This window comes from Spermophilus citellus, assembly GCF_964194105.1.
Source record: "Spermophilus citellus genome assembly, chromosome: 12".
Lineage (NCBI taxonomy): Eukaryota > Metazoa > Chordata > Mammalia > Rodentia > Sciuridae > Spermophilus > Spermophilus citellus.
This window is the reverse complement of record NC_138198.1, coordinates 111,047,942-111,120,030: the sequence shown is the minus strand read 5'-3', so window position 1 is coordinate 111,120,030 and position 72,089 is coordinate 111,047,942. Positions and strand designations below refer to the sequence as shown.

General features: G+C 39.2%; 1 protein-coding gene across 7 annotated transcripts; it reads left to right on the top strand.

Moving 5' to 3' along the window:
• The first annotated feature begins 25,245 nt into the window (after positions 1 to 25,245).
• Positions 25,246 to 71,709, top strand: CCDC68 (coiled-coil domain containing 68). 7 transcript variants are annotated; one of them, XM_081262945.1, is made up of 12 exons: positions 25,246 to 25,368; positions 37,027 to 37,121; positions 39,683 to 39,804; positions 40,987 to 41,073; positions 43,856 to 43,996; positions 44,870 to 44,995; positions 46,492 to 46,620; positions 51,652 to 51,734; positions 59,313 to 59,418; positions 60,821 to 60,904; positions 65,888 to 65,964; positions 68,640 to 71,708. In XM_081262945.1, the coding sequence occupies exons 3-12, from the start codon at positions 39,691 to 39,693 to the stop codon at positions 68,695 to 68,697; spliced, it is 1,005 nt and encodes a 334-aa protein (XP_081119071.1). In that variant the 5' UTR covers positions 25,246 to 25,368; positions 37,027 to 37,121; positions 39,683 to 39,690; the 3' UTR covers positions 68,698 to 71,708. The 7 variants fall into 7 exon arrangements, 6 of the variants coding, with proteins under 6 accessions (XP_081119071.1, XP_081119070.1, XP_081119074.1 ...); XM_081262944.1 differs by having other exon boundaries at positions 39,679 to 39,804; XM_081262946.1 differs by having other exon boundaries at positions 25,290 to 25,407; positions 39,679 to 39,804.
• Positions 71,710 to 72,089: the final 380 nt, after the last annotated feature.

Here is a 72,089-nt window from a genome sequence, read left to right as displayed (position 1 = left end):
ATGGAGTTATAGAATATCATGCTAAGCAAAGTAAGCCAATTCCAAGAAAACACCAAGGGTCGAATGTTCTCTCTGATAAGTAGATGCTGACTCATAATGGGGGGAGGGGGCATGGGGAGAATGGAAGAACTTTTATTGTGCAGAGGGGAGAGAGAGGAAGGGAGTGGGCATGGGGTAGGAAAGATGGTGAAAGGAGATGGACATCATTACCCTAGGTACGTGTATGACTGTGCATATGGTGTGACTCTACATTGTGTATAACCGGATAAATTAAAAGTTGTGCTACATTTGCATACAATGAATTGAAATGTATTCTGCTATCATGTATAACTAATCAGAACAAATTTTTAACTATATTTTGATATAGTAGCAACGATTGCATGAAATCTATAGGTCAAATTGAGACAGACTCACATCTTAACAGTATGAGTCTTCCCACCAATGAACACACTGTCTCTTCCATTTTTTTCATTTGCTTTGTTTGATTTAATAAAAATTAAAAATTTCTGCTTACCAGGTGTGGTGGCACATGCTTGTAATCTCAGCCACTCCAGAGGCTGAGGCAGGAAGATCCCAAGTTCAATACTGGACTTGGAAACTTACTAAAACCCTGTCTCAAAAAACAAAATTACAAAAAAAGGGCTGGGAATGTAACTAATTGGTAGAGCACCCAGTCCCCAGCACCACCCATATACACACACACAAAACACACACACACACACACACACACACACACACATACAATTGCTCTTAGAAAGACAGTGTTATGAGAATGAATATCAAGTTACAGAATGAGAAAACATTTTCACATCATATATTTGATAAAGAATTTTATCCAGAATATATAAAGAGCTTTCAAAAGTTAATTATAAGAAAACGAACAACTCAATTAACAAGTGTTCAAAGATTTGAACTGATATTTTACCAGAGAAGATATATGAATTGTATATAAGCCCATGAAAAGATGTTCGACATCACTTGTCATTAGAGAAATGCAAACTGGAGCCATAATATGACTCCATTACATACCTAATGGAGTGACTGAAGGGAAGAGCCCTCACTACACCAAATGTGGGTGAGTTTGGGGAAGGAGCTGGAGCTGATGTTGATGGTGGGATGTCAACTGGTACAGCCACATTGCAAATATAGCCTGAGGGTTTCTTTAAAATTAAACCATACACCTACATCATGAGTCAGCCATTCTGCTCCTAAGAGAAATTAAAGTAATATCCTTATACAGACTTGTACATGGAGGTACATTGCAGTTTTATTTGTCATAGGTAATTACTGGAAATGACCCCAAAGTCCATTAACAAGTGCATGTGTAAACAAACTGTGGTGTAGCTGTACAATAGAGTGCTATTCAACAACAGAAAGAATGAATGACATGATAAAAAATGAGTGGATTTTTAAATGATTATGCTAAGTAAACGAAGCTATGCAAAAAAGTCCATATTATATGACCCCATTTATATCAGATTCTAAAACATGTGGGACTATCCCAGAGGGACAGAAAGCAAACAGGGGGACCCGGGGCATAAATCATAGGAGGAGGGCTGGGATTGTGGCTCAGCAGTAGAGTGCTCTCCTAGCACGAGTGGGACCCGGGTTCAATTCTCAGCACCACATAAAAATAAAGGCATTGTGTTGTGTCCATCTACAAAAAAAGATTCTCTCTCTTTCTCTCTTTCTCTCTCTCTTAAAAAAAAAACTTTTAAAAAATAAATAAATAAGTAAATCAATCAATCAATCAATCATAGGAGGAGATTTTAAAGAGCTACACGGAAACTTTGGTGTTTCACAAGTGTACTTGCGTGTCAAAATTTATCAAGTCAAATTGTGTACATTAAATACTTTTAGATTAATGTATGTTGTTATACTCTATAAAGCCATTGATGCATTAAAAAATAAAAATACAAATAACCAGCATCACAGGCTCTTCTCCAACACTTTGGAGAGAAAGAAGTCCTTCTCAGCTCCATGTGAGAAGGACTACTAGTGTTCAAGGATGCAGACAGGAAGTGAAGGGACTTGTTTAAAATCCTGTCCAATTCAGTTAGTTTTATCAAAGGGCTTATGATCATTTTACTTGAATAAAAATATTAAAATGGGCTATTTATTGGCCATGGTGGAGAACAAGGCAAAGGTGCAACCATCTACCTGTTTTTTTGTTTTGTTTTGTTTTTGATTTTCCTATCTCCACCGTCTAAATTGATGTGCATCAAGCCCTGGGAATCTCCAGCTCAAGAATAACTGTGCCTAGAGGTGGCGCGGCCCCTGGAGCATGGAAGGTTCCCAGATGGGAGGAAGGCATCTCTCTTTCTGGGTCAGTATTTTCATCTCCAGATCGAGACTCAGCCTCTTATAAGGCTCCCATTTCTCTCTCTGGTTTATCTAACACAGGTCAGATCCCAATTGTTCCTTCTAACTCAGAGGCAGAATTGATCTCATCAACTCCCAAGAGCTCTTCGTTTTACTTACCTCATCCTGCACTGGGAAAGAGAGTTTATTCAGAGCCTGGAGTCCCATCACAGAATGATAATTGATCCACATTCTCAAAAGAAAAAAAAAATCTATACCAAAAATACCAGGTTTTCATCTTTTCAATTATTCTTTTCAAGGTGAGCAAATCCTGAACAATGTACTATGACAATGTCCCCAGGAAAAAAACTGTAACCACCAGTCAGGGGGAGATGAAAATAGTGCTTCATTTTCTTTTGTTGTTTTGTGGTGCTGGGGACCGAACCCAGAACCTGGAGCCTGCTAGGCCAGTACTATGCCACTCAGTCCCCACAAGCCGACTTCTAAGGAGTTTTCTAAACACCAAGTGGCTATATGAACTTGGACAAGTCATAATTAGTCAGTCTTCGACTTCCCTGGCTGCAGAAATGAAAAGATTAGACAGACCAATCTCGAAGGCCTCATTCGATTCTAGACGGGTCTTAGAGGATTTGCAAGCTGGTAGAAGTAGAAGACTAACCATCCTGAAAAATCAGCCAGCATTGCTAGAGAAAAAAAATACAATTAGGGGTTCAATTATGTGGTGCAGATTCCGAGTGTTTCAAGAACTGAACGCACACTAGTTTCTGAGGTTGGTGCACATGCTGAGGCTGCGTGGGAAAGGGGTTTAGCTAGGTCTTAAGCATGACTTATTAGCCCTGTGATTCCAAACTCCATTGGGGCAGTGGCTCATTTTCAGAGCAGGAACCGTGTCTTCTTAATCCTCATACTTCTCCTCCCCAGAGTTCCTTGTCTACACCATTGGATTTGGCTCCAGATCCACTCTATCTTATCCTATTTATTGTGGGCTGGTGCATGCTCCTCCAGCAACACTGGAAGTTCTTCAAGAGCCAGGCCTCTCCTTTATTTGCATCCAGACTCATCCATTCTGTGGTTCAATGCAGCAGGCATGACACAGCCCTCTCCAAACTCTCTGGAGGGAACTGAAATTGATTGACACTGTGTGATGAGAGCTGGTTTCAGAGGAAAAGAAGATAGTACAAGGAGACTGGAGAGGAGAGGGCAGTGACCGTGGTGCTGTTGTAGATAGGTACCACAAAGGTACCATAAACTGACGCATATATAGGTCATAGGCTGACTTCAAAAATGTGAGCCTCAAGGTTTTTAATATCTTGTCCAAGTAGGGTGCTCTACCACCCTCTTTGTTGTCTTTTAAATGTTTCCTCAATTGTAATTTGGATACCTCCTTCTCAGGTCCTTAGAAATTTGCAGTCTAGTGATAACTGGGTCTGCATCCCTATTCCAGCATCCAGCATGGAGCTGGGCATAAAGTGATGCTGTATAATTGAGATGTTATTAAATCTCAGCCAAAGGCTGAGATTATATTATACATAAAACCCCAAATGTGTTTATACATAAAAATGTATTATCCAAAATGTATTATACATAAAACCAGCCAATATCCGTGGAGTCCAGCCCTTGTCAACTGACTGACCCCTGCAAACTTGTGAGCCAAGAAATTGCTTCCCGGTGCACCACTAAGGTTCTGGGATGGTGTGTTACACAGCATTGTTGCGGTGGCAACTGATACAGAGGGCTTCTCTGTAACCACAGAAAATGGGACCAGCATTGAGTTTTAGTCACCTTTGACAAACCAGTGCTGAAGCAGTTTTAGACTGTATGTTCCTCAGACTTCTCAGTCTCCTCTCCCTATTATTTGGAAGCACTGCTGACCTCTTATGAACTGATAAAGTTCAAAGGCTCTCGGACAAGTGGGGATAGAAAAGTCCTCAGCTGGACATACAGCACTTCCTGCTAAAAAGGGGAAGAAGGTTCTTTTTAGCGCTTAGATAACTAGTTAGAAATAGAGACATGAGTGGAGATAAAGCCCTCTCAGACCTCAAAAGCCATTGTGAGAACTTGCCTTGTACTTAGAACGTAGGATCCTTTGGACTGTTCTGAGTGAGCATGCTGTCCTTAATCTAACCAGCTGTCACATGTGGGAGGATGGGGTACAGTGGGGATCCCCCAGGGGAATTCCTGCAGAACTCCAGGTGACAGGCAGTGGCTCAGCTGCTATGCTAGGGAAAGGGGTGGATTCTCAAGATATGTAAGGAAGAGCTAAAAGGATTTGTTGATGGGTAGGACGTGGGGCATGAGAAGATAGAAGTCAACACTGACTTCATAGCTTTGGAACTGAGAACTAGAAGAATGGATCTCCCCATTTCTGAGAGAGGAAAACTAGAAAGAGCAGAGCTTAGAGAAAACACTAGAAGTTCTATTGGAGAGAAGTTAAGATTGAGATTTCTGCTAGACATTCATCCAAGGAGAGACAGTCTATATGCAATAATAGTACTAGAATGTACATCTAGTAGTACTAGAGGCTTTCTGGATTCCATGGCAAAACTCTTCCTTTTCAAAATATACAAGCATATCCATAAATCCATGGATTTCTGGTTTTCTAGAAGAGTGATAATTATTATTGTTTATGTGGTTTCATTTATCTTTTAAATTACATCTCCATTGTATTGACCTAAACTTTGCATATACAATGTAATGCTTCCTTATTAGGATAGACTAAGTTATTTATTTCCAAAATATGCGTTTTGTTTGATAACATAAACTTATGTTAAGATCATAAAAACTCTCAAGACACCTCTCACCTCATTTAAAATGCTAGTGGAAAGGGGATTGAGATTGGCATACTGTCTGATTGCATATTAAGGATTTTGTTTTAATTTACTTTTTACACAGAATATTGGATCTTTTATTGTCATCAAGTTGGGTTTTAATTTTAGCCATAACTAATAACTATTTTTTCATTTTCTTTTTCTCTTTTTTTGGTAGTACTGGGGAAGTAACCCAGGGCCTTATGCATGCTAGGCAAGCCCTCTACTATGGAACTACATCTTCAACCCAATTTTAGAAGTATTTAAATTTATTTTAAGTCACCCAACAAACATTTATTGAACACATGCCATGAGCTTGGTATTATGCTGGTCTCAGAAAGCCTGGTAATTTTCTGCAATGCCCTTTCTATATTTTGTAGAAGCCTTTCTGGAGGTAATAGGGGTGGGATGAGTGCAAAAGGAGATAAAGAGTCTGAGTATAACCTGAAATATTCAGTACAATGTAGCAATAAATACTATAAATAAAGGTTTGAACAAGTTGCTGGGGATTCTGAAGCATGATCTATCTTTCTTTCACTCCAAGTGCAAATTCTAGATCCAGTTTTGTGGCTACTTGCTTGATTTACAGATGGAAATCAGTGAATCAGAATATCCACAGCTTCAGGGTTACCTTCCAAGATAAGTTTTGTCCTATGAACAGTGACCCCTGGAGTTTGAATTCTAGTGTTTCTGTGGGCAGGAGTGGGAGCGTTGGGCTTCTTGGAGTCCATTGCTAGGGTACCTGCCTTCATCCCAGGAGAGGGACACACTGTGAGGGTCCTCCTGCTTGCTTTCTTGGAAGCCTAAGATCACTTGCACTGTTGTAAAATTCACTAAAGAGCGTGAAATTTGTATGAAGAGCAGGTGCTGATAATAGTAATACAAGGATCCTGTGAGGTAATGAATGCAGGTAAAGCGTCTTGCCCAGTGCTTCGCACAAAGTGGTTGCTCAATCAACATTAGGCATTTTGCCTTTTGAGTTTGAGCCTTGATTTGACCATTCAAATTTCGATGAGCCTGGAGCCTAAGGTGATGGTGTGAAACATACAGGCTGTAAAGGACATTGAAGATCCCATCAGCCTTGTTTTACTTGCCAAGCACATACACTCTCAGAAAACTGGATGTCTAGACATTTTATGAAATGACCACTAGGTGGCAACATGTTGTCACATTTACTGTCCCAGGTTCTAAATTTGTTTCAGGGAACCCGAGAGACCACATTCAACTTATGTGATACCTAAGAATTTAACAAGCAAAAATAGAAGGGTTATAGTGTATGTGAGTAAAAACAACAACAAGAAAAGCACCAATTAGTGGGTTTTGTTTTTAAAATAGCACGATATCTATTCACATTCGGATATTGGCTTAAAACTAAACTATAGTTGCTGAAAATCAGGCCTTAGCAAGGACAAAGTATATTATTGTTCATTAAACAAATATTCAATGACTTCCCAAGTTCAGCCTTGGGAATTCAGTGGTGATGCAAGTAGATACAGTCTGCACTCACAATCGCTCACAGTCCAACAGGAAAACAGATAGCAAACAATTGCAGGACATGCAGGAATGATGGAGAACAGGCAAGTGGAAATTTGGAATGAAAGAAGAAAGTTCACTCAGAGTACATGCTGGAATCCAAGTTCGCTTAGAAAAACAAACAAGGAAAAAAAAAACCCAGCCCAAACAAAATCTGATATGATATTATAACTGAGCAACCATCTTTCATATGACCAGTAAACATGATACACTGACAATTTGTTGCTACCCTGATATGCTTCAAGCTAGCACAGATGCTCCAAAAGCAACAGATGTCCAGTTAAATGACTCCCTGCACATAACCTCTAGTTACCAGTGCATTGGAGACCCTGAGTGAGGAATACCCATCTAGGGCCTGGTGTCTAGCAAGTTCTCTGGAAGCCCAGGCACTTTGGCTCACACTAGAAAGCTGTACGCTTCGTAACCACTAGTTACATTTTTATTCTCAGACTTGTTGATGCCCGTTCTTCTCTACATTTTAGTTGTTTGTATAACGTACTTAAATATTATATGAACTAATGAAGAGTAATTAATTGTTTTATTTTTTATTTTTAAGTCAAATATCTTGAAAATATCCAGACTGATTTTTTAAAAAATCTCTGCTCTCATCAATACCACATGTTCTTGCTTATATGTGGAAGCTTAAAAAGTTGATCTCATGGAAGAAGGGAGTTGAATAATGGTTGGTAAGAACTAGAAAGGGTAGGGAGAAGAGAGGGTACAGGGGGTTTCAATAATAGCTACGAAAACACCATTGTCTAAAAGGAGTAAGTTCTATCTGCAGCCAGGTCCATGGCTCTAGTTGAGAACAACTTTCTATATATTTTATAAAGAATAACAAAATAAACTTGATGAGTTCTAAACACAAATGATAAATGTTTAAAGATATGGAAATGCTGATTACCCTGATTTGATCATTACACAAATAAACACGTATCAAATTATCAAACTGTACCCCCAAAATATGTATGATTTGTGTGTCGACTAAAATACATTTTAACATATTTTGCTCTTGAAATAGAAATAGATAAGGAAAGTACTGGGTTAGAAAAATCAATGAATGCCTAGAAGGGTCCTGAGCTTTGATTGCTTCATGTGTGTGCTTTAAATCTTCTTTTTAAAGAGCAGAAGTTGAACAGTGTAGACGATGCCCCTTGGCTGTGCTTATTTTGAATCAAGATGATTGAGGATGAACAGATGCATCAGGGCTCAACATTCTGGGTCCTGCCTCAAAATACTGGGTTCTGCCTCAAAATAGTGGGGGATAAATGTACACTTAGGTTTTAAGTTAAAGTAAAATGTTTAAAGGACTGATGTATCAGTTTTCATGTTTCTACCAGTTTAGCTGACTTTTGGGATCCCCTGCAATTACTTTCATCAAAACAAATTTGTAAAGAGGGGCCACACATTCCCTGTCTCCATTTTTAACCCCTCAGATCCCTGAGTGATCTGACATCCTAACCACCAGGGCCCATGTACTGTTCTCTCCATCTTCCATTCCCTGACCCACCTCTTCATTCCCAATCGTGCTCAGTTTCAGACAGAAGCCTCCCCACTAGCCCACGGCCTCTAGTCTGCCCTATGGATGGCTACCAGGTAATCTTCCTAAAATACAGCTCCTTTTAGGGTGTCCACATCTTGCTGGAAAGGTCTGTAGGGCCTGGACAAGTGGGTTGGATAACCAGGGGTGGGCAAGAGACAGGAGAAGGGGACTAGAGATTCAGAGGCCAGTCGAAGGAACCACTGTAGATTAAGTCAGTGGTGTCAAAAGGAAGATCCCAACTGTTGTCGATGGGAAGCTGAGAAAACTGTGGCATGTGCGGGTGGAAGGAAGGGATTTGAGGGGAATGGAGGGTGGAAAATGGACTTTAATGTTCAATGTGGTCCACGTAACCAGGTGGCCCTGAATAGCCAGGGGTGCTGTGGCTGGGTTTCTCTGAACTATTTCACGCGTGGTTTGGACTGAGGTCGAATTTAAGAGCTGGGATAACCTCTTATTCTTAACTTTGGTGACTCCATGGTAAAAGTTTGATCAAGATTTCTTCCTGACTTTGGCCAAATGGTGAGTAACTGATACACATAGATCCATTAGATGATTTCTCTTGGAAATTTGAATCTTGGGTAGAAAAAACAAAAGCCATTACAGTTGACTCCCTCTAAGGTCAGTGCCTTGAGAAGATGTCCACTGAGTCCAGCTCACGGAGTCCTCATCCGGGGAAGTCATCTGAGTTTCTCTTCTTCCTCAGGCCACGTTGTTTGGATTCTGTGAGCGCCTTCAAATTAATTAATTCAATCAGTTCTGCTCAGGACACTGTTTCTGTTGTGCTTCCCAAGGCACTGACTGATTCTCCAAGTTAAAGAATGATTCTGTTCTGAAAGTGCTGGACTTTCTTTCTATGGTGCCTATTCAATTGTTCCCTGTGACCTGAAAATTTAGTTTATGTTCCCAACAATGGAATAAAATGGTGATCTACTTAAATTCACTTCTGACTCTTTCCCTACTTATATCCGGCTGTCTAGTCAATAAATTACCCGACCTTACCCATCTGTGATAAATCATTAGATTAAAGGCTGACAGTGAGTCATGTCTCCTAGTATCCACACCTTTGTGGAGTCCCTCCTGCATTCTCTCTGGGCTTGGCCTCATGATTTCTTTTAGTTGATGAAACATCAGTAAACATGAGAGAAGCAGAGAATCAAAAAGCATAAAAATTTCAGTTGGATTGAAGAAATGAGTTCAAGAGATCGGTAGTACATGATGACCTTAGTTAATAAAATTGTGTTATGTTCTTGAAAATTGCTTAGATAGGAGATTCTTGGTATTTTCACCACAAAAGATGAATACATGGGCTGGGGTTGTGGCTCAGTGGTAGAGCACTTGCACCGCACATGAGGTACTGAGTTTGATCCTCAGCACCAAGTAGAATAAATAAATAAAGATATTGTGTCCATTACAACTAAAAAAAAAATTTAAAAAAAGATAAATATGTGAGGTAATGTGGACGTTAATTGGCTTAATTTAGCAATTCCACACTGTGTGAGTGCATGCAGGTGTATATGTATGCATATGTACATATATTTCAAAATATGTCATGTACAATAATATATACATTTTTCTCAGTTTTAATAAATACATAATTTTTAAGAAAAACAAAAACAGAAGAAAAAGAAATAAAAACAAAAAGAAAGAAAAGTGCTAAGCATTGGGCTTGTGCTCTTGGAACATGGCTGCCCCATACCACAAAATCTCATCCCACCATTTTGCAGGTGAGAGAAGGTCAGCTGTCTCAGTCCCCAGCAGACCCTCCATCTGAAACCTCATGAGCCAGCTGGCTAATCCCCAGTGTTAAATCATGAGGAAGGGTCAATCATCTTTATTTTAAGCTATGGAACGTTGGAGGAGTTTGTTACACAGCAATAGACAACAGAAGAAGCTTCTCCTTCTCCTTAGAGCTACACAAGTTCTTTGTGCACTTTTCGTCCTACAAGGCATCTCTCAGGTACTGTTTGGTTAGTGGGTTCACTGCCACGAAACATGGATCTGGGTGCCACATTCCCTCCCTCTGTTAGCCGGTTCCCCTCTGTTCTTCCAGTCTCCTTGCTGCTTATCTAGCCTCTGCCTACTGTCTGGTTACAAAGTTGATGCCACATGTTTTAATTTTTTGTTATGCTATCGTGCATTTCTAGGTACCAAGTTTTATCTTGGTTACAAAATATGGTAGCGGTAATTTTTTTTTAACATAACATTTTTAAAGATAGTCCTTTATGCTACCTTTCCCATGAGATTTTTTGTTAAGGTCTGTAAACAAGTCTGGATGGCGCCTGGCATTTTGCCAGAGGGAGTGGTTTGTGAAGTAACGCCAGTGAGGCATTAAGTGTGGAGATTCCTTATTGGTTGACTGCTGTATCGAGTTTATGCTAATTAAGATAAGCTGTGTGGAATGTTTAAATACCTCTGTTGTCCTACAATAAACGGCTCCTACTCCTGCTGTATCAATGTACACAAGTTGTTCGTCACCCCCCGGTTATTTTGCTGCAGCCAGACTGCGGCAATTTTTCATATTATTTCTCTCTTGTTTGAAACTTAGTACTTTGGACCTTTCTCAGAGTCTTTATGATTTCAATCATTTGTCTGTGCTTTGTTGGCTGCTGGGTTGTCTCAGCAAGATACTAGAGTGAGACTTTATAATCTCTATGCTTTGCTCCCCCAAATGTGGTTCCCAGATCAGGAGAAAAGATATTACTTGGATTTTGTTAAAAATGCCAAGTTTTGGACTCCATGCCAGATTTACTGAATCTACCATGTGTGTATTTTACCAAAACCCCCACATAATTCAAATACCTAGTGAAGTCTGAAAAGCATTTTTTAATGCAATAATATGGAGTTGCACATTAGAATAATTTTAAATAATATTTACAAATATATGTTCTAAGGCGTGGATTCCAAACAGTGAATTAAATCTGAATGTGTGGCCAGGTGCAGTGACTCATGCCTACAATTCCAGAGGCTCACGTGGCTGAGCAGAAGGATCAAAAGTTCAAAGCCAGCCTCAGCAACTTAGAGAGGTCCTAAGCAACTTAGCAAGACCCTGTCTTTAAAAAGGGCTGGGATGTGGCTCAGTGATTAAGCGCCCCTGGATTCAATCCCCTGTACCAAAAAATATCAGAATCTATGGACTGATATTTGTTTATCCATGGGTTAATAGACCTACTGATGGTGATTCTAATTTAGAATCCAGGATGAGATCCACTGTTCTAATGTTAAGTTGCCTAATATAGCAAATAAAATCATAGATTGCTCAATTAAATTTGAATTTCAGATCAAAAGCAAAGAGTCTTCTAGTATAAATAGACCTTGGGCACACTAGAAAACTTTGTGATATTGATTGGAGATTCAAATGTAACTGAGCATCTTAGATTTCATCTGAGAACTCTGTTTGGTGTGAAGTAGTGACTGTTCTCCAAATCTTGGAGTGCATCTGAATCACTTGGAGGGGTTATGAACATGGAGTTCTAGGACTCAGCTCTTAGAGCTTCTGATTCAGTAGAGCTGGGGTGGGACACAAGAATTTGCATTCCTAACAAGTTTCCCAGGTGCTGCTATTGATCTAGGAGCCACAGAGAAGAACCACTGCTCTATCAGTAGATTTGTTGGCACGGATGATCCAAGGGTGCATTAGTCAGTGATTAGAAAAGCGAGCAGATGCCAGGACCATCTTCATCAGCAATACTGAACATGGAAAAGCTTTACTGTGGAGATGAGGATTTTACAGGGTTGGGTGCCTGGACAAGAAAGAAAATAACTTTCATGATGGGCATGTCAGTGCCAGGGTCTACAGGGTCTCTCTGTGTGTACCCCACTCTCTAGGGTCAGTTGGAAGCATGACTAGACAATGTGGCTCTAGAACAGAGCCTCCCAATAGAAACATAATGCGAAGCACATTTGCAATTTTTAAAAATTTAGTACATTAAAATACTTAAAGAAAAATATGAGTTTAATATTTTATTTAGCCCAACTTATCCAAAATATCAGTTTTATCTGTAATTGTTATAAAAGTAAGAATGTGATCATTCACATTCCTTTTTCATACCAAGTTCTGGAAATTTGATGTATATTTTATACTTCATCACATCTCAATGCTCAGTAGCCATGGGTGGCCCTTGGCTTCATTAACAAAGAGTACTGCATGAAACCATCACCTGACCTTGCACTTGAAGGCACAGCTTGACAATAGACTGATCAACTGGTTTAAGCCCTTTGTTCTTCTTTGACCACAGACTTGGACTTGGCCCATGCCAGTTATACCCTGTGATTTTTTTCTCTCCCCTTGAATTTCTAGTCCTATCCTCAGCCTCACTGCCAACAGTGTTCCAGTCAGCTTTTCATCACTGTGAACAAAATACCTAACAAGAACAACTTAGGGGAGAAAAAGTTTATTTCAGCTCCTGGCTTCAGAGGTTTGGTATACAGTTGGCAGACTCCATAGCTCTAGGCCCATAGTGAGGCAGAGCATCATGGTGGAAGGGTGTGGAGGAGGAAAGCAGCTCAGGACATGGCAACCAAGTATCAGAGTAAGAGAGCTCTGCTCACCAAGGACAAAATATAAATCCCAAAGGCATACCCCCAGGGACCCACTTCCTCCAGCCACATTTTACATATTTATAGTTACCATCCAGTTAATCCCTATCAGTGGATTAATCCACCGATGAGATTATACCTCTCATAATCCAATCATTTCACCTCTGAAAATTCTTGCATTGTCTCACATATAAGCCTCTGGGGGGACACCAAGTAGCTAAACCTTAATGGAGGAGACGGTGAGAATGGAAGGAAACCTCCGTGCCAAATATATAAAGGAACTTCAAGAGACCCTGTTGCCTCTTCAGTGTAATGTAAGTTTCTGTAGTTCGTGGTCATCAGTTCTGCTGTGGATTGGCTTTCCCATTACACAACAAGGCTCAGACAAAGACTCCGTCCAAGAAGCCCCTTCAAAGCATTGCTATATCTGGTTCTAAAATTCTACATGCTGGACAGACTAACATTTCCCTAGGAGAGCTCTCTTGAATCCTGTGATTTTCATTTTTGGGGGAAACTGGCTCCATATAAGTAACACACGTAAAGGAGATGAAAAACTATTAAAGGATAAAAAGCCAAAAGTCTTTAATTCTTGAGTTAAAATAAACACAGTGCTATAATTGAAACCATCATTCCTATTTTCTCACATGTCCATGACACATTTATCCCAATTTTGAAACATCTTAGTTATAAAGATGTCAAATAGTTTGCTAACTATATACTTGATAGAAGAAAAGAAATTCTTCACCAACATACTCGTCTATGAGACAGAAAAGAAATAACAATAATTTTCTGTATATTAGCTCTAATCTAGGAAGGTTCAGTTCAGATTTAGTCGTGGGCTCAGAAAGTGAGCGAGATCCCTGGTTTGGCTATTTTAGTGGGAAAGTGAAGAAACACATACAGGACCCCAAAGCTATGAGTGCTGTTGTCACCTAGAATTATGTTTGAGGTCCTGAGACTTGGGTTAAATTTAACTTAGATCATTAACCAGATGAATTTTAGGCTAGGATTTTAGCTGTAAACAATCTGACAGGGTGATTGGCAGCCTCTCATTATAGAGGCGTAGTGATTAATTAACACAGAGCTTAATTAATTTTGTAAGGCAAGAAACAGTATTTCTTTGCAGTGAAAATCAATATTTGAATACTTGGAGCCCCTGCTCAGAGTTAATTTCACTCAGAGATTTAGCTCATTTTTAATTTCTCACTTCTTGGTAAATGTTATATGCTTCCAACTATTAAGGTAATTGGGAATATTTATGGTGTTCTACCTCAAGTTATTTTTGGAAGAAGAATGTGAAATGTAAATGAATACATTCTTTATTCTCGTTTCAATTTCAGAAGCACGTTTATGTCATGGCGTTGGTCAGGATGTTAAGCTACATTGTTAAAGGCCAAGATGCATGCAGAAGCCCTGGGAGGACATCAACTCCTGCTTTGGTAGAAGTTATCTGGAAGTTGTCCTCCATGCAAATGTAAATAATTCTTCCATTGTCAAAGCCTGGAGAATCACTTCCTTAAATATTGGAGTACATCTCGGGGGCTCTGAAGAAAGGTCACTCCCCTGGCATTTGACTTAGCAGTAATCTCTGCTTTGCAAATAAACCAAGGATGTGAGGTTTTTTCCTTCATCCTGGAAAAGCAATTTACGGTGAGGATCTGAAGAGAGCCCAGAGATTGGGCTGGGAAGGAAGCAATGCCTGCCAGGGAGCTCCAGATGAAGACCCGACTCCATGGCAGTCACAGGGCTATGGAAGGCTTGAGCTCAGAACAACAAATAAAGACTCCCTGCTTCCCTGAAGAGGACAGCTGTGAGTGTGGCAGGGCCAGCTCTGCAGCACAGAGGCCCAGAGAGAGAAGGGGCGAAGTGGCAGGTTGGACTCCCGGAGCAACACCCATGGACCAAAGTCCAGGGAGGACAAGGGAGCTATTCATTCATTCATTCATTCATTCATTCATTCCTTTCTGTGAACCAGAGCTAGAGCAAAATTTGGAGGACCCTAGAAAGACAGAGAGCAGAAAGCAAAAAGGACACCGTGGTCCCTGCCAGAAAGGCCAGAAAGAACTTTGGGAAGCCAGAGAAAAGGTTCCAGGATGAATTGAACATCCGGCCACACCTAACGCTCATGACACAGATTTTAACTCTGTTAGGACGGTATTTTATTTAAGCTTTCAGAATTATTTTCTCTAAAGTAATTTGGTAATTATTTAGTATCTAAGTGAATAATATGAAAATACTTCCCTTTACATAAACATCCCTTCCTCTGAGTCTCTTGAAGTTTGTGGAGAGACTAGCAGTGTCTCCTCAGGACTCAGCGGGTGTCAAGCCCAGGGAGAAGCAGTGAGCAGGACAGGAGGAAGGTGAGGCATGGAGGGAGAATTTCGGGGTCAGCTGTGGACCCTGGAGCCCTGGATATTAGCTTCTGTTTCTGAAGCTAGCTGAAACACTGCTTCCCAGGCGTCTGTGACAAATCATCTGCACTCAAAGTTGCCAGTAAAGATAAATCATGTATTTTGTCACTGTTTTCAGGAGCATGATATAAACTACATTTCTTCCCAGATTTTAAACTAATTCACTGTTCCAGGGCATAACTCTGAGGCAACCACAGAGACCCTCTCTTCAAGCCCTGATCACACAAGAAAGATTTCAGATATGTTGCTCAGAGTAACAGACATGAGTTTATTAGAATGGATTGGAAAAGAGAAAAGTGGTCACTCTCAGAGAGGAAGGATGATGTTCCAATCCTGCCCTCCAGTTTTATTGGGAGTCCTGGGGAAGTTTCTAGAGAGACCTGCTTAGGTCCACCTCCTGACTTTTGACTGACAGCATGATGACATCAGACTTTCAAATCCCCACTGTGGATGACAATACTAAGTCCCTTTGGCCCATGCTGAATGCTTCTAATTGGAACCCATTCCTACAGATGTATGGTTAGGGTGCACTACTTTATCCCCTAAGTTCTGGGACATGGTCTTTATAGGGGTCACAAAGAGTTTCCCACTTCAGGATAAATTATGTTCTTTTTATCAGCATTTTGGGGCTGAATTCTCCTGCAGATCGCAGGTTGTTTGCTGTAACAGGAGTGTTACATTATCCTGTTGACTTAAGATAGGCAGGTCTACAGGTAAAAGGCTAAAGACAGTCAGACAGCAAGAAAGAGGGGGTCAGCACAGTGGCACAGTTTATAGACTTATTCCCTCACCCTCACGTTCCCACTGCTCATTCATCTGTCCACTTGTTCCCAGTCATTCACCTGCTACGAAGAGGCCACATTCAAGTGAGCACTTGCAATGGGCGAAGGAGTTCAATATGCAGATAATGGAAGGAAGACAATTCCAGGCCATAGGTGGAAGGTGGAACACACCTGACTCAATCAAGGAACAGCCAGGGTCAGTGTCATGGAGGTGGAATGGGAGGAAGGAGGAGGGAAGCAAGATTGGAGGGAGCAGGGACCACGTCTCTGTAGATCTTTGCAAGAATGTTGGCTTTTGCGGGGGGAGAGAAATGGGGAACCATTGCAGAGGGATGTGATCTCCTTCATGTTCTCAGGGATCAACTGAGCTCTGACTCAGAATGGATTTTATTTAAAGAGACAAGAATGGAAGCCAGGGCACTAGTTAGGAACTGATTGTTGTTAGTAAGACAAGAAATAACAATAAGGGCAGCCGTGGAGGAATGGATGCATTTTGAGGGGAGAGGCTGCAGTATGTTCTGAGGGACTGAGCACAGGGTAAGGACATACGGGGAACTTGATAGAGAGAATTCAGGGTGATGTCAAGATCTGGAACAAAACAACTGCAATTCCAAATTTGCCATTTACCAAGTAGAGACGATTACTGGTGGAGCAGGAGTGTGCTCAGAACATAGGTTCAGTTTGGAACATGTCCTGTTTGAGAGGTTTCACGGACATTCGACTGGTGATACTGAGCAGGTCATTGGAAACATGAATCTGAATTCAGAGGAGAGGCCCTGGCTGGGAGATTCTTATTTCAGGGTCATGAGAACATAGATGGCATTTAATCAAGGACCCGAGCTTAGACTTAGGAGCAAAGAGGACTTAGTACTGAGTATCTGGAACATTCCCAAATTAATACGCCAGGAAGAACCATTAAAGGAGATGGGAGAGTGGAGTGTCTGGAGCCACGGGGAAGCAGATATGCCTAGTGCATAGACAGACCCTGAACCAATCCTGCACACAGGTGAATCAGAGTCAGGACTGAGAACCGATTGCTGGCTCTGGCAAGGTGGGGCTACCGACATTCAGGACAACAACAACTTTGTTGGGAAACAGAGGCAAAAGCGTAATTAGAAAAGAGAAATAATAACTGCTTTAGGAGTTTTGCTGTACAGTGGTACAAAGAAATGAGAGGTAACTGATAGAAGAAGTGGAATCAAGAGGTTTACTTTTTTTTCTTCATTAATCATTTTAATTGGAGTATAACAAGCATGGAGAAGGCGTAAAGATCCCGAGTACAATGGAAAGTGTCTTCACAAGCACAACACTACCCACGTCGGGGAATGGAATCATACCAGTACCACCAGAAGAGCCCTGTGCTCCTTTCCAAGAACTGAGCACCCCAAGCTAACTAGTGTACTGGCTTCTGATTCCACACCTTTGTTCCTCCAGTTTATGAACTTTATATAAATGGAATAGTTTAGTGTGTACACTTTTGTGTCTGGCTTCTCTCTCTAACATTATGTTTAAGATGAATCCATGCTGTTATATGCAAAAAGTTAATTTGTTCTCATTTCTGTACAGTATCTAATTGTATATTATACCACTGTGCAACTAAATTTTCACTATCTTAATAATATAATGTAATAAATACAATATATTAGTATTGTATGGTATGTGATTTTGGTATCCTGCTTTAAAAAGTTTGCCTATGCCAGAATTATGAAGATATTTTCCTATGTTTACTTCTAGCAGATTTGTTGCTTTGTCCTTCAAATTTACATCTGCAATCCACTCAGAATTCACTTACCAGTATGGTGTGCGATAGATGCAAGACTTACTTTTGGCTGACTGTAAGATAGATGCAAGATTTAGTTTTGGGTTAACTGTACTGTTATTGAAAAGAATGTCTTTCCTAATTGCAATGCAACCTTTTTTTCATTTTGTAAAGTATGTGACTGCATATATATGGATGTGTTTTTAAACTTTCTAGTCTTTTCAGTTTGCATTATTGTCTGTCTTTGGGCCATTTACAAAGTGTCTTGCTCATCTTTTTTTTACCTAGTTTTGATATGTGGGGAAAGTCTTCCAACTTGGTTCATTTTTTGTTTGTCTTTTGGATGTCTGCATTTCCCTATAAATTTTAGAACTACTTTGTCAATTTCAGTTTGAAAATGACATTTGAATTGTGATTTCTTTAAGTCTGGAGAAACCAATATGAAGGACAGCTGACATCTTGACAGTACCTCTTCTACGTTACAGATTATGAACATATTATATCCTGTCATCTTCTGTAGGACTTCTTCAGTTTGACACCATCTGCTTTGCAGTTTTCTGTGTAGAGGTCTTACATGTTTTTGGTCTTATTTCAAGTGTTTTATATTTACTAGTCCTATTGTAAGTGGTGTTTTTCTAAAAATCATCTTTTTTTAATGTGTTGCTTTTACATAGAAATTGAATTGACAAATTTTGTGTATCATCTATGTATCTGGCAACTTGGATTAATTCACTTCTTAATTCAAAAAAGTGATCTGTAGATTTATGTGGATATTCCACATATGTAATCATGTTATCTTTAAGTAATAAAACAGAATCTTCCTTTTCCATCTTTATATATTTTATTTCCCTTTCTTATGTCACTGATAAGAATCTTCATTATGATAGTGCATGAAAAATGGGATGGAATCATGTTTAACTCCTATCTCATCTTACATTTGCTATTAAATGTAATGTTCTCTTCAAATTATGTGGGTCTTTTTTATGGAATTCGAAAGGTCTTCTACCTTTTCTTATTTGCTGAAAGATGTGTTTGTTTTTAAAATTACAAATCATTTTAACAAATGCTTTCCTCCCTTTTTTTGAAATGATTAGGTATCTTACTTATTTCCTTAATATGCAGAATTATGTTGATTGATTTTTAATAGTTCTGTCAATCTTGCAATCCTGAAACAAATCTAACTTGATTGGGATTTATTACTCTTTATGTAACTTGCTGGATCCAATTTGACAATATTCTGCTTGAGAGATTTACATATATAATCATGAAAGGAGTTGGCTTGTCACAGGCCTGTCATGTTGCTTTCTTATCTTGTTTGACATTACATTGTCCATGGGTCAGCTATGAGTGCCAGGCCAGCTCCTGGCAATGCCAAGGCCAGCTGCTGGTACCATGCTATCCGTTGGCTCTCGGGGGCTGCATTTGTATTTTTAGTCCTTATTTAGGCCAAGCACATTTAATATTCAACTCCAGGGCATTGATCTAGGATATACAGCTCTCCCCCTTTGCCATGACTTCTCTAATAGCTATTCCAGAGAACATTGCCTGTGATTGGGAGATGATCTGTGTTTCCTACTTGTGCTGTTGTAGGATGAGTTACTCCAACTTCTGATGTAATAAGAATCTGAAAAAATCAGATCAGCTAACCTCAACCAAGGTAATTGCCAGAAACAAAGTGGCCATCCATTCTTGTATTAGATCTTGAACCAGAGGCTGGGATCATCATCTCAAGATATTAAAAACATGCCTCAAAATTCATCTGGGCTTTTCTAGAGACCTAGGTGGTTTTCTGTTTTAGCCTGGTGCTGGACTATTTTGCTTGGACTCCAGAATTTATCTACGTACATCAAGACTGTTTGCTAAAGCATAAAGGATTTGATCTTCCCCTTGGGTTATGAATTTAAATTTAAACTGGCTTAGAGCAGAAATCATGCTTTCTTAAGAAGTAGTGATAGGGAGATACCAATTCTTTTGGGAACAACAGGTATAAGACATTGGTCCCTTAAACTGGGCAGCCTCATTAAATAATTATACAGTTTCTTCAAAACAGGCTGGAATGTCTCTATAGAAAGCAAACTGACCATTATCTCAAGGATAGCCTGAGGAGATTCCTTTGTTTTCAGATTATTTCAAAGTCATACCAACCTCAGATCATCCTACAATTAGCATAAATACTGGCTAATTTATCTTCTGTTGGTTGGCATGTCCAGGCGAGGGCAATTAGTTGAACTGTTTGAACTAAGTTAATTTGTAGAGTAAGCTACTGTTCTGAGGGTAAAAACACATCCGTGACGGCTTAGCCTGCTTTTTACTTTTTTTTTTTCTTTTTGACTACAAATCATCATCAAATGAAATTTAATCAAGGTCATTCAAAGGAGTCTTTCAGATGAACCATTATCAAACAAAATCTAATCAGGGTCATTCAAATTTGTCTGAGAGGGAAGGATACAGACAGTTCCCTTAGGGTGGTGAAATGATCACAGGCTCCTCTTGGGGTAAAGGAAGGAGAGGGTTAGGTAAGGAGCATGCCACTTGCCCCCACCAAACTGCAGTTGAAGTCTTAGACCTCAATCCTCAGTTACCTTCTTCATATTTGGGAGCATTAGCCATGGTACACTCAAGCTGGAGTTCCATTCTGAGGGCCTGTTATACCATAGCCTCGGTTGAGAGAGGGCTGCTGCCTCTCATCGGGGGTGAGCAATGAGTGTTCACTAAGCCCTAGAAGACAGAGAGAGAATGACTGTATTCATCCCAATGACAGCCAATCTACAGCGTGGCCAGTGACTTTTAAAGAGACAAAAGCAGGTTTCACAAGAGTCTTACTCTCAGGATCAGAATTGAGAAGAACAACAACAACAAAAAAAAAACAATACAGTAGTAGTTACAAGCATCCATGAAAATGGGAGCCCATTTTACAGAAACTGAAGCCAGACAGGTTATGTTGCTCACCTTAGGTTAACCAGCTAACCCAGACATTGCTTTGCACCATACCTTGCAGCCACTGGAGATTTACAGAGCAAGGGGTAAGATATTATGTGATAGTAGCAAGATGTGAGAAGTCATCATCAGGAAGCAGAGATGGAAAAGCTAGAAACTGATCCATGTTAATTCTGCCTGGTGGTCCCCCAGCACCGAGATCCCCGCACTCTTGCCCAAATCCTAAATTCCCCCTATCCCAATGGCTGGTCCTCAAGAGTCTTAGCCACTGCAGGGTTCTTGCATCTGGATCTTAATGAATTCTCTCTCTCTCTTATTGCCATGTAGTCCTTAATGTTAACCTCTGTCTTACTTGAGTCAGCCCAAGGCCAACACTTCAAAAAAAAAAGAAAAACAACTTGGAAACAGGGAACTAGGTGTCAAATTATAAATAATCCCTAAAATACTGCAGTTGCCAAAATAAAAAATAAAAATAGAAAGCCAAATTCTCATAGCCTGATAGAGAATACCTTAACAAAGAAACAAAAGGAAGCCACAAAAGTAGTTTAAACTAACAGTTTCAAAAGGCAGATGAAATTTAGTTCCTTGAGTTTTGGAATCGGACAGATTCCATATTATTCCAGCAGAGGAAAGAAAGAAAGGCTTCTGTAGTTACTATGAAAATTGTCCATACCAACTGAAGGTAGGCGAGGACAAAGGCAAGACTGTGAATCAATGGAAGCACAAATCATGTCAAAATGCAGACTTCGTCTATAACCAATAAACTTTTTCGAATGACACCTTCCTACAGCCTTATTCTGAGTTTCACATCCCTCCTTCAACCTTAGAAATACCTGGATAAAGTTTTTTTTTTAATTTTTTAAAAATTTTTTAAAATTTGTTTAAATTGTATTTGGACACAATATCTTTGTTGTTTATTCATTTTATGTGGTGCTGAGAATTGAATCCAGTGCCTCACACATGGATTGAGTCTCAACCCCAGCCTGGATAAAGTTTTTCACACCGCCATCTCAACTGCATGCCTTATTTCATCCTTCCCCATGCTCCTTTCCTTTGGGAAGAAGGACTCACAGTGCAGGTAAAAGTTACGTTTATTGCTCCAGCTACTGCAAAAGTGGAGAAAACCAGGCTCATCAATAAAGAAAGCTGCAGAAATCAGAATTAAGTCCAAAGGAATATGTCCAAATACCCTTCGAAAGGGTATTTATGAAAGGATAGCTGGTTTTGCTAAGAGAGCAATAATAGGTTTAAATAAGGATGTCCAGAGCTGGTTGGCATGAACTTATCCACATCAATAGTTTATTGTGGATGGCAGTTTTTCTGATTGGTTGCTACCACTGCTCAACCAGTAGGAACATGCTTTGAATATCAACCCTGGTTATGTCATGGTTTCTGTATCTATTATGTGAAAGGATTCTTAGAAAAAGATGTACTTGTTTAGACAGAGTTGTTTATACAACTAGACACTCAGGTATTGTTCCTAAACACTTGTTGAGTGTTTTATTAATAAACTCATAATGACATTTAGAGTTTCAGTTCCTACAATGATTTTTTTTCTTTCCTTTCTTAACAGAGATGGATAAGAAAAAGACATTTCCTGGACCTCTTGTATGTTATTGAGGTTTGCTTTCACTTCTCAGCTTGACTTCCCTTAGTCTTTCGTGGTCCCCCCGGACTGGGTTTCTTGGTATCTCTTCAATTTGCCCAGCTGATTGTATACCCAGGAAAGTGCTCAAAATCCACCTTTATCTCTGATCTTGTCAACTTCTTCTGGGATATTGTCTTAGTTTGGCTGCTATAACAAAATACCATAGACTGGTATTAAACTGGTTTACATTGAAAACATTTATTTCTCATAGTCTGGAGACTGGGAAGTTCAAGGTCAAGGTTCCCAGAGATGTGATATTTGGTGAAGGCCGTCTTCTTGGTTTGCAAATGCTGCTTACTTGCCATTTCCTTTCATTAGAGAGAGTTGCCTTTCTCCCATTTCTTGTTTAAAGGGCACTAAACCCATTTATGATGGACCCCGTGACCTAATTCGCTCCTAAAGACCCCGTTTTCAAATACCATTGCATTGCTAACTAGGGCTTCAATATAGTCATTTGGGGAGGGTACAAGCATTTATTCTATAAAATGTTTTCTTTTAATTTATTTTTGGAATTATTATTAATAAGTTAATAATATGTTATTTTAGTAAATTTGTAAAAAAAAAAGTGAAAACCCAAATGTCACTTAGCTCTCCTGATTATTCACAGTTTTGTGTATTCTGTGTTTATCTGGCACAATCTAGGCTATTGGAGAAGTACCACATTGGACTGCATAATAGTTGCAGATTTTATAACCATTTTAAAAATTGTTTTCCTATCTATTGGTTCTTTTTAATTATACATGACTACAGAATCAATTTTGATATAATTATACAAGCATGGAACATATCTTGTTCTAGTTATAGAGTCCCATTCTTATGGATGTATATGGTAGTGAGATTCACTATGTTGTTTTCATATATGTACATGAGAAAGGTATGTTATGACCCATTTTTATTTGTAAAAAAGTGGGGTGTGACCATTATATGAAACCTGAGAAAAAGATGTGCCAGTAGTCCTTAAGAATCATTTATTATTAGCGACAGCAAGTGCAAGATTAAGATGAGTGAATACTCCTTGAGTATTATTACATTAATGGAGTGGTGAGGACATTTATGAGGTTCAATATGGTAGATTTCCCTCTCCAAGAAGGATTATGACCAGGAGAGGTGAAGGGGTCCCAGAAAGCAGGACAGAATCTAATGCTGAGCAAGACCCAACCTCAGAAGGAGGAAATGTGTTGTTTACGGAACTGACTGGAAATGCAAACATGAGCAAAGCAGAACAACATAACAAATGATACTTAGCAGCTGGATGTCTTCAGTGTTGAAGCTGGTAATAAACATCGGGCTATCTTTGGAACATGATTTGTCTGTAAATATACATATATTAATAGAACCACAAGAATTAGTTAACAAAAAAATTACCTAAGAACCATCAACTTTCACTTTTGATTGATTTGTAATCCATAAATTAATTTGTTGGGAAAATGAAATATTATTTCATTCCAACTGTGGTGGGAGTCAGTGATTGTAGGGTTCTCAGAAAGATTCTGAAAAGCCCTTGAATATTAAGGGATTGAGGATGTAGTTTTCTGACTCTGTTAAATGTGAGAGGGGTGGAAGAAACAGCTTTTTTTTTTTTTTTTTTTGAGACTCTAAAAGTTTTTGAACTTTCAAAGAGAGATTGAACTCAACCCGAAATAGTTCCCACTGAAAAACAAAATAATGTAGTACTGAATTTTAGCTCCAAGTATAAGATAAATGTTGGCAAGTCTATTCCAATAAAAATAAATGATTGCATAGATAAATAGGAGAGAAGGGAAAAAAATCTTTCTTACGGAATAATTCCTGATAGCAGTATATGGATACTTTCCTCTCTAGGAGGTGAGGTTCAATCCCTCCTTCACCTGGAGTGTGGGCTGAATTGAGCGACTTCCATCAGAAGAAGAGAGTACACATGAGCTCTGTAATGTTTTGAACAATCAATTTTAAAAAAAAGAAGAAGAGAGTACAGAAAGAGAAAAAATAGGAACTTTGCAGTATGGAAATTTGGCAAACATGACTTTACCCAAGGGATCAAGGTCAATATCACCAGTGATTGGTCATGCTTTTACCGGGTACCTGTGAGAAGAAGCCAGGATTAAAGCACTCCATCTCTGTATCTTTCTTTCCCCCTAATCCTTAATTCTGTGAGAAAAATATTAGAACCAAATCTGGGATATCCAAAGAACTTAGCTACAGTACCATAATTCTTAATGCTGTTACAGTCGAGGAAAAAAAAAAGAAAAAAAGAAACTATCACACACCACAAAAGATACATATGGATAACATGAAGACGCAAATGCTGTATAGGGTCCTGAACAGGAACCTGGAATAGAAAGATATTAGCTGAAACACTAGTGAATCTGCCTCAAGTCTAGGGTTTAGTTAATTCCAAGGGACTAATGTTAATTTTATAGTTATGACAAATGTACCTTAGTTATGTAAGATATGGACTTACGGGACATGGGCTGAAGGGCGTTTGGAACTTTCTGTATTCATATTCTCTCTCTCTCTCTCTCTCTCTCTCTCTCTCTCTCTCTCTCTCATTAAGGATTGAACCCAGGGTTGCTTAACCATTGAGCCACATCCTCAGCCCCCCATCCCCCATTTTATTTTTACTTTGAGACAGGGTCTTACTAAGTTGCTTAGGGCCTAGCTAACTTGCTGAGGCTGGTCTTGAACTTGGGATCCTCCTGCCTTAACCACCCTGCTTTCATCTATTTTGTGTCTCAAATTATCCGAAACAAACGTTTTATCAAAAGCAACAAAAACAAAAGTTTAAGAACTTCGGGTGCAAATAGAAACTTCTTGAAATGCAGCAGTACATATCCCTCTTCAGCGCGTACCTCTATTGAGAGGCGCGCAGGGCAGGTGTGGGTCCCTGTGACTGGGCCAAACAAGTCAGAGGCGCTGCCCCAGCCGAGGCTCCTCCCCGGAGCCGCAGGGGCGCCGGACTCTGCCCTGGACGCACCCTGCGGGGGCGGAGCCGAATCTGCGGACAATTGCGGCACCAGCACAGCCCCGGGGAGCAGACCCTGGCCTCACCACTGGGCCAGAGAGCCCAGGCGACAATCAGAGGGGTCCCTGCACTGACTGAGAGCCTCCAAGGTAGGCGAGCCCTGGAAACCTGCGGGCAGCGCGCGCCAGGTGGGTGGGTGTCCGGGTGCCCTTGGAGCAGGTGTCTCCAGAGTTCGGTGCACCAAGGACATTTCCTGGAAAAGGGTCTTAGTGAATAGAAAACCTTCACCAAGCTAAACCTCTGTTCTGAGCCTGGACGAGAAGTTTCTTTGCCCCAGAGAAGAGAAAGAGTTACCTTTCCCCAACAAAGGAACCACTCTCTCCTTAGCCTGGCGCACACCTGATTATTTATTTAGTTTGTTGTTATCCATTTCCTCTGTCATAGGTCCCCGCGATTTCTGTCTGCTAATTTTAGGAGCGGTGGAGAAAAACTCTATGGAAAACCGTGCCCTGTATTCCAGAGTGGCAGTCACTGCGTCCTCAGTTTGTAACCGCCAAGAGGAATGAGGATGGTGATCTAGCCCCTCATTCATCCTTTCGCACAGTTGCCAGCTCAGCAACGGGACAGACCCCTGCTTGACAGTTTGGTACAGTTTCTGTTGAGGAGGCATCTTAGATATTTTTAAATTTCATATTGCAGAGCCCTAAGCAGAACTGCAAAGAAACAGTGTTACTTTTCCAAGAGTAGTACAGGACAATGCAAATGTCGTTTTTAGATTGGGTGGTGCCATAGTTGTGAATTTTCAGCTTTTTTTTTTTTTCCAAAAGAAAGAAGAAAAAAAGCCAATGGAATATAAACCTCAGAACATGCAACCAGCCCTGAGCATAACCCAAGTTGATCACCATTACATTACGGTCGTTTTATTTGAGGAATCAAACCTCCCTTCCTTATTCGGTGTATAAAGAGTAGATGAGGTGTCAAACACAAAAGGGAGTTATTCTGCATTTGCAACAGAGGAAAGATAAGCTGACGGTCTGTTTTTACCTAGTGCCATTAAATATTCAGCTCTATGGAAAGACTGGTTTACCGGAAATTTGAGCTGGGCTGGATTCTCAGGGGCCCTAGCACACACAATTGGATCTGTTGTAAAGGTTGTTTCCCTCCCCCTCACAATTTGAGAGTGAAGGTCCCTAACAGGGAGGAATTTGTGCCTAAGGCAGTTAAGATCCTATGTGGTTCCTGTTCTATTTATGGAATGAATGAAAACAGGTCCTACTTCCTGGGACCCAGGCAAACTTGATAAGTTTCTTATTCTTCCTTACTTACAAAATAAATTAATACCTTGTCCCAACTAAAAAGGGACTTTTGAAATGAATACTGAAGCTACTTCCTGAATTACTAATGGGCATGTTATTTATTAGGCTAGTTATTTACAATGTGCTCAGCAGTGAACTTGAATTCTAATTTAAAGTTTGGCCTAAACTAAAAAATGTAAGCTAGATTTGGTAAAAGATGAAAAATGAGAGGTATATTTATTTGGGATAATGACTGAAAAGGGAAAAAATGGAGTTTTAAGGGAATTCAAGAGTCTTGTAAAATTGTAGTTTTGAACTGAGATATTTACATCAAATTTGTACGATCATTTATAGATTGAACATTTTTATAATGGCAAAATTTTACTATGGATTTAATAGCATGTTTAAATGAATTTACCTTTTATTAAGCACAAAAACAGCCATCCACATGGGTTTGGAAAACAAGTGTATATGGGGATATATGTGCATATATTCAGTTTTAGAAAATATTTGTATTTGTTGCATCCATGATTTTGTGGATAAATACTGGCCTTGTTCGCACATTCATTGGGCCAGTATTTATTGAGCACCTTTTATACAGGTTACTGTATTCTGTGTTGGAGCGCAAGGGGACATAGTACTATCTTATTATACAACATTGGGGTCCTGAGAGGCACCCCAAGATCACAGATTAGGAACCACATAAATAACTATCAGTTTTGATAGTGACTAAATGTAGGTTGGTTTCCAATGCCATACTCTCTTATACTGATTTAAATCATCAATTCTAAAAAATTATAAAGAAGCTTTCATATTATTCTGTTCAGTGATATTTCTCTCTCTCTCTCTCTCTCCCTCAGGTTGGGGAAGAATTTAGGAATCATGTGTTCTAGTTTTAATATTATTAAATATTGAAGTATTAAACCTAAAATAGCTAAACATGGATTTCATACACATTAAATGGAAACTAAACTTGTATTGTGAATGTCAATCATCTAGGTGAAAAATATCTTAAAATGGAGAAAATAATTTTTCCTTTAAATTAAAAAAAATGTGACTACAATTATATTTATCCCAGAGGGGGGAAAAGTCACTTTATTCCAGTTATACTTACTTTTTATTATTTTTTAAAAAAAACTACTTTGTTGGAAGTGTAATTTACATAACCATAAAATACATCCAAGGGTCCAGTTCAATGATTTTTAATAAATTTACATGATCATATAAGTATCATCACAGTCCAATTTTAGATCATTTTATCATTCCCCCAAATCCCTGTTGTCTGTCTGTGGTGCCTCATCTCCACCCCTCACCACCCTGGGCAACTACTTTTCTACTTTCTCTATTTAGATTTACCTTTTCTGGACATACCATGCAAATGAAGTCATGTAACAAATGCTCTTTAGCATCTGTCTTCTTTCATATAGAATAAAGTTTTTGAGGCTCTTTCAGGTGGTAGCATATATCTGCACTTGGTTTCTTTTTATTGCTAACCAGTATTCATTCAATTTGATGACTGTACCATACTTTGTTAATCAGTTGGTGGCTATTTCTGCAATTTTTTTAAAATAGTAAGACAGATATATTGGTCTGGCTTCCATAGAAGCATAATTTGAAAATAATTGACATGAGCCTTCTTCTTATTAGATGTTTTGATTCTCCTTCATGATTTAAAATATTAACGCCAAGAGTTAAACACCTAAGTTCCTTTTAAGCAAGTGAGCTTTCCTATGTGGAACTATTTAGAGAACCAAATAAGACCTTCTTAATGTTGATTTTTGGTGTGCTTCTTTAAGGAGTCAGGAATCTTGAACAGCAGTTCCCAGTTTAATTTTTTTTCTTATACACCCCCTTTATCCCGCCTTGTGCTACCATGGCAGGTACATGGGGGGGCGGGCGGTGAACAGGTCATGCTTGACAACTTATACTTAGAGAGATTTCTCTATTTGAGTAGCAACCCTGCTCTAAAAATCTGGTGGTTTTTGTGAATCAAAAGAAGAAAAGACAGTGTCTTTCTGAATGCCTTTCAGTTACTACTCAAATTGAAAGTTCATATCGGGGAAAATAGAACATTAAAATAAATAGCTTGAAGTTTATTTTATTGGTAACTTAGAAACAAGAGATTTTCTTAAACATTTAAAATCTGAAAATAAGACAGCCTAGTAGGTCAAATAATATGGCTTTCCAAAGCTAAATGTGTTCCTGTGGAATTCTGTTTTCGTCTGAAATGTCCAAACAACTTCCTCTAATTCTTAGGTGAAGGCAGAAGTTTAGTGATCAATCTCAGTTGGTAGCAACACCCCCATCCTTAGGAAGGATTTTAAGAATTTTAAAACTGATACATTTTTCTTGCCTCATAGTGACAACTTTATTTGAAATATCTCCTAAGAAGTCTATTCCATTTTCAGGAATCCACCTTCACCCTTCTTACTTTCACGTGCTTCAGGCATCCAGGTAGAAACATTCACCATGCTGTGTGGGTCCTCCAGGAGGACAAAGGCTTACCTCTGATGATTATGATGGGTTCCCTAGGTGGTGATGGTCTGGTATCATCCAGGACAGGCAGCTGCCTCTCAGCCTTGTATCTTTCTGGATTTTAGTAGGAGGCTGCTCTCTGATAAGGTAGACATCTTCGTGGCACAGAAGGGTGAGCAGACAGTGACCAAAAGGAGGTTCCAGGGATTGAATAGACTTTCTACTCCTGGACCCCATTGCCCACATGCAAATGGACAAAGATGGAGGATAAAAACATGTTGTGCATCTAAAAAATTGTTAGGAAAGGGATGAATAGACAAGCGAAGGAATCTCTCATTTTTGTTTAGATTTAATTCTTGTTGCAGGTGTTCAGGTCTTCCTTCCTTCCTTCCTTCCTTCCTTCCTTCCTTCCTTCCTTCCTTCCTTTCGATTGAACTCAGGGGCACTTGACCACTATGCTGTATCCCCAACCCAATTTTGTATTTTATTCACAGACAGGGTCTCATTGAGTTGCTTAGTGCCTCAACATTGCTGAGGCTGGTTTTGAACTGGTGATCCTCAGCCTCCCAAGCCGCTGGGATTACAGGTGTGTGCCACTGCACCCTACTTCTTGTATTTCTTATATATTCTATATATTTCCTTCCACTCTTTCACCTTAGTAAATAGTGCTCACCATTAATTTCCTTGCAATGTCTAAAAGACTTTTGTGTCTGTTGTTACATTAGATATCAGCTGTTACTATCTTGAGCTTCAACAGTTCAACCTACCTACCTACTGACCTACCTACCACCTCTCTACTTACCTGTCAGAGTTCACTTGGCTGCTCACTAACAGTTCTGAGTTCATTGCTGTTTCTTGTCATTTACACTTTTTTTTTGGTTAATATTTAAATGAAGGAAAGCAAATTCAGTTTATTGTGACTTCCAGTTCTCCTCAAATCAGGGAGAGCCCTTGGATTTAAAAATCTCAATTGTTTCTTACTTTTTCTGGGGTACTACGTGTTATCATGAAAATAAAGGTTTTATATGCTAAATCTTTTTTTCCCTGTATAGTATGATTTTGTAAGTTTTAGCATATGGAACCACCATCACCATCAAGATATGAAGAGTTACTTTATTCCCCCTCCCAGATCCTCTATCTCTCTCTTCCCCCATTTCTAGTTCCAAGCAGCCACAGATCTGTTTCTACTTCCTATAGTTTTGACTTTTGTAGAATGTCATATAAATGGAAGCATAGAGCTTGTTCTTTGAGCACAGTTATATATTCAGTCAGCACGGTATATTAGAGATTCACCTATGTTCTTGTGAGTATCAGTTAATTTCTGGGTTAGCTTTCTATCACTTTAACAAATACCTTAGATGACTCAGGTATGAGAGAATAGGTTTGGTTTGGCTCTCAGTTCTGGAGGCTTCATTCCATGATCAACTGGCCCTATTGCTTTGGGCCCTGTGGTGAGGCAGCATGTCATGGCAGAAGTATGTGGCTGAGCACAGCCACTCACCCCATGACTGGGGAGTGAAAGAAAGAAGAAGGGTCCTGGGTCCTGCCTGAATCCCCTTCAAGGGCACCCCCACTATTGGGAGAACTCCTATTTGGCCCTACCTCTGAAACATGCCACTACCTCCCAATTGTTCCTTGCTGGGGACCATGCCTTTACTATGGACCTTTAGGGACCTTGCAGACCTAAACTATAGTGATTGATTTGTTGCTGATTAGTACTCGCCTTGAATTGTTTCCAGTGTTGATAATTAAGAACATTAGTGTTCAGGTTCTGTGGAGCATACTTTTTAATTTTATTGGGTAGATTGATAGAAATGGGATTTCTGGATTATACGGTTTAACTGTATAGGAAGCTGTCAACCCGTTGTCCATAGTGGCTGTGTGTTTTGCATTTCCATCAGCAATAGACAGGAGCCCAGCATGCTCACCAGTACTTGGTATTACCTCCCCCTGCCATGGCTAATCTTAAAATGAAGTAAATTATGTTGTAGCTGAAATGCTCTGGGATGAGGCTAGAAACCTATAGATATTTTGTAAATATCTGAGCTATTGACTCTTAGAAGCTTTTGTAAAGCCACACAAGAAATTTTCCAAAAGCACACCATGTAAATGTTACAGGTCCCTGTGGTATACGTCACTGGCATCTGCTTCTTTTCGTATTTTCTTGACTGATGAGTCCTAACTGGCTTTTGGTTTGATTTGTTAGTTGGGTGATTTGTTAAATGGGTGACAGAGGAAAAAATGAGGGGACAAATGAGCTTAGGTCTTGCCACTTTCTAATTGAAATCCTTTAAGTGAACGACCTGTGGTTGTGAATATAAACATAATTATTTAATATTCACTCAACATGCATCATGGCAGATACTCTGTGAAGTCCTTTGAATGCCTCGTTTCATTTGATGGCCACATAATTCCATGAGGAGGTACACATTCTCACATGAATTTTCAGATGAAGAAGCTAAAGTCCAGAGAGTTTAAATAGTTGTGTAAGGCGGCCCTGGGTAAGAAAGTGAAGTAGTCTTCTGGACCCTACTGATGGCATCCAATCCCTTTGTTTTTAAGCCACAAAGCCTAATTGCCTGTGTTCCTAGAATAAATCTACTGGTACAACAATATCTGCTCAGGTTCCTGAAGGACACACCGGGAACCTCACATCAGGAGTTCCTTGACTGTGACTTAGAAACTCACTCTGAAATACCTTGAGTCCTATTTCAGGCCCAAGAAGCAAGGCTTAAAAAATTATTCAGAATACTGCCAAGGCACAGTGGTAAGCTGGAAAGAGCTAGCGGACTTCAAACCAGAGTCAGCCAGGCCTTGGGTTAGGATGCCGTGACCATGGTGACTAGCTGGCTGTCTTTGCTCAATCTTGCTGAGCCTCATTTCCTCGTCTGTAAATACCACTACTGACCTCTCTGTGCTGCTGAGACAGGTGACATACTCTACACATTCTGGGCACTCCACAGATCCTGGTGACATACTCTACCCAGCACAATCTGGGCACTCCACAGATCCTGGGCACTCCAAAGATCCTCTCTCTCACACCCTCCTTCCTGAATGAGAGGGGCTCATATTATTTGTACCTCTTTGTAATCTAGTTGTTGAGCTGGCCCTGACTGATACCTTCAGCTGTTTCATAGTTTGAAATCAGACTGTATAGCCTGTTTCAGTACAAAGACATTTGGACCTGAGGTCAGTCTGTCTGAGTTCAGGTGATGATGAAAAAATTGTATCATTCCTCTTTGCTTTGGTTGCACTTATTTCATGCTGAGGACCATGCCTATAAGGGAGTATTGTAATGATTGACAATATATGGGAAATAATTTTTTGGTAAGTGGTACAGCACTTTGTTAACAGTATGTATTTGTACATAATATTTGCACTAATATTTAAATCATTTTCCCTATAAAATAAATAGCCATATTTCATCTCTAAGAGTTTTCTATAAGAGTAAATTTATGTGTATGTACCAATGAGTGAGTAGCACGTGGTCGAATGAAGTTAATTCTACTGAAGAATGAATTACCTCCACAAAGACTGGCAGACAGAAGTGGGGTTCAGTGCTAACAAGCCCCTCTTCGGTGTAGTGTGTATTATTTCTAGGTGAGCTGCTCAGTCATCTGAGATGGAGACAGCTGACACTGGATGTCACCATTGTGCTGTGTAATATCGCTGTGGCACAGGTGAGCTGCTAAAGATTCAGGGCAAGGCCATTCTCTCTGAGGACTTGAAGGGATGCTAGCTCCCCTACTCATAACCTAATAAAGACCCAGTGGTGCTTCAGTTGTAACCTGCTTTACAGCTCCTGATCTCTAAGCTCTGTATGATAGATATCAAGAGCAAAGCAATAGTATTGTTAGCTCAGAGCTGAGAAACTAAAAACCAAAACCCAAAGATGGCGCTAAAACCAATCAGAGCTCCTGACTGCAAACCAGAGTAGCTGACTAATGACATGGCAGATAAAGAATTGACAGGAAGGTATGTGGTGTAGCTCCCAGAATTGATGGGAAAGTTAGAAAACCAGCTTTGGAAGGTGGGAGGATCTGGTGTGCTTATCATCCCACTGCAAGATCAGGCAGCAGGAAAAGCAGGTTAGGGTCCCTCTGGCGTCACCATTGGTCACTGATTGCCACCACTGATGCTCTTGCCATGGGCCACAAAGCACCACTCTGTGTTAGAGTCCTTCCCTTCCCTGAATGAGAACTGGGTTTTCATGGCCTCCAGTGTCACCAAGCCAGATGGCTAGTCCTCAAGTCACATCTCGAGGGACAGCACTCGGCTTGTTGAGTCTTGGTGTTGTAGCTAACTATGCCCTAACTCCAGGCAGTGGGGACAAATAAGCAAGGGACACTTGCTGCAAGACTCATGCAGATGGTGGTTCCGGTATCTGGGAAGGAGAGTCCGGTGCTGGATCGCCAAACACAGGGGCCACCTGGAGAAGAGAGCTGGGGTGCCCTTGGGTACTCAGGGGGTGTTACTGCCCTTGCTGGGCTCATGGTGAAGCATCTGAGGGCTGCATCTTGCCTGCCTTTCAGCTCTTGGGGACCCATGCCAGGCAGGGCTGTTTTAATGTGGCTCAGGAGGTGACTCCTTGGGCAAATTGGATATCTCAACACATTTCAATCTGCTCAAAGGAAAAAAAAAAAAAAAAAAAAAAAAAACAACCCTGCAATATTAAAAGAAAAAGAAGAGACAGTGGTAGGCTGCGCCACGCACCGTGGTGTTCTTCTGAGAGCGCGACTGTGAGGGAACTTCAGCCTCTGCTCCTGCTTCTGCCCTTTGCCTGGGGTCCTCGCCAGGTGGCCACCCAGCCTGCAGACATTCTTTCAGTCCAGTCCTTCTCCTCAGTGTCAGTCCCTCACGGCGAATCCCAAACAGCATCTCCTTTTATTCTGTTCCTCTGATCTGCTTTACTCATGCCACTGCCTCCCATATTTACTTATTCATGTCCTGTCTGTCTCCCCCTCTGTCCTGAAAGTCCCCTGGAAACCAGGCCTTTGGCTCAACCCTGGTAGCCAGAGTCCCTAACCCAGTGGTATTCAAAAAATGTTTACTATAGGAAAGAATGAGTCAAGGGTTAGGCCAAGAAAGGAAACGCCCTTGTTGTAGTTTCAAGACAATAAACAGTGCTGTGCTGGTTTCCCAGGCTGCTCTCACCAGCACCATGTGCTGAGGTTTTCAGGTAGAAATGTACCACCTCACGTTTCTGGAGGCCGTGAGTCTGAGAGCAAGGGGTGTGCTGGGCTGGTTCCCTCCAGGGCTGGGTGGGAGTCTGTTTTGTGCTTGTCCCCTAGCATCTGGCCGTTCTCTGGCGGTCTCGGGCATCCCTTGGCGTGTAAAAGCATCACCCTGATGGCTGCCTTCGCCTTCACATAGCCTTCTCCCTGTGCACTCCAAACTGCAGGAAAATTCTCCCTCCAAACTGCAGGAAGGGTCCACCCAGCTACAGTATCTCCTCCTCTTTACTTAGCTAATTACATCTACAATGACCTTGTTTCCAAGTCAGGTCACATTCTGAGATAAGCAGGGGTTAGGACATCAACATGTGCATTTGGAGACGGGGGGACACTATTTCAACCTGTAACAAAGACTTCTACGGGTTTAATATGTAATTCTTTAGCTATTCTCAGTTCATTAAACGCTGCAGTGGGTTTGGTTATATTCCTAGGTGTCCAGTAACGTGCTGATTTATCACACAGACTACAATTCACAGTAATGTATGTGCTTTGCTTTGTAAGTTGTAAACTATTCATTAGACGCTAGCATCGTTGGTTGGGATGTTGACAAATTATTGATGCATTAACAATAAAGAATCAGTATCATGGATTTGCTGGTCTTAAAATCCCCCAAAGCAAATTTTTCTTTATAGCCCATCTTAGTGTAGAGACTATTTAAAATATTACCTGTTTTTCTTCCCTACAGGGGAAGAAAAACTGCTTGTCAACCTTAATTATGGATAATGGTCTCATATTTTATTTACTCATTTGACAAACATGTGCAGATCATTTATTATGTATTATATGTGCTAAGTGCTTGACAAATATTAACTCACAAACAACCCCATGTTGATTATTATTGTTAATAATTAATATTATCTGAATTTTACTGTTAATGAGACTGAAGCACAGAGAGGTTAAGGAACTTACCCAAGTGACACAGCTATTGGGTAGCAGAATGAGGCCATGAAACTGGGCAGGCTGCCTATAAACCTTTTAGATGTTGAATTTTCTTTCTTCCCAGAAAGCCTTGTGGAAAAATTCAGTATATGATGGACAAAGCCGAGCTGCCTTGGTTGAAGTTAAGGGAACAGAGTCCTATTCTCCTTAGCAACCCCTCTCCTCCCTGGGAGTCCCTTTGAAAAGCCTTCATCTAGGAAAGCACTCCCCTTGGCATGACGCCGCTCATAAGCCGTCTCAATCCATTCTAGCATAAAACAAATAAAGTCTTTCCTCACTTTAATTAACTGATTGTGTTTTATTTTGAAAATTTTATCTGCCTAATCTACTTCTGGCTGAAATAAAATGCTAACATGGATTTTCCCCAGGATGGTAATGCCATATGGCGATTTGGACTTTGATGGTTCATGTTCCCCCTTGGGTTTCTTTAAACAAAGCAGAGACTGTGGGCACAAAAGTTTTCTTAACCAAAGAGAGAAATGGAGTTTAACTTCGTATGGATATAGCTGGGTGGAAAGCTTTGTGAGCAAAGAGGTGTGAACGGCCTCCTCTGTTATGGGCCAATTGTCTTTTGTGATGATCAATAGCATAAAAGAATTGCAGTAATATTGATATTTACTAACCATTGAGGACCTTTACCATCAGACATTAAATAACAACCCATGTTCACAACCCCAGGTGTTTTCCTCTATGTTACAGATGTGTAAGTTAAGGCTGAGGTCGTAGGCAACCCTTTTAACCAGTGAGTGGAAAAGGTGGTATTTTTGAGAAATATCAGGCATCAAGGAGCAGAATTCTTTGATATTAACAATAAAAGGAACGGGTGAGAGTATCTGTGTATACATGGCATTTGGCCCAATACAAAGTGAGGTTTAATTATGAAGATTGGGAATGTAGCTGGATCCTTTCTATAGAGAGATCATGCCCCGTGATGAAGTACCTCTGCTCATTTGTTAATGTTCACAATGCATAACTGACGAAAAGAAAAATGAAAGCAAATCAGTCAAGTGGGATTATAGATCCAGGGAGATTGAAGTGGAGGAAAACCTTGGTCCAGGCCAGATAGTTTGTAGTTCTCCCATCCTGCTTCCACCCTCTGCTATGCCCAGGGTCTGCAAACTTTTCCTGGAAAGGGCTCCACAGCGACTATTTCAGGCTTGGCTTGCCACATGTGTTCTCTTTTGCACCTACTCATCCCCAAATGCAAAACCAAAGCGGCATGGCCCAAATGCAAACCAATGCAGGGTTGCCTTAGAACAAACCTTCACTTGCGGACATGAAGTTTGATCTTCATATAATTTCCACGTGTCATGGAATGTAAGTCCTTTGAATTTTTAGTTTGAATCATTAAAAACATAAGAACCACTCACAGCTCACAGACTACACAAACAGGTAGGGGCTAGTTTGGGGTCTCAGGTATGGTTTACTGATCCCTACCCTGGCCTGACCACCCTCCCTTTGGTTTCTGAGCACATTGCTTATTGTCTCTAAGATTTTGAGATTTAAATGTTGTTTCAGACCCAGTCTTGAATCCTGGACTGGAGAGGATTGAGTCAGAGAAGCATTTCCACTTGTGGTCTTTGCAAGCTGACCTGCAGAGTCACTACTGCCCACTCAACTTCAGCCAAAGCAAATTGAAGCCCTGGGGTCTAAGGGGATTTATAATAAAATGGAAAATGCTTGGCATGCATTGTCAATTTCTTTGAAGATTAGAGGATAAATGCAGGGCTTTTTGGTATCCCCAGAGGCTATCTTATTTCAAAGTGATATAGGCCAATGTGAAAATTCTTTGTCTTTTAGTAGCAGAGGTATTGCTGGATTTTAAACATCTTGCTGTGTGTTGGTTGTTGTTGTTTCTCTCTAGGGAAGCCAGACTTAATGGGATGGAAACACCCCTGAACTTAGTCTCAAAAAGTCCAACGTTTGACTTTTAGCTCCGCTGGATTTACTGTATCTTGGGTAAGTTAACATTACTATGGGAATCTTGATTTCTTTATCCAGAAAATAGGTTTAATAATTCTATTTCGAAGCACTTTTTATTGCAGTTTATTTTTTTAGTTCCTTATTATTTTTTGTAGAAATTTAAAGCAAAACCAAAATAGAGTATAATGAGCCCCATTTGCTCAACATCCAGTATCAACAATTACCTATATTTTGCTTAACTTCTCTCATCTCTATTCCAACATCATTTTTCCTCCCTGTTATTTATTTAGTTAGTTAGTTAGTTGTTGATGGACCTTTATTTTATTTCTTTATTTATATGTGGTGCTGGGAATCGAACGCAGTGCCTCACACATACAAGGCAAGCATTCTACGGCTGAGCTTCAACTCCAGCCCCGCTGCTTGCTATTTTAAAACAGCTCCAAATACATATCATTTCACCTGCAAATATTTCAATATATATCACTAATATATAAGATCTTCTAAAAGAATCTCATACTTCCACTATCACAGCTGACAAAGTTCAAATGATTCCTTAGAACCAGCTATTTTTCAGTCAGTCTCAAAAATGTATTTATAGGATTGATTTGTTTTAGGCAAGATCCAAGCACAGTTCATTATGTTGCATTTGGTCCTGTGTCTCTTAGGACTCTTAATTCATGGCAATTTTTGGTTAAGATTGATGCATAAGGCCTCTCAGGTTAATGTATCCTCATTGAACTCCGCCTCACGATCTTAGTTGGTCAATGGTTTTTGCTCAGATCCATTATTTCACAGAGGGCTGAAAGTGGTGGGTTTTCCATCAGTCCTTGTGAACTCATTAGAAACCTTTCCCTCAACAACTACCATGAAATACAGTTCATAGAGTAAAGATAAGACAAATGCTGGTTCCTTTCCCTTCCTGTTTTCCCCTCCCTCACTCCCTTTTCTCTCTTTTCTCCCCTCCTTCCCTCCTCCAGGTTGTAATATAGTGGTGTTTATTCCACTGAGTTAAGGGTTAGTGAATTCCAAGGTGGGCAACGAGGCTGCTGCTGCTGGGTTTTCACCTGTCATTATAAACTTAGGGATTTAGGATTCTGATGTTTCCCTCCAGCATGGTCATTGCTCCTCAGGATGGCTTTTGTGTCTTATTCAAGTAATATTTTATCAAATTTTTGCTTGCTGGATGATGTACTATCTCAGATTTACTTGATGCATTTCTTGCCCTCAACCTGGATCAGCCAAGATGCTGGAGTTTCTTTTTAGCAATTTAAGACACACAAAGAGCAGAGGATGGCCACCAGGGTGCTGATTGCTACTGCTTCTAGGATTTTCAGTGAATAGAGGTAGAATGTATGTTTTTTAAGGAAAAAAAAAATCATTGCTTTATACTCATAATTCTAGGTGACATTGTAAGATTTTTTGCTTAACATTTCTGGTTCTATGAGCTATTTTTTCTGTTATGACAAAAAAATCTTGACTTTTAATGATATTAACTCATTTACTTACTGGTTTTTTTCTATAGTATGCACTGAAGCTTGCCTGAACAGACACACACACACACACACACAGTTTCAAAGTAGCAATACCAAACTTTCCACTAACTCTACTAACATTATTATTGATGAATATAGTTTAAGATTTTTTAAATCATTCTTTTTGTTCTTAGAACAAATATAGCACACCAAAGATCACTTGAATCACTTGAAATAATTTTTGAATCACTTGAAATAATTCTATGCCATCAACTTTATATGTAGATATAGTCATTTTATCATTTTGTTTTTATTTTGTATGATTGTCTTTTCTTTTTTAAATTCTGTTTTACAGTTATTTAAAATATTTATATGGCCCTATGTCAAAATTATAAGACATAGATTTTCCTTTTCCATTCCCATTTCCCACCTTCTCATAGAAAGTAGGATCCTATATATTTCTTTCAGTACCATATCTTTAATTGGACAAGATATACTAGAGGTAACTGCATGATAAATTAGATTAATTTAACCAATCAATCTCTGTGGGCATTTTTTTAATCCAGTCATTCACTATTACAAATAGTTTTTATAAATACACTTTATAAACTATATATAAAGATATATGCAAACACAACATGGTTTTGCTAAATTCTATTGTTAATTCTACAGAAGTTCCTTAAGCACTAACAACAGGCTAGAAAATAAAGATGAATAACACATGTCCCCTATTCTTGATTAATAATAATTCTAAGATGATGTTAAAGAAAAAGAAATTTCATATTTTCCTCTTTCATATTTTTTTTTCAAAAATTTTAATTATGTTTGCTTTGGATGATATTTCTTCCATATTCAATTTTAATGGATATCTACAGATTCTAAGGACTCATCATTTTTGCCAACTTTTTTTAAAAAATTTTTTATTAGTCGCTCAAAACATTACAATGATCTTGACATTTCATACATTTGATTCAAATGGGGTATGAATTCTTATTTTTACACGTGTACAGATTGCATTGCCTACTTTTGACTACAGTGAACTCCTCCCGTAAGTATGTGAATCATATGACCATATAATTGGGAAAGTATGTTTTTCTCAGCTCATTTATGTTTTCTTAAAGCCAGAATTCACAATGACAACAATAACAGTGACCACAGAAGTTTCCCCAAAGAAAAAGATGGAGGACTCTGCCTTGTATGAATCTACGTCAGCTCACATTATTGAAGAGACTGAATATGTGAAAAAGGTATTTGGGTGCTGGCAGTCACCTGCGCGTGATTTTTTTTTTTTTAGGATAAATTCTAGTAAGGTTGGTGGGCTTGGTTTTTCCCTTTCCATGGAAAGTATAAAAGAAAGAGATCCAGCCTGGCAAAGGACAGTGTTGGCAGCTGAAATGTGAACACACGGTTAGTGATTTCTCTTGAGGATATGAACCTGATCCGACACTTGGAGTAAAATGATTTTCTTTCCCCAGTAAAATTGAGTAATGGGCCAGGAGGATTCAGAACACCTATCAGCACTTAATTTGCCCCGTGCTGTTCTCTGCTGGATTTCCTACTGTTTTATAACCTTTCCCAGTGGTTTCATGAGTGCTGGTACTGTGTTCCCAAGTAGATGTTTATGTTTCCCGCTGCGTGTCTTTCTCTTTACCTGGCTCCTCTTCACACTTCAGGGCAGCTACTGCTAATGACTACACGTCATTAAAAATGTGAGGTCTTACAAGAATCCAAGATGATGAGGGCTAACGAAAGAGATATTTGTATTAATCATTTCTTAGAACAGATGGATAAACTCTGATATGGATAGTTCATAACTTGTTTAGATCAACTAATTAAATTATCTTTGAGTATCTTGCCATTTCATAGGTCATCACGACATGGGGCTCATATTTCATACATAAATTTATATGAATTCCTTTTTGTGATTATTCTGTAGTAATTACTTAATAGCAATTATTTTGTAGTAATTACTGGGTAGTGATTATTTTGTAGTAATGACTGAATAGTAATTATTTTGTAGTGATTACTAATTTAGTAATTGTTTTGTAGTGATTACTAATTTAGTAATTGTTTTATAGTAATTACCAAACAGTAAATTAGTACTAAATTACTATATAGATAAAATAGAACCAAATAGATAGTATTAAGTGCTAATTACTGAATAAGTATTTTGTAGTATAATATTAATTTAGCTTATCAGGTTCTTAGTTTGTCTGAAAAAGATATTTAAGAGCCAAACGTTTATTTTCAGCAATCTAAATCATTTCAGCCTAAATTCAAGTTAAGGTGATGGCCACTGTATAAATCTGACATCAGCATATGTATGTTACTTTCTAGAAAAATCAGGTATTCTATAGCTTGCATAGATTTTTTTAAGAGTATTTGGCATTAAATGCATTTGCAAAAAATATATTTTTTTCTCCCTCTAGATTCGAACTACTCTGGAAAAGATCAGAAGTCAAATGTTTAAAGACGAAGTAAGACATAACAGCAGGAATCACAAACTAGAGGCAAAGGTAATAAATTTATCAAAATTTACTACTTGCATTCTTTCAGAAGATTAGCAAAAAGCCATATTGACCTTATTTAAGTAAATTTTCTGGTAATTATTTTTCTTTGAAGCTTTGAAGGAGGAGTGATAAATATTTCATGTGTATCTAAAGATGTTAATGGCCAAATGTGTGGAATCTTTACCCACATGTGACATTAATCAGATCACACTGGAATAGCCAGGCCTTGTTGGAATATTTTAATGGGAGACAACTTACCTGATTTGCATGGGAAAATGTTGGCACAGGAAGGAAACTTAGCAGCATTTCTCTATGACAGACTAAGATATAAGTTTATGGGCTCACCTGGGCTGTATCAATGGACACACAGTTAAAGATGTTAGGCTTGGGTTAGTGAGGATCTTTCAAGCCACACCAACTTAATGTGCCTAAGGTGGAACAATTTGCACTTAGCTTTATCTGAATTGTGCCAGGCTAACCACATCTAAGCAAGTGTATGTCATCATTGTCACCCACTAACAAAATGGCCACAGAGTACACCATCAGAACAGGGGGTGTGATGTGTAAATATAAACCCCTTCCTCATCTTCAGCCTTCCAAACTGATACAGTTAGCCCCAATTATTTTCTTAAATCAAGGGCTCTAAAAGTGAGGCCTGGGGGATTGTATGTTTGGGGATGATGGGGAATATCAAAATCAGTTTTGGCCACGTTGAGTTGGCTGGTCTTCAAGGAATAAGACAGCTGGACACCTGATTCTGCAGTTGAGGGTAGCAGTCTGGGCTCTAGGTCCAGGTTACAGGGTGGAGAGATTTGGGGCACTATTTGCAATACTTAAAGTTCTAAAACTGGAAGAGATTCCCAGGCAAGTGATTATAGATAGACAATCTGAGGACTGCGTCTTGAGCTTCCCGATGTTTAGGTGTCAGGAAGAGGTACCATGACAGGAGGCTGAGACAAGAAGCTGGCGTATGAGCAGGAAGAACAGCATTGGAAATGGAGTCACTAAGGGCAAGTGAGGAAATGATTTCAGAAAGTTGGAGGGATCGCTCTGTCTATTGTTGTCTATGGTCAAGGAAATTGAGGACTGCCCATTGTAAATGGCAACATGGAGTTGTTGGTGGTTTGTTCGAAGTAGCTTCTTATGATATGACGTGTGCTGCCATATCAAATGCACAAGCTGAGTAGACCCACTGAGTACCAAAATATCAGCTACCTGGCCCTGCAGGGATTGCTTGGTTATAGTGCCAGGTCCTGCTGCTCTGAGTGTGGCTCAGTCTCAGTGGTAGTGGCATCACCAGGAGCTTTTTAGATAGGCAGCTAACACCCCAGGCTTCCTGAATTGGGACCTGCATCTTTAACCAGATCCCGCACCAAGTCATTCTTCTCAAACATTAAAGTTTGAAAAACACTGATCTATGTCCTTTGTAGCCATCATTTAATGCCAATAATCTACCTTCCACAGGAGTTTTCTGTCAAATATTCAATAGCAAATTTAAAAACAAAATAATTCTTACTCTGTATATGGACACTGAGGGAACACACTATGGTTGGGACCATAAGAGTCAAATCTGGCAGAGTTCTGGTGAGGGACGGTGTTATCTTTCTGCATCTTTCTGCACTGTATTCTTTTGGGGTTTTAGTTTTGCAAAAGCAGTCAGCATATGTAGTGGAAAGAAGAAAGGCTTAGTTGCGAAGCAAGCTTACATTCTAGTTCTGGTTGTGGTAGTTATTTTATGAATAACTCTTGTTAAACTCTCATCTTCAATTTCCTCGTATGTAAGAAGATCATAGTGTCTTCTATCATTTTGAGTATTCAGACAATGACAATGGAATACACAGAAAACATAAAAAAGATGACCTGGCACATAGTAGGTGCTTAGCAAATTGAGTATTTGTATAATATTTTTTTCCATCTGCCTTGAAATAAGTTTAAAGAGCACAGGATGGATATCAAGAAGTTGTACTGGGAGTTCTCTCACTTGCTATGTAAACTTGGGTTCTGGTCCTTGGTTTCTGGAAAATTGATGTGCTAAGTTGGAAGTTTACTATTTTCTTTCCACCTCCAGAATCCAGATGGTATTTATGCTCCAAGTGTAGTTTCAGTGAGCTACAGTTACACAGAATTATAATGGCAGTGGTACTCCATTCTGATGTCCCTGATTGGAAATTTAATATGAGATATAAGTTAATTACAATGAAACATTGTTGAACGTTGAATATTATGTATCATATCTATTAGGTCCAATTATATTAGTGTGTAATGCAGTGCAACCAAAATATATTTATGCCATGACTTAGATAAGAAATTTGGTCTGTGGATATTCTTTATCTCCTAAAATGCATTTAACAGTATATTTAAAACTATAAGAGATATAAAAAGCAAAAGACATGTAGTCCTACCTCATTTACTATAAGAATCTGTTCAAACTTGAGCAAATGTAGAGGCCAGCCTAGTGTGGAAACACATGCCTATAATCAATCCCAGCAACTTGGGATGCTGCGATAGGAGCATCACAAATTTGAACTCAGCCTCAGCAACTCAGTGAGGCCCTCCGCAAGTGAGACAGAGTCTCAAGGTAAAAAATAAAAAAGACTGAGAATGTGGCTCAGTGGCAAAGTGCCCCTGGGTTCAATCTCCTGTACAAAAAGCAAAATAAATAAATACATAAATAAATAAAGTAGAGGCCAGCTGATTTGGTCTGTGTAATGCTCAATGATAACTATTGTTGTCCGAGTTCATGAGGAAAGGAGTAGCCAGCTCAGTGATTCCATGTTGTCCATTTCAGCCCTGTGGAAATTTTCAAAATGGCTCCGACTCTGAAGTGGACCCCTCTTGTTGCAGCTTGGATTTGCTCATGGAAAAACTGAGAGGAAAAGACCTGCAGCTCTTAGAAGTGAACAAGGAGAATGAAGTATTGAAAATCAAGGTCTGACGATTAGGGGAAATTTCTAATCTCACATTTTGAGCCTTGGAGCTGACAGGTGGTCAGCATCTGTTGTTTTGTGCAAGCTGAGTGACATCCACACACATCCACAGGCCCACACGGGTGCTCACCTGCGTACAGAAGCATTTCTCTATATCACAAATTAGATCTCAACTTGGTTTACTGTTATTAGTGAAGAAATCTTACAGAAGTTCAATGGGTATAAAGTTTCAGTTATGAAAGTTGAGTAAGTCCTAAAGGCTTGCTTTAGAGATTGAGTTTATAGTTAACAATGCTGTACTGTGCACTTCCAAATTCAGGAGGCTAAGTCTCAAGCTAAGTTTCTTTCCACAATAAATTTTAAAAAGCATTTGCATATTTAATAAACATTAATTATAGCATTCATAGAGGTCTCACTATTGGTTTCACTGATCCACTATTGAATGCTGTATGATTTCTTTGAGGGGCCTTATTTTCTATTCAATCCTGCAGTGAATATCTTAGTAGATAATCTTTGCAGCCATCTTTATTTCCCTATTTAAAGCTTTGAAAGATTCACAATCCTTAAATTTTTGTTGCCCACATACTTCAAGCTTGTCCCACTTCTATTTCAGGAAGCTACCATGCATGCACCTAAAGCTCTGTTTCGGCTTGGCCGGGACAGATATGTCTCCATGCACTGACAAGCACTAAACAAGCGGTTTCTTATTTTACGTTTTTCTTTACCAAATAACAGTGTCTTTTCTCCCATCCATTGTCTATGGGGCTGCAAATGGTATAGTCAGAGTCTCTGTTTTTAATTGCCCATCAAAATGTTCTGCCTCTCACCCTTTTAACTGGAAATGTCAAAACATGCAGCGTGACCTTTTTTCCTAGCTGGAAGCCTCCAGAGAAGCAGGAGCAGCAGCTCTGAGAAATGTGGCGCAGAAATTATTTGAAAACTACCAAGCACAGTCTGAAGACGTGAGAAAGAAGCATGAGGATAGTAAACAATTACTCCAGGTACCAACTATCAGCTGGTCCATGGGAGCCAGTCTAGTCCCTCTTTCTGGAGGAGTTAGATATGGAACAAGCCAGAGCCGGTGATGCGGCAAGGGCAGAGAAGAGGCAGAAGAGCTCTCTTTTGTGCCGATTGCCCCAGCCCTGCTGAGTACACACCAGATGTGGCCGAGCTGCTGTGTTGCGGGCCATTCTTGCCCAGAGCCCCCTGCACAGCACAGGGGGAGGAGGCAGGGCCATCCTGTCAGGAGATCAGGGCTGGCCTGTGCCTCTTCTGACTCCACCTTTGACTGACAAGATGGTCCAGACAGATTCATTTCCTTTTCTCTGGACTTGGGTTTGGGGCCAGATAAATGGATTAAAGATCCTTTGGGTCTTAGAATACATTCTTCTGATTAGGGAAAAAACAAACATAAATTGTGTGTGCATACAAATATCTTTAAAGATATAAAAATAAATGTGCACACATGCAAACTCACTCACAGTTTTTTGTTTGCTTTTATTTTAAATCAGAGTTACGTGTCCTAGGACTGATAAACGTCTGAAAAATGTTCTAGGATTGGAGGAGAGAATGTGTGTGTGAGTGTGTGTGTGTGTGTGTGTGTGTGTACTGAAACTCAGAATATAAAACACAGGATGAGGTGCCTGGGTCTCTGCCTGCTCTGGCCTTAGGTAGGTCCCCTTGGGAGCACAGTAGGAAACCCAGTGTGCGTTGGCCATGTTCCTCCTGCTTCAGGCTATGATGCTGACAGCTGCAAACTCGCCTGTGTGCAGGGTGAAGAACATAAGCAAATGAAATGGCCTGGCTGGCTTGTGCCCCTGCGAGGGGTCCCCTGGAGCAGTGGGACCTGCAGACAGGTCATGCATGTCCCTGTGATGGGACATCGGCCTTACCCCAAGCAGCCTGGATTTTTCAAGGGCAGACAGATGCTTTTACTCTTACTGAGAAATCTCAAGTTCTGCAACAGAGATCTATGTTCATGTCAGGTAGAGGTCAAGTTGAAACACTCCCAAGTGTGGCCTATAGGAGGCCAAGCAGTGACTTTTCTTCTGGGGCCTTTCCCCTCCTGCAGCACGCCTGGGGAAAACCCCAGACACGTTGGGGATAATTATTCTGCTTTTATGACACTTCCTGATTTAAAAAGAAACACCTTCAATTGAACCTATAAGCTTTTATTTTTTATTCTAGATAATTTTTGTTGAGAAACAGTTAAATATTTTGCTTTTCTTAAATCAGCATGTGTCTTTCTCATACTATTTTGGGAGGCGGGCTCTATGGTAACAAATGTCAACATTCTAGGGATCATATTTATATATTATTATTCTCTACTGATTTAGTATTGCATTCATCAGGATTATTTCAAAACACTGAAATCAAAAGAATAGTTCTAAACAAGTGTGAGCTATTCATTTCTGTGGCTAGTTAGAAAATTCTAGAGGGACATGTTATGTGTATGGTTTAATAAAAACAATCTGGTAACTATTTTTTCTGACCAAAGGTTAATAAGCTTGAAAAAGAACAGAAATTGAAACAACATGTTGGAAATCTGAATCAAGTCACTGAAAAACTTGAAGAAAAACATAGTCAGATCACAGAATTGGAGAACCTTCTAGAGAGAATGGAAAAGGTAAGTCTCTGAAGAATGAAAGGGATTTCTTCCTGACAGGACTGGGGGGAAATGAAAAACAATAACACTGAAAAAATAGGATATTAAATTAAATTAAATAATATAATATGAAATGAAATTTCCTCCTATGATACCTGATCTTAGGAAGTGCTCCATAATGTTAGCTTCTTCTCTTTAGCACTTAATATGATCTGTAGTATAGTTATGGATTTACTTTAGCAAATAATGTAGTGATATCATTGTCACTTTCTCTTTCTAGTAAATACACATCTTAGAATGGGAAACCAGGTCAGGCTATGAATGGAAATAATGGAAAATACCACAGAATCTACCTCTTGGGATAATAATGTGGCAGATGCTACCCCTCATGGCCTTTTGTGTGTGTTAGAGCAGTCTTCATTTCTGGCCACTCTTGACCCCTCTGAATACATAAAAACTAATATTTACACCAGGAGAAAGAGAGTTCACAGTAAGAAAATCTATTCTTTGGAAATCAGAACTTTCCAAAGATGGATTTGGAAAAGAGTAATAATAGAAGAAAAATTGGGAAACGGTTCATGCAGTGTTACTTTAAGTGGCTGGCACTCCAAATGCATACAAAAGATAAACACATAAATTTAATTATTCATGCCTTAGAATTTAGAATTCAAACAAAACAAGGAATTTTAACTTTTAATAGCAAAACAAACAAGAAATTGGCATTTCTGAAACTGTATTCAGTGTAGATAAGAACATAGGTTTGGCTTCTAGGAAATTCCACCTGATGTGTTTTATATTTATTGTTTTAATCTCCTGATTTACTTCTGCTCTTCTTAACCTCAATATTTTTTCCAAGTCTTCTTTGTTATGGCATTTTTAAAAATGTCACTTCAAAAACATCACATTTCAATGGTATTCAGATTTCTTACTGAAGGAACTTTGATCAGTTTTAAAGTATTTTCCAAGAATGTAAGATTTGTGATACTGAATTTAGTTGCATTTATAATCTTAATGAGGAAAAATAAGAGGAAATCGCAAAAACTAAATAAGCCTAAACTTAATGTTATCTAATAACAACACACCGCTACACTCCTATTAGGTATTGGGTGCTATTCTTCAGTAGAATCATTGGACTAGAATGTCCTTAAGCAGTTGGTGTATGCAGGCAGGCCAGTTTATAATTACACTCTCTTGGAAAAGCTGCAATATTTGGTTTGGTACTTGATAGTGTTAGAAAACTCCATTTGATAATAAATCATTTAGAAACTAAGCACAATGAATGTTTGCATTGAGAAAAGGAAAACAGTTCTGGAAAGCACATAGGGTTGTCTAACCAAACAACTTGATCAACCAGTTTGGAATGTAACCTTCAACTTGCAATCATCCTATCTCAAATCCAGCAAACACCAGGTCAGATTAGTGGCCACTGGTTAGTGCCTGAAAATTAACAAAAGGACAGTGGAAGATAATTTCTGTTTTCTAACAACCCCAGGGATTCCAGACCATATGTGAGTTATTATACTAGGTCTCAAAGTTCCAGGATGTATTTAATCAACCATTTATTCAGTAGATTTGAGCACCTACCATGTGCTATGCAGAGCTGGGGTGAATGAGCTTGGGAATGAATGGACACAGTCACTGTTTGTGGAGATTACAGTGTGTGGAACTGGACTGTGTGCTGCTTCTGCCTCTAATTCTCCTAAGGATCTTTTGGGGAAGGCTAAAACCCCTGTTGAATGTAGGGGGACACATTCAAGATTAAAGGTCAGTGGCTCAGATACTGGCAGGGCATTTTTTAGAGGCAAAAAAGGCTTAGCTTGCCTGTAATGTTGACCCATAACTGTTCTCTGCCTATAGAAGATTTGTGACAGAGTAATAGACTGGATGCCCATGGCTAAGCAAGGCCATGTGGTAACCTTCTAGAATGCCAAAGTTCAGTGGTTTCTGGGGTAGAGCCTCTGGGGAACCTTTGTGAGGTTGAGCTGAGTGGAGATGGAGTGGAGGAGCATGGAGTGTTTTTTTTAACATATTTAATTTAAAGATCTTTTATATTTGTAAACAAACAAATAAAACTATTAAAAGAAGTAAAACTTGGCACCATCTTGGTTTAAGGAGATAATGAGAAGACAGGCTTGGAGGAAGTTTCTCAGATAGGGAGTGTGTTAGAATGGGGGGAGGGAGTCCTAAACCTTTTGTATTAATAGGGAAAAGATGCCAGTTCCAAAAGAAAGTAAAAATGAAAAAAATTGCTCATTCTCAGAAAGGGTGATAAATACCGCCCTAGTAGTGGGTACCCCTAGAGAAGAATTAATTTGCTACTCACTTGAACAAGGCCCTGCTCCAGTAAATAGCCATTAGTGCTATGAGGTCTGGTAATGAACACATTACTTAAAACCTCCACCATCTGTCCCACTTTAATCAGGAATGCAGTGAGAATCTATTCCGCACACACAGTGATAAGCTAGCAAAAACGCCCAATAAGAACATTTTCATATGGCACATTCTCCTTTTGCTAACAGCGCAATTCTGTTGAATCATGTTTGATTCTTAGTGTCATTGATTTAGCTCCATTAGAATTTTAGAGCTCAAAGACACTTCTGAGACCACCTAGTTTCTCATCACCATTTTATAAACGAGGAGAGGAGAGCGGGGCCAAGGAAGTATTCTGTAATCCTCCAGCTTCAAGTTCACAGCCCTTCCCATTATGTCGCTCTCTTTTCTTATGCTAGATAAAATGACATTCTGGGCCCCTACATCAGTTAGATGGGAACATTTGGTAATGACTCTAATTGGTGTCCACTCCTCTCCTATTTTTTTTTTAATTTTTTATTGGTTATTCACAACATTACAAAGCTCTTGACATATCATATTTCATACATTAGATTGAAGTGGGTTATGAACCCCCAATTTTACCCCAAATGCAGATTGCAGAATCACGTCGGTTACACATCCACAATTTTACATAATGCCCTATTAGTATACTGCCTCCTAGGGGGGCGGCTTTGGGAACAGCAGGTGCCCACGGTGTGATGCTATTCACACCATGAAGCCACAGTCAGAGAAGTGTTAGCTGGTAACCTGTGACCTCCTGTGCTGCCCAAGAGGGAGTGTGAAGAGCCCAAGCCAGATGCTAGAACCCTGGCCTGGCTTGGAGGTTTTCTTCAGTTGTCTGTGGACTCTTTTAACTCTTGACTGTGAAAATCTGTTAATCAAGAAGAAGTCCATCTGGAAGAACGATTGTGAAACACCATTCCTCCAACCTGCACACTTAAGATACATGATCTTTGATGGGTTTTATTGGTCATCCAAATGTCATCATTAGCTTGCAAGGCTCAGAAATAATTTGAACATAACTATGGCTACTCTGGAACAATTTCTGTGGATCAAGAATTCCACAAGAGAAATTTGAATAAATTAGCATAATTTAAAAAAATCTCAGAACACATAGAATATGAAGTAATTTATACTCTCAAATTTATTATATACTGAGGTCCAGCTCCATGCCAGGGGAGCAGATAGGCCTCTCACATACATTATCTCTAATCATCCCAACGTTTCAGTTTAGGGATTATTATCCTCATTTTAGGGATGTTCATAAATTTTAAAATGTGACTCATACAAATATAGAATGAATACATGTCGAATGTTTTATTCAACTCATTAACTAATGAGGGAACCAGTAAGATGGTAAAGCTGATTTAAATAAAGTATTTTGAGAAACTGGCTACTTACGTAGGCATTTTGTGAGAAGTAAAGGAGTATAGAATCAGGTTTTTAGGTTAGACTTTAAAAAGTAGTTTATATTCTTTGAGGCAATTAAACCATAACCTTTGGGATCATCTTTTCTATCAGACAGGAACCCACACATTAACATGCAAATTCAGAGAGTCAGAACTCTAATCAGATCACAAAGTCAGGCACAGGAAAATTATCTGAGTAAATTAAATAATTCAGGGGTCAGATTATTAAACACGACCTAATGTGACGTGAAAACTACATGCAGCACATGTTGCTTTTATTTCTGAGTTTTGGTTAATTTTTCTTAACAGTAATAAGACCCAGAGAGGCTAAAACCTTGGACCCAAATTTCAAAACTAGATCAGCCCATGTGCAGAGTTTTTCGGATGCTGCTGCAGTGTGCTCTGCCTGTGTAATACCCGTATAAATACCACAGTGAGAAGCGATTTAAATAGCATTGTGCATATTTTCATAAAATCTCTTTCAGTCAGTGCCATCCAGTTTGCCGATACCAATTCCTGCTCTTTTCAGTTTTTTCCTGATTCCCCCACATCCCAACTTGGCTACTTAAACCAGCCAGCCCAAACTCTAAATTCCTTCTTTCAGCATGTTGCCATCAAATACACACTGAACACAGTCGTCCCATCCTGGTTTTTTATGGACTTGTCTATTTTCCTTTGGGATGAAGATAGTTTGGTTTAATAATTAAACGACAGCATGTGTAAAGATGTTCTTTCTTAGTGTCATAGTTTTTCTGGGATCCTAATTAGGAAGCAGTTTAATTGTCTGTGGCCTTGATCTGTCATTAAAAATACATTTAGTACTTTCCTGTTTTCCGACAGATGCCACGAGAGCAGGTAGAGGTATCAAGGTACGCGCATTGGTGTCCTTGGATACCAACCACTCAGCCTAATGGAGGAGAGGCAGGTGTGGTGATGAGCAGGGACTGAACAGACTGTGCATTTGGGGTGGGACTGAGGAGGAGGATGGGAGAGGTCAAGCTGCAGGGGCTCCATTTCAGCAGTGGGTGAGATGAGGAGCAAGCTCTCTAGGCAGCAAGGAAATGAAAAAAAAAACTTCTTTTAACTTCCTTGTAAAGCACTTAGAGGAATGCCCAACCAGGCTGTCTTGGGATACCTTGTAAACAGCTCTTAGGAAATGAGCTCTTTAGCTCAATCTGTATTTCTCGCATTGCAAGAGGCATCTTTTGTGAACAGTTTGCAAGAAGAATGCTTCACTAAACATGTGTGTGCCTACACACACATGCACATACACACAGAAAATAAACAAAACTTGTATCTTATTTTCCCCTAGGAAAAGAGATCACTGCTAGAAAGAAAACTGTCTTTGGAAACCAAGCTGCTGCAACTCAAATCCAACACTGCATATGCTAAAAGGTTTGCAAGTCTACCTGCTAAATCAAAGTACTTACTGATAGCTTTCCTCTCCACTGGCAGGCTCCACTGTGGACAGTCTTTTCACCCCCAATGAAGTGGGAAGGAGGATGAATTTTTAGGAACAACAGCCCTATACTTCTTTTCCTCGCCCACTGAGGAATGGGGTGCATGGTGTGTGTGGGTTTAATCCTTTTGAAGAGTTGAGTGAGCCTGCAGCCTCCCTGTTTGCTCTTAGTGTTAAGGATGCTGGAGACACTGTCATTCCCCATGCTTTTGTCTGCTCAGGCGTCTCTTCTGCAGCCCACATCAAACTAGCCAGCCCACAGGTCAAATTCTAGGGTACTTCTGTGGTGCTCCACAGGTCAGGAGAGGATGAAGGAGGTACTATGGAAAACCTCCTGCCATCTTGGAACTGACACATAGTCACACCTCTCGAGCTGCTGCAGTGCTCAGCACCCTCCGGTGGGCTGGATATGTGGACATCACGGGCTGTCCTACTCAGCTATCATTGGGAGAATCCTCTAGAGCGTTGGTTTATAACTCACACCATCAGACATTTCTGTTCTCATTTTTCATTCTAAGCCCACCACAGCCGTGGTAGTTCTGATGCAAATAGATCATATTCGAAGTCAGCTTTCTTTCCACATCTTAGTCCATCCATCTAGAACTCTCTGCTCACTGGGTCATCAGGCACTATTAGGTGCCTCACAGGGAGCAAATTCATATTTTCATTTATTCAGTAGTATGCACACCCATATCCTCTTTCTTGATCTTTGGTCTTTTCCCCTTACTTCCTTTTCCCTTTTGATTTCTCTTTCTCTCTTCTCATCTCTCCTTATATGTCTGGCTCATAGTCACAAATTTTTTACCACCAGAAATGGCTGAACCTGTCAATCAGGCACACATACCTGAAATATGGTGAGATACCAGTAAGTCACTATTTTCCTGTCTTCTTCCCTCTGGACATGCGTGTAACCCCAGCAGGTAGATTCCTACGACAGTTGTGTAGCCCTGTGCATCCTGGTAGAGAGTGAAGAGAATATGGCTGAGAGCATCCTATATTGTGAAATTACTTAAAGTATCCTTCCAATGTGACAGAATTACTTAAGAATACCTGTAACTTAACTCTAAGTCCATCTTTGGCTTACTTCGTTCCCCTTAAATACAGCTTTTGGTCCACATAGCAGAACTATTGGATCATACAGTATCTTCCATGAAGAGTCAAGGCAGTCTGAGTTTGATACTTTTCTTTAAGAGATCTTTTTAACAGATAATGGGGGTTTTGTCAGTCTTTGAGTCAACAGTATTATTCCTTAAAAAAAAAACCTGATTTTTTTTTCAGTTCTGTTTTATATTAGCAATTGTCATAAGGAATTCTCCCAAAGCTTTTAAAGAGATTTCAGAAATTTCTTGAAGGAAATGGATGTTTTGTGCTCCCAGAAAGGTGTTTGGACATCTGTCTTATGTGGTTTTCATAATATGTAGCATCACACGTATTCTGTCTTCCTTATTATCTCCTCCGAGCATTCATGTTGCTGTGTGACAACAGAGTGAAATCAGTATGAACCAGCACCTTTGGGTTGGAGCAGTAGAGATTGGGTTAACCTCTCTCAAATAAAGGGAATTTCTGCAGGCTCAAGTTGGATAAATATGGCCATGAAGAAGAACTGGAAAGTTAAAAGATGTGTTTTCTTGAACATAAGGTTGACTGTATTGCCATTACCATTACCACTAACAGACACATGGATAGTGCTTTACAGTTCAGAGTAACCCCAGGTACCATATCTAATTAAATCCTTCCATTGACCTTCAAGGAGCAATCTGGGCTTTTAATAACTAAGGACCTTGTCAAGCTATCTGACCTCTCACAGGCTGGGATTGGCTCACAGGATTTGGCTCCAGTTTTCCTACTGGTTTCCCCTCCCTCCTGTGTGATGGCTAGCAGAAAGCTATTTCCCAGCTTGCCTGCTACCTCACCGACATATACACAAGTTCATGCGAAAGTCATATTTGGGATTTCTAAAAATTAACAGCAAGGGCTCCCCCATTTAGGTAAGAGTTGCTTAGGCATGCACAACCTCAGAGATGGAAAGACGGTTACCTCGAAGCTGAGGTTGCATGTCAAAGCACACGGTGGTTGCCACTTAAGTGTGTGTTGACCTGCGGTCAATAGGGGGCTCTCTAAAAGCCATCCCTTTGGTGCCATCACTGGAAATAACAGTGGAAAGGATTTTGATGAGCTAAAAAAAAGACATATTCCTGAGTTTTATTGAAATATGGATAAAGCTTCCTCTACATCCATACTGATTCTACCTCTTGTCTGGCTGAGTGATGGTAATACCCAACCTCTTCTATTCTCACTCATCCCTTCTTCCCTGGGGACCCACACTCAGTAATGTGGACACTCACAGAGATCCAGAGGGACATTATATCCTAGACGGCAGGCCATCTTCAAGTCACTGTTACTGCACAAGATTCTTTCAGGGCTTCAGAGAACCTCTTAGATACCACCAAACCACTGTCTTTTCTCCCAATCTCACTTCTATGAAGTGCTGTGTCTCCAGTGCCCGGGGAATGTGTGCTGTGCCCAGAATTAGCATCTTGGGCATGCAGTGTGGTTTCAGTTTTCACTTTTACTTTCTTCTTTTATCTCTTTTTGATTTTTTCCAATTTTTTAGATTTTTTCATTCTTTCCTTTTCATTCTTGTAATAGTTGGGTTCATTAATCCCTGGTACACTTTGAAAACACCTAAAAAGATCATATTTTGGGATTGTGTCAATGTGACCAGGAATGATGAACCCACAATTATATATATATATATATATATGTATATATATTATATTTATGTGCCCTAAGATTGCTTATTTAAAACCTATAAAAGTCATATCACCATTACTTAACTTGGAAAAAAAATAGATGGTGAGACCAAGGAGATACAAGAATAGGCATTTCATGTGGTTAATCTACAAAATGCATATGGTGGAATGCTGCAGACTTGCTCTCAGTAGACCACTGGCGCATTTTTAAACCAACCCAAAAAGGAAATTAATGACTAGTTCTGTGACTCATGATGTCCACATGACTAAAACTAACCAATTCTTTAGGAGAAGTTCACTTTTAAAAAATATGTTCATATAACTGGAAAGAAAATTGTCCAGGATATGCTCATAAAGAGAATCATGAACAATATCTTCAACTATATCATGAAAAACACCTGAGGCCACACCTCAGAACATCCTCTAGAAAAGAATAGCATGACACCAAAGAACAATTCGATCAAAGCCATCGCAACAGCATGGAACAGAGGGCAATGTAGCAAAGGCCAATGAAGCTGCCCACAGAACATCCTGAAGAACAGATGGAGAGACAGCTCTTCATGAACTTGGGTGCCTCCTACCAACCCTTTTGCAGAGCAGTACAGAGACGGAGGGTGGACTTCCTGTCAAGTACTGACCCTAGGACCCCAGGTGCTAAAGAAAGGCAAGGGCATTTGTTTTCACATTTCTGCAAGTTAAAAACGAGCTTGAATTTCTGTCTTGAAAGCTAAAGAATCAGGGGGGATAGTAGAGGATAGGAAAGGCAGCAGAATACAACAGACATGAGTATGTCAATATGTAAATCAATGGAAGTGTAACTGATGTGATTCTGCAATCTGTATACGGGGTAAAAATGGGAGTTCATAACCCACTTGAATCAAAGTGTGAAATATGATATATCAAGAACTACGTAATGTTTTGAACAATCAACAATAAAAAAAAAAAGAATCCTAACAGAAAGAGAACCAGAAAAGGTACCCGCCTCATCTTCCCTCAGTGATGAATTGGGAAGGAGTCCTCAATTCCCTGCCTAAAAGGGTAGGACCAGTATTCTTCTTTATTTTTTTTTTGGGGGGGGGGGGGTTGGAGAGTGAGGGAGAGACTCCTCTTTTTTTTTTTTTCCTTTTTCTCTTTTTGTCTGCTCTCATTGACATTCTGGACTGCCAACTTTTTCAGCTTCAAGTCTGGGATTTAGGAGGTAAAGAGAAAATTCTGAGAACTCACCATGTTTCCCCCTTGGATCCTAGGATCCCAAGGCAGTCTGCCACCTTCTTATTGTTGTCAGTCTTCTTCTGCTTGTTTATACCTAATGTCCAGGGTTTTTAGTTGCACTTACCACGAAAGAATTGAGAAGCTTCCCTGAAGTTGAAGTTTTTAAATTATATTTTAATTTTAATATTCACTCCTTTTTTTTATTCTATTGCATGGCAGAGGAAAATGTCCATCAAAAATTCTATTGAGACATTGGGAGGCAGAGGATGCATCCTAGATAAAGGACTCCTGATGATCCCTGCCCCAAGGATTCATTCGCTGGGCTGTGGCCCCTCTCACTCTCACTCTCTTTGAAATGCTGCAAACCTCTGAAGTCTGGACTCTCCTTAGAGGGTCCAAGTTCCCCGCCCCCTCCTCAGGTCCTGAACCTCACCTGCTAGGGGATCTGAAATTTGCCCAGACTCCCTTTTCCTTCTTAAGAAAGCCTCTGATCCTGGAGCTCAGGGGCATCTGGAATCCAGTGCAGGCTGGTGCTGCAGCAGCTATTCCTTGAACTTGAATTTCAGAAATGCTGAGAGGGCTGTTCCTTGCCTCCGTGGTCAGATCTGGGAATACAGCATTTTCCTCTGAATCAGGCATCCAGCTTCTTTCTTTCAAATACTTTTCCTCACAAATTGTGGAAAGAAAACAATGAACTGCACATTTACTTGGTTCCGATTTCACATTTCCTCTGTCCAAGGGAAAGGTCCAAGTATGTGTTTTTGCTGAGGGATGGGTCCCTTAGAGGATCATGTTACAAAAACCATGTGCAGGGCTGGAGATGTGGCTCAAGCGGTAGCGCCCTCGCCTGGCATGCATGCGGCCCAGGTTCGATCCTCAGCACCACATACCAACAAAGATGTTGTGTCCGCCGAGAACTAAAAAAAAAATAAATAAATATTAAAAATTCTCTCTCTCTCTCTCTCTCTCTCTCTCTTTAAAAAAAAAAAAAAAGAACCATGTGCAAAGGCGCAATTGAACTGGTAGCCTTTCTTCAGCCTGCATCAACAATCTGCCCTTTTCTTCCTTCATAAATTTTCTTAATTGGATAGTTGTTTAACATGTCAGTCAGGATGGGGAGGGAGGACGTAGCTGGCAGATTGTATTGTGTAGGCATGATAATCAACTTAGGGAAACTCTGTCTCTAGGTAAAAAATAAAATTATAAAAAAATAAATAAATAAAGAGCTGGGGATGTAGCTCAGTGGTAGAACGCCCACGGGTTCAATTCCCTGTACAGCAAACAAACGAACAAAAAACAGCAAGAGAAGATTAAATAGCATGATAATCTCCAAAGACAAATGGAATTCTTCCAAATTCATAAACATAGAAAGCTCACTAGCATTAGTTGGTTGGCTTGTATCCCCTGCATCACTTTTCTGTTTAAACAAATATTGATACACACACACATGCATGTGAAGTAAGACACACATACAGAAACATGCACAGAACATTAATACTACCTATGGTTTAATGGACTATTTAAAAGCAAACATGTGGGTGAACAAAACCACGGTCAAAAAACAGAACATTGTGACTTCCTGAAATGGCCCTGCTCTGGTCTGTCCTGTATCATGTCCCTGCTTTTCTTTGTGTATCCCTTAGCATAACAGCTACCTTGACTAAGTTTTTCATTTTTACCTTCTGATGAGTGGCACACTGGGTCTTCTTTTGCTCTGTGTGGTTTTTGAGCATCAGTCATGTTGTTGGTATCTGTCATTCATGGTTTATGTGTGAAAAAGCCACAGTTGCTTATCCATTCTCCTGTCAATGAATATCATAGGTTTGTTTCCAGATTTCAACATGCATAAAGTTTCCATAAACATTTTTTTATCTGTCTTCTAATGCACATTTTGGAATACACTTAAGAATGGAATTATAGATCATTGGTTAACTTCAGAAGAAAATGTTTTCTAAAATGATTATATTAATTTAATTTCCAGTGGCAGTGGTTAAAGTTCCTGTTGCTCCAAATCTTTGCCAAGACTCAGTATTCTGAGTCTTACTAAATTTTAGCTAATTTGGTTGTGCATAGATGTATGTGTGGCTGCCGTTTGTGCTGCACTGAATATCAATGATATTTAGCATCTTCATATATATATTGGCTATCTGAATGGCATAGATAGACAATGCTTCATTTTTTCAGTCTTTATTGATGAGCATTTAGAACCTTCTCTTTTGTTTTATATTATGAACAACAATGAGCCTCATTTTACATGTATTTTGTGACATTTATTTTGCATAATTATACAGCACTTTGGTAGGATAAATTATTTAACTCCATATGATAAATATATTGTAATAGTCATCATTATGTTATTTGCATATGCAAGGATTAGTGTAGCTTTATGGAAATTAATGTTTTATTCAGTCAACTAAACTTTTCTAAAGTCCTCTCATGCAAAACCAAAAGAGAAAGAGAGTTAAAAATAATTTCCTAAATTTTGCAAGTTGCCTGATAGTAAGTCACATGGTTTTGAAAGAGTATCTTATATACAAAAAGTTACCGAGCCTCCTTTAGTGGTTTAATGCTGCACTACTCAAAGCATAATCCATAGACCAGCAACATCATGGAACACCCAGTTGTATATGCAGAAATTCAAGCCCTACACCTGCATACTAAGTTGGAATCTAGATATAACAAGATCCCCGATGCCTGTTAAATTTGAGAAACAATGTCTTAATATATGATATGAAACAAGCGGAGACTAATAACCCTATTTTTCCCTAATGAGATCATGTTCTATGATGTTCTATGAATCTCCATGATCTTTACATGTAGAAGCTATAAAAATACAGAATTGTGATTGCATTGGATGAGGGTTACTCATTGCAAAACTTTTAAAAGGCTGAAATAATATCGATACATTACTTTGTGAAAAGCTCATTACTTTCAAAAAGCATATTCACTTTATTCTTCAAGTCTATGGATTAATCTCATAAAGTAGCAAAGGCAGAGATTATTGCAACTGTTACACCGAGACTTAGAAAGTGTGAGTGGCTTCTCAGCTTCCCAATACTCCCAACCTTGGTGGTCTTGAATGAATGTGGCTTCATAACTAATATGGGAAGAAGAGAAAGAAGCAAAAGTTGGGTAATCAATTCCAGTATCCCAAGTGGAGCTCTGGAAAGGTATGAGCAATCTAAGTTCAAAACTAACTATATATATATATATATATATATATATATATATTTTTTTTTTTTTTACCATGGTTTGTGTGGACTCAAAAGTGTTAGCTGAAATGTTAAGTGCTTCACTTAGCCAAATACAACTTAACCCAGCTGCCTCTTGGAGAAATTTTGTGACATGAATTGGCATTCCTGTTCAAGTTCATGACTAGGCACAACCCAGGAGCTGCTTCCTGGCTGTTCATCCTCAGTGTGATCTGTGTGGTCTAGTAGTGCTCCATAGCATGGGGTGTGTAAGGAGACCTAGCCCTAAAGGCAGGGGAAAGAGCTGCCCAGCCTGTTTGCAAAGCTTTCTTTCTTTTTTTCCCCTCTGCATTCCCAGTTGCCAGGATCTTCAAACAGAGATTTCCACTCTCCAGGAGCAGATCTCTCATTTGCAGTTTGTGATTCACTCCCAGCATCAGAACCTGCGCAGTATCATCCAGGAGGTCAGGCTAATCGAGTGCATTTCTCTGGTAGATGGTATGTTTACAGCCTGAAGGCCAAATATGGGTAGCTTGCCTGGACTTTAGAAGCGATGGGGCTCTTCTCCCCAATGATGTGTGTTTTTGCTTTCTCATGCAACATGGCTCAGTTCTGAGTGTCTTCTGTTACAGACAGTAACACCAGCACCTGCCATATTTTCAATACCATTGGGAAATTGTGTTTAACTGCTTTTTAGGTGTTCCGCTGATGTTTGTGTAGGTGTTCTGAATCAGATATCATGCACTGCTATTCAGAAGATTTTGTATATTATTCATACTTTTCAAAAATAAGAAGTTGGGGCTGGGATTGTGGCTCAGTGGTAGAGCACTTGCCTAGCATGTGTGAGGCCCTGGGTTCGATCCTCAGCACCACATAAAAATAAAATAAAGGTATCATGGCCAACTGTAACCAAATAAAATATTTTTTTAAAAATAAGAAGTTATCTTTTTTAATAACCTTATAATTAGTAAATTCATTTAGAATGTGTTTTAGGGTAGGAACTAGCCTGTTCTCTAGGAATACCCTGGCAGGAGAAAAAGAATAAGTAATAGTGTTAGCAACCAGTGAGATGGTGGAATGTACAAGACAGACTTCAAGAGGTGTATGTAAAACTGGACTTCCATTTCATGTTTTTATATATAGCATTTGTTTCCAGAAGGAGTCCTTTTAAAATAATCCCAGTGCTTTCTTGACACAAGTTAGCACTTGTATTCATTTGGCCATGGCTTCAATAAAAGGCCAGAAAAGGCCAGAAAGTTGAGTAGTGGGATTTGAGAGCCAGGAGAGATCTTGGGGGCATCTCACATTCACATTTTACAGATGAGAAGACCAAGGCTCATAATGGTTCAATGGTAGAGCTGGTGGTAACAGAGTTGGCTTCAGAATCCACTGTGCCCTCTCTTTGGCACTGTTCTGCACCTCACTACCCCATGTCTTGTTTCTGCATGGCCTCTTGGCAAAGCAGGTCACATCTTCCTGCCATGGCTTGACAAGCAGGCTCAGGGAGCTTCTGCATTCCCCATGGGCCTCACCTTCAGTCTATCAGCAGATGCATCTGCAGGAGGAGGCCAGGAGGTTGCTGAGACCTCTGGGGAGACCAGTGCTACTCTCCACAGGATGGGCTCCTGCTCAATTTGGTGTGAATAGGTTCTTCAGAAGTTAAAATGTATAACAGCACCATCTGAGGACTTTCCTCTCCAGGTGCTAATTTGGCTTGCTCTGTAGCTTGCTGAGTCTGTTAATACTGGGAGATATCATGCTTTTATTTGATGAGCACCATTTGGCCTCAGAAAACCATATGATTTCTGACTTAACTATTCCTTGTGGCCTGACAAGATTTTTCCAATTGTGCTCCCTAATTCTTAGATGGAAGGATTAAAAAATAATTTAAAAGAACAAGATAAAAGAATAGAAAATCTGAAAGAAAAAGTCAACATCCTTGAAGCCCAGGTAAGAAGGGTATCTGTGGTACAATTCAGCCTGGAGTGTGTGTGTTTGTGTGTTTCAGTGAGCTTATGTGCGAGTGTGTGTGTATGGGCTTGTGCATGACTGCATGTCTGTGTGACACTATTCTGAGTGTGTATGCGTGGTTGCTTATAGCTGTGTCTGAGTGTCCACACATCAGTGTGTATGCTTGTGTGTACATACAGGTGTCTTCTTCTGAGCATATGCATATGAATGTTCTATGCATAAGAAATCACATCTTTTGGAGGAATATTTATAATAATCATTATTAAATTACTAGTAAGTATTTAAATCATTTAATTGCATTATTAAATCGATAATAACATTATTATATGTTAATAGTTGAGCATCCACATTTTCCATTATACTTGATGTACTGGCAAGACAGATGATGACCTTTCCACATGGCCTTGGATCTGAAGTTTGTTCAAGGCCACTCTTATGTAAATTCCACTCTAGCCAGATGGCCAGGCTTCCTGTTGCCTGCCTTTGTTCCCACACAGGTTTCTTTCCCAGCCTGAAATGTCCTCCTTTCTCCTCTCTCTTCATCCATACTCATCTTGGTTCTCAAGCTTTGCATCAGCACTCACTTCCAGAAACCTTTTGCAATTATCCACTTTTGCCTGTTTGAAAGCCCAGCACAATACTTTCTGATTTCCTGTGATAAGACATGCTTTTCTTCCCCTCCACTCCACTCGCCCCTCCTCTCCATCCCTTTTCTGGCATTCAGTGACAATCCTGGGCAGGTGGTGGCCCTACCCCAGAGGTAGTGCAGCCAAGCCCCCGCCTAGGTTGCAGCACAGGCACAAGACCCAAGGGCACCTCCACCCCCACTGTGTCACCTCTTTGTCTGCATCAAGGGCTCATTTCCAACTGCCTGAACCCACGTACTTTTCTGAATTTATCCTTCAGTATTTTGATTTCCTGATGGATATCCATCTGCCAATGTCTTCCTGTCCTGTGGAAGACAGAGATGCTCTGAATTCCACTGGAAACCTGCAGCAACTTTTGGAACCTTCCTCCTCCTCAGCATAGACCAGGAAGGAGCACCATGACTACATCTTATTTCTGTAGGATTCCGTGCACATAAAGTTGTGGAGTGTTCATGGCTCACTATGTCTACTATATTGAAAGTAGTTGAACTTTTACTCATTTCATTCATTTGTTCACATCACTAATGGTGTAATTAGTTCTACAGGTATGGAGTGACTACTCTTACCTAGGCACTGAATTCAGAAAAACAGTGTTGAAATAGAGAAATGATGAGACCCGCACTTTGGAGTTTATGACCAGTGAATGAAATTGAAACACCCACGTATTCTAGACTACATTCTTAGGTTGGAAACTGTTCAGTGGCCTACCAGCCTATTTTGGCTCCAATAAACTACTGCTTTAATTATTGTGCATCTGTGATCAATTTTAATTGGAGGGATTATTTTAGAGATGGTATCTTTCTCTGATCTTTCACTTCATTATGGTCCTGGGCTCTGGTCATACCTAATTAAGTGCCAAGTCTTCTCACAGAGTCAATGAATCAGTGGTGCTCCTGCTTCTAATCCAATTTTATGATCTTCAATTGTGTCTGTTCATATCATCCACAAAGCAGATTTTATTGTCTTAAGTAAAATGGTAATTTATCCTACACACTGTACATTATTGATCCAATTGGCCTTTTGGTCTAATAGTAAGTGCAGGAAAAGATACATTTTGCAAGTGATAAAACCTGAGATTCAGAGAAGTTAAAAAAAAAAAAAACTTGTTCAAAATCACTTAACTAGCAGGTGGCAGAATCTGCGTTTTAGTCTACTTGACTTTAAAGCATATGACTCCTTTTCACACAATATCCACTTATCAAATGAGCATGTGCACATGTGTGTGTGTAAATGTATGTGTATCTTGTGTGAAATATAATGGAAGTGGTTATTTAATATATATTTTGAAATGAGTAGTTATAACTTTAAATTGGGATAATCATTATTTTATCCATTGTCACAGTTACTGTATTAAATATTTTCTATTTTATTCTTATTTTGATGACATGGAAGTAATTTTTTTCTATTTTAGCAGTTTTATTTTTGTAACTCCTTCCAAATAGAAAATAAAATTGACTCATATCAAGTTCCTTAGAAAAACTTTTAAATACATAGAAAAGTCTCTTAAACCTCTTTTAAATATCATCAGAAAATACTTAACTCTACCTAAATTGTTTGCTTTCTTTCTACTTTTCCATGTCTTTCATCATCTTGATTTACAATGCTGACATTCATCTTACATTTCATGCATTTCTAACTTCTTTTACTAATGATCTGTTCTTATGGGAGATTAAGTGTGCAAAAATTACATTCTTTAGGAACCCTGTTTAGTAAACTTTCCTAGGATAAAGTCATAACAATGACAGACAAATTCTGGCTAGTGATTTGTAGTTTTATAAACAAATGATTTAATAAATCTCTGTCTTACTTAAAGGAAAAAGTAGAAACAGCTATGAATAATAAATGCCTTAATCTGATAGGTGAAGTAAGTCAACATGGAAGCTGAAATAAATTAAAGACAGACATGATAACTCATGGTTTTATGTTATTTGGTACTTGAGAAAGTGGGAGTTTATTTTGGAAAAAATCCAATTAGCTTCTACATAATTGTCTAGCCACAGAAGTATTTTCCATTTCTGGCTGTCATCACAATATTATGTTTCCAATTGCTTCATAACTTGAATAGAAGGGGGTTTCCCTCAGCCACACACTGGGCCTATGATATGCCTGCCCTTGTTTGGAGGATATGTTAGATTTATCTCCAATGCATGAGGTGCATCCTTATTATCAATTTATCAAATCTGAAGTATATTTCCTGGATGAGACTTAAATGCTTAACTCCTGAAATGATTTATGTATCCAGTGATGTTGTCTCTATCTTTTAGTTATTACTCAATATATCCACATATGTCCTCACTTGAGGACTGAGAAGGGCCCAAATTCACAACTTACATCGATTCCTTCTTTCACTGGTTCTTTATTTCAGTTGCACTTTAGAATCACCTGTGGAATTTGAAAAACTCCTGAGCCCAGACAGCAACTAAATGAAACAGAATCTCAGGGTGCAACTTGGGCTCCCATTGATTTTAATGCCCTCCTGGCAATTCCAGGACATAACCAAGACTGAAAATCACTCTCAGTCCAGTGTTTCCCACACTTGAGCTGACCCCAGAAGCACCTGGTGAGCGTATGAACACATGTTAGCAGGTGCCTGGTTTTCTGATTCTGCAGGTCTCTTGAGGTCTGAGGATCTGTCTTAACAGGTTCTTAGGTGATGTTGAAATTAATGTTCCCAGGATCACACTCTAGGAATCATCAGAAGTCATTTTCTTTCCCACCTCACCCTTTGCATTTTGTTATTGATGTCCAAGTTAAGATTCTGTGTTTGAAAATGTTCCAAATTATTCTAGTCACACTGATTTCTATTTACTTCTCTTCTGTAGTCATTAAATGCCTACTGTTGTATGCTTCCTTGAATGGCTTTTATTTTACTTATAGTTTAATATTCACATACTTTCCCCACATGAATTTGTGGTGGCACCGTCCTGTAATATCAGCATCTTGGGAGGTTGAGGCAGGAGAAGGTTGAGTCACTTAGCCTGGGTTTCTAGACCCTCAGCTCACAGTGCAGCGACTTGCAACTCACTCCTGGCCCATTCACTTTCACTCTTTTGACTCTCACTCTTCAGATCTGTTCAGTGAAATTTCTCAGTTTTGTCTTGTTGTGGAGAAATCATTGGCTCTGGATTGGGAAGACCCATCTTGACCCTGAATTTTGCCATGAATAGAACTTGGGCATTTAAAGGTTTTTATTTTTATTTATTTATTTATTTTGAAGTACTGTGGACTGAAGCCAGGGGCACTGTACCACTGATGTATATATACCTTGCTTTATTTATTTATTTAGACAGGGTCTTGCCAAGTTGCTGAGGCTAGCCTTGAACTTGGGATCCTCCTGCCTCAGCCTCCAGAGTCACTGCATGGGATTACAGGCATGTTACTGCACCTGGCTCAGAAAACCAAAGTTTTAGAACTCATTTTTTTTTTTGTTATATAAAAAAATGATAGTTAGACTAGAAAACTATAACTAACTTCAGACCTTTAAGCCTTAAAATTCATGCTAGGTACTGAACTAATCTCATTTCAAACCTGTGATGAAGAGGCTATTTTTATATGTATTATGTAGGTGAGGAAATTAGGCAGAAAGAGGTTAAGTAACCTAAATCAGGTTACACAGCTAGTGAGAGGCTGTGCTAGGATTTGTACTTGACAACAGCTAACACTGTTATTAGCCATTCCGTTATCTCCTAGAATTATGAGAACACTTCCAGAATTGAAATATTATCATCATACAGTATTTGTTTCTTTGAAAAAAAAATGTATACAAGACAGGCTGGACATGTATCACTTACCACTAGTATAGAGATGAGCAATCTGAAGCCTCCAGGAGCAACTGAGGCTAAGGGTGCCTTGAATGGCATAGTGAAGAAGAGATGGCACCTGTTCTCATGTGATAAAACTGAGATTCAGAGAAGTTAAAAAATATAATCAAGAGCTTTTTTTCAGTTTTGTAACAATGTTGTATGTATCTTTAATAGGGTCCTTTAAGAAAGTTTTTTTTTATTTGTCTGTATAAAAGAATCTGTAAATTCAAACATAGATAATTCAGCTGTTGCAAATCTGAGGCTAAGTCAGAATACTGTATGTTGATCCCTTAAAAGAAGATTATGCACTTTTCAGGGCATATTTGTATCTTTGGAGATAAAAGTTAATGACCTTCAAGTGGTTCATTCCTGTGTTCTAATAGAATGATTGCAACAAACTTACTGCCAAGGAATGAGGCAGGTGTGTGTGGCAGGGTGAACAGAATCATTGGGATATATTGAATAGGTGGGTTAACTATCTGATCTCAGCACTTTTTTTTTTTCAATTTTAGAATAAAGAACTAAAAACCAAGGTGGCACTTTGGTCTGAAACTCCTAGGACAAAAGTATGTAAGGCCGTGTCGACCAGGTAAGGTCTTTCTTTCCTCAGCCCCATCTTCACAACGGCTGTTGAACACAATTGATTTTCAACCCCCTTGAGAAAGACTGCAGTCTAATACTTATGTAATCTTTTATTTACTCTCTGTTTCTCGGTTCCTATTCAGAACTGTGTTAATCTTGCTCACCACTGAATCTTTGAAGCCTCCCATATAATTATTTTCTGAATAAATGAATGAATACATTTAGGTACCCTCTCCCTGCTTTCTTCCTTCCAACAAGCCCAATCTCGACTTTGATATTTTCTCCAAGCATTACAGATCATCTCCTACAAGGTCCTTCACTCCCTGCTGTTCATTTTTTATAACATTAGTGGACATTTTAATCATGAATTGTTCATACTTATTGAAATTTCCATATCATCTCTCAAATTAATAGATGGCAAATATCACCAGGGCAGGTCTAACTACTGGTATATTTATTTTTTGTTGTTTTTTTTTTCATTGCTTAAAAAATAAGTATCTCCAACAACTACCTATGAATAATCTCCAGTATTTTTCCTCCATTTCACTCTAGCTTCATTCCCTTCAAGGGCAATAAATAATCTCCAGTAATGACAATGATCCATGAAAGCCAAGGAAATGATGTTGAAACCATCTAAGTCATGTCTAAATGCTTAATTTGTGTTGTTGTTGCCTGAATTTGAATGTGAATCTGGCTCAAATCTCATTTCCATAAACTCTTAAGAGATGATCACTTAAAAGAAAACATAGCCTGTAATTACATGTATCATTTTTTAAAAGTGATTAAAAACTTCCTGTTTGAGCAGCTTTTGAATTTCCCAGTCCGGTCCCTCTAGGGCAGAATCTCATTTCTGAAACCCTTCAGCACAGTGCCTGAGGTGGAAAATCATACTCGCTGTGATTAGCATCAGTCCAGGAATTCAGACAGATTCATCTCTCCCTTTAAAACTTCCTGCAACAATGTTTCACTTTGCTAATGATGGATATAATTAGAGACTGGAGATGAAACTATTATAAATCAAGTCCTCTAAAATCTTTGGGCCTCCAGGTGCCAAATTCTCATCTTTTTGGCCACTAGCAATGCAACTTCCAAAAAAGAAGAAATTAAACCCCAGAGGTATTCAAGGAAGAGACAAGATGCCCACATTTCAGAAGCAGGGAGATTATTAGTCACTTCAGTGTAGGGAAAGAGATGACAGCTTTGGAACAGGAGGGCAAGTATGACCTTCCAAAGGAAGGGAGGCTGATCAGTGTGCTGGTCTCTTCCAAGCAGATAGCATGTCCCAAGGGTGGCTAAGTATCATGGAGGCTCTCAACAGCTTTGCCCTTGAAGGGAATAAAGCTAGAGTGAAATAGAGGAGAAACAACTGGTTGCAACCATACTGTGGCCACTCCAGTATCTAATGCCTCGAATCTAGCTGCTACAGAGGGAGTGTGTCAGAGAAAATGGTTTTATGGGTCAATTTCTTAGTTTCAGATAGTTAATAGTTATAGATCTACTTTTTTAAAGACTTTCCCTGTGATGTGGGGAAAGTCAAGTGGAGGAAATTTCCTAATAGAAATGGTGAAATTGGACTGAATATCCCTTTTGTCTTGTGATTTTTGATAGAAATTCCAGGGTTAAAATAGCTCTCCCATTTGCAAAATGAAGTCTAACCCACTAGCTGTTTTAAAAATGCAATTGGTGCCAGGTATGGTGGTGCACACCTATGATCTCAGTGACTCGGGAGTTGAGGCAGGAGGATTGCAAGTACAAGATCAACCTCAGCAACTTAGTGAGGCTGTAAAGACTTATCGAGACTCTGTCTCAAAATTAAACAACAACAAAAAAAAAGGACTGGGGATGTGGCTCAGTGGTTAAGTGACTCTGGGTTCAATTTTCAGTACCCGCCCCCAAGAAATAATGTAATTGGCATGGATTCACCAATATACAATGGAATTATAGCTTCAGGGATAGATTAAAGTACAAACGTAGCCATTAAGTTTAAAAAAAAAATCATACACCTAAAATCTAGTCTTGACAGAGCTGTTAAATCATCCCCAAATGTAGTTCTATGTAGTTCTATGCAGTATTTCAGGAAGTACAAACAAACAATGTTTTTATTTTCAAACGTTAAAAAATATAGATGGTTCTTGAGTTGAACACCAGAAGAATGGGTTTGCTTGAGATTAGGAGCCATGTTATTAAATAACAAGTCACACATATTTACATAGGTGTGTACATTCTCAGGGATGTGTGTGTATGCATGTATACATGCATGCACATTTTAAATACTAGAATTGCATAGTGAGGAGAGAAGCTCAAGCTATAAGAAGTCCCCAGAACTTCAACATTCTGAGGGAATGCTTGGTTTGTGTTTTCTAACCTCCACCTAACTGTGGTGCGCATCTCTCCTGAGTGGAAAGGCAGACACAGGCTCTGACTCTCTGGCTTCCCTTCACTCTCTTACTCTTGTCCTGTCAAACCTAGATGAATCTGCATAAGTTAAATGCTTTCACAATGTGATCCTACTGTATCTTGGGAGAGTTGACTAGAACAGGTCCATGATGACCATCTCTTGGATCAATGCAGTTCAGACTTGGCAACATGGTGGGAGTGGAGGTGTGAGTGGTGGTGGTGCAGCCATTGGGTCACTCGGGTTTCATGTGCTCTCCTTTGATACTCGTGTGGTCTTTTCTCCAGTGAAATGAAGACTGAAGGCACTTCCCCTTATGTGATGTTGATTAGACTACGGAAATGAACTTCGGGATAAAGATCCAGTTAAGAAGGACAATGTGGATCTCATTCTTTCCTCAATATGGTGTCTAAACATTCCTGTTAAAATAGCATAATGCAAGTATTTAAATGGGATTTATTATATATCGGTTGCTTTGGCAGAAGATGATATTCCAGAAAACCATGCACATATATACTTGAAGAAGGAACTCTTTCTTCAAAACTTGGTAAATAAACGAAGAGTCCAGGTGCTTTCTTGGAGGGAAGATGAATTCTTAAACCTAAAAACAAAGAGAAAATCTGAATCTTGTTTCCAGATTTTTGCTAAAGGAACTCTTTCAAATTTGTCAGTTTTGACCTTTTGATAGTAGTTTTTATGTGTATAAGCAGAGTGAATAGATGTATGAATAAATAGTCTATTTAAAGTTGACTTAGCTAATAAAAAATATCTTACTATGACATAAGTTTATCTCCTAACCTATTGTTAAAGAGCAAATTGTTTCCTGCTGAATTGTGGACAAAGGAAAGAGTAGATTCTTCTAAGCTAATTTCCTAACCCATCCTGCCCACAGAAGATGAGAATCATGGCTGCACTCATGCAAACATACTGATGCTCAGGAAAATACAATACACTGCAATTAAACGAGTAAGGAGAGACTTAGTTACCCTAAAGGGGAATTCTCTTTAAGACCTTTATCATCCACTGTGTGTAACTCTCAACATTTTCTCAGGAAAATGTTTCCAATCTTTCAGTATGGAATGTGAAGTATCAGTATTATTTATTAATATTTAAAGGTATGTACAAGTGAGGTGAAGTATTTATAAATTCATGCAAGTACTGTAGTCCTCTAATGTTGCATTACTCTCTGTGTGAGTTTTATGCTTCCTGGTGTCCTTGCAAACATTTGTATTGTTTGCTAGTTTTTAAGGTAGTTATCTAATAAAATTTACGTCTTAGTTATCCTATGCTGGGGCAATTCTAAGCACTTTACCTGTTTTGATTCTTGTCATTTTCTCTCAGACCCTCAGAAGCAGGTCATGTCATTATCCCTGTTTACAGAGAGATACTGAGAGTGGTTATGTAATTTCCCAACTGCTAATTGTGGACAAGGATTTGAACCTCTGACTTGGCTGTCGATATTCATTCTTCCTGCTCACTTGGTGGTCTGAGATATTCCTCAGTAATAGAAATACCCCTCTTCTGGCTGTATATCAAGCATGAAACTTCCATGAGGGCTGTCCGTCTACATTATCCTGTGGATGATGGTCAGAAAAATCATTTACTGAGACAATCAATATTTCCTGAAGTGAGTTTGTCTTTCACTCATTAGACTAACATCTAAAGAATTTAGGCAAACTTTTCTGCTGAGAATCTGCTTATTTACGTTTATTATTCATGATTTCATGCAGTATTTTTAAGGTATACAGAGAATCCACTTTTCCCTGCAGTTCCTTTGATGCCCTTTTTACCTTAAGCATTCTGTTAGATTTTAATAACTTTGAGATTTTGAAATGAACTCATTTAAGTAACCAAACCGCCTTCATAATTTCTAATAGAACAATTTATTCTAAAGTAAAAAATGGAAAAACCCTCATGTGCTTTATTTTGACTTTGCTGTACTCAGTTTTGAACATCAAAGTACAGTTGGAGACAATACAGATGAGACCTGCCCTCCAGGTCCACTTTGAAATGGACTTTGAATTCCCTGAGAATACCAGTCAGCAATTTCAGAAGCCTCAAATGATTCAGATTCATCAAAAACAAAGATATCTTTATAGTAGCATCAGTTTTATCTTTCACTTGTCATATTTTGGTTATTTTTCATACCCTTATGGATTTAGAATTTATCATTTAAAATGTTTTTTACGTAACATTTCAAAACAGTTAGAAATGTTTCTTAAATAAACATTTCTGAACAATAAAACAGAAGAAATGGGGAATGAAATTCATTACTTTGAAAGTAAATTTCTATAAAGAAAACACAGGAGAAGAAATAGTAGTTCAGTTGTATTTTAAATAACTGCATTTCTAAATACAATAAATAATAAATTAAATAAGAAGATCTGAGATAGGCCTAACGTTCATATTATGAAGTTGGGAACTGAGTTCTACTTTGATTACATATGTTGTTGCAAATCATTGCTAAGAAATGTGTAGATTAAAAATTTAAAAAAAAGAAATGTGTAGATTAAATAATTAGTATATCTTTTGAACAATTACTTATGTGCCTTATGATAAAGAAGACCAATTATATATAATGTAAATGTTGTGTCATTTTATAATAAAATTATTATGTATTAATGTCTTTATTGGATCATAACAAAATCATGCACAAGAAATTGATCGTTTTTGTCAGTCAATAGAGTTCTAAAATTTATTTGCTAATTTTCCCTGGTCCAAATTAACTGCAAAAAAGAAATTATTGTTTTTATTCTAAATTTTAAAACATAACAATTATAAAATTAAGAAGCAAACACATACATCTTCTTCAATTCTTTCACTTTGAAACTCTCTACCTTTCCTCTGACCTGCAAATAAATACAGATTCCTTACCAATGTTACTCTAGGTTACCTATAGCCTCCCAGAACTGCTAAGTCCTTATTTTTTTTTCTTCCTTGCTCCATCCCTTTCTTCTTCCACACTGCCCCCCTTTTTGATGAAAAAAATATTAAGAAGGCAATAAATATCTAAATAATAACCTTTAATTGCTTGATTGTTAAAGTATAAACATATGGAGTTCAAGACGTACTTCCTCAAAATATGGCACTTGGCATTTGAGAAAACAGCCAAGGCAGGAAGGTGCTTGAGTTTCCACAGCACCCTTATTTGTAAGTGCTCAAAACAAACCCAAACAAAACAAATGTCCACCCAGAGGTGAAGAGATCAACAAAACGTGGTTCAACTCAGGTTTAGGATGTAGCACGTGGATACAAAGGGCTAGGTCACAAACAAATATATGCAACAGAGACACTTCAAATCATTATGTTAAATGAAAGTCTTCAGAGGGAAAAAGACATACTGTATGTTCCACGTGACAAGAAATGCAAATCAAAATCTTGCACAAAGTTTTAAAACCAGAAATTGTCCAATGACGTGAAAGTCGGAATGCTCTGTTTTTTCCTCAATGTGGGGCATGCGATGACTTTTAAAAATCCTATACGATCATTAGGGAAAGCAAGGCTCTAATGATTTATCTTGAATTGTTTAAGATGAACCCAGCAGCAAATGAATGTGCCTGTGTGAAACAACGTCATGGCTCCCAGGGAGCAAGTGGAAGGAATGGTGCCGGGGATATTTGCTTGCATTGGGAGAGTTGTTTATTTTAAATTAAAAACTCATCATCATCTTGGCAAAGCCAATCTAAGTAGCATATGGGCGAGGTCCACTCTGGGAGCAAGGTAGTCTTTGCAAATAA

What these genes read in the sequence shown, in the direction of transcription:
- CCDC68 (XM_081262947.1), top strand. Translation starts at nt 39,691, where the DNA reads ATGACAACAATAACAGTGACCACAGAAGTTTCCCCAAAGAAAAAGATG. An exon ending in ATGAAGTATTGAAAATCAAG is followed by an intron (nt 43,997 to 44,869) that starts GTCTGACGATTA and finishes CTTTTTTCCTAG; the next exon opens with CTGGAAGCCTCCAGAGAAGC. An exon ending in ATAGTAAACAATTACTCCAG is followed by an intron (nt 44,996 to 46,491) that starts GTACCAACTATC and finishes TTCTGACCAAAG; the next exon opens with GTTAATAAGCTTGAAAAAGA.